Source organism: Pelmatolapia mariae, linkage group LG16_19 (assembly GCF_036321145.2).
Source record: "Pelmatolapia mariae isolate MD_Pm_ZW linkage group LG16_19, Pm_UMD_F_2, whole genome shotgun sequence".
NCBI lineage: Eukaryota > Metazoa > Chordata > Actinopteri > Cichliformes > Cichlidae > Pelmatolapia > Pelmatolapia mariae.
Genome location: NC_086241.1, coordinates 933190 through 994977, shown reverse-complemented (window position 1 = coordinate 994977; position 61788 = coordinate 933190). Strand labels below are relative to the sequence as shown.

The 61788-nt window shown below is 41.7% G+C and overlaps 2 protein-coding genes across 3 annotated transcripts; both read left to right on the top strand.

Annotated features, from left to right (window-relative positions):
• Positions 1-3073: 3073 nt before the first annotated feature.
• Positions 3074-10916, top strand: LOC134646238 (interleukin-10 receptor subunit beta-like). The gene is made up of 7 exons (XM_063500044.1): positions 3074-3258; positions 3531-3654; positions 6469-6641; positions 7725-7879; positions 8578-8728; positions 8812-8957; positions 9035-10916. Exons 1-7 carry the CDS (start codon positions 3201-3203, stop codon positions 9191-9193), a joined length of 966 nt encoding a protein of 321 aa, XP_063356114.1. The 5' UTR covers positions 3074-3200; the 3' UTR covers positions 9194-10916.
• An 8861-nt stretch (positions 10917-19777) lies between these two features.
• LOC134645093 (interferon alpha/beta receptor 1a-like) lies at positions 19778-42017 on the top strand. 2 transcript variants are annotated; one of them, XR_010096512.1, is made up of 8 exons: positions 19778-19959; positions 22351-22489; positions 26580-26764; positions 38206-38360; positions 40708-40858; positions 40942-41087; positions 41163-41539; positions 41660-42017. XR_010096512.1 is itself a non-coding variant. In XM_063498364.1 (7 exons), the coding sequence occupies exons 1-7, from the start codon at positions 19887-19889 to the stop codon at positions 41316-41318; spliced, it is 1005 nt and encodes a 334-aa protein (XP_063354434.1). In that variant the 5' UTR covers positions 19778-19886; the 3' UTR covers positions 41319-42017. The 2 variants fall into 2 exon arrangements, 1 of the variants encoding a protein (XP_063354434.1); XM_063498364.1 differs by having other exon boundaries at positions 41163-42017.
• Positions 42018-61788: the final 19771 nt, after the last annotated feature.

The following is a 61788-nucleotide window of genomic DNA, read 5'->3' as shown; positions in this document are numbered from 1 at the left end:
AAGTGCTTCACTGAGCTCAAATTTAAACTTAAAATATTTCAAGATATATAAAATAAAAAGAAAGTCTAAATGAAAAATGGCTCAAAGGCTTCGAACTGAACATCTCAGCATCTGAACATCTTACCTTGGGCGTCTCAGAGGTCCCGCCCTTGACTATCTCTGATTGGTTTAGACCACGATATGAGCATAGTGTTGTCTGCTGTTGGCCACACAGAGACTTTCAGAGTTGCTGAGACTTCTTTTTTACTCGAACAGCTGCTCGCACCTGTGCGATTTTTTTTAGTCGCATTATTGAGAAATTGGGTCGCATTTGCAACCAAATTGGTTGCACTCTGGAGCCCTGCTCTATACAACAGTAGCTGAGGTTCTATGTACACACATGCACAGTATGTGTTATGGATAAAGGGCTGTGGAAATATGCAAGTAATAGATTTCAGCTGTTCTATTTGTTACTATTACTGTGTAAGTAATAGATATCTAACAGTATAGACATGTACATGCACACGCACGTGTACAAATACACATCCATCCATACACAGTATATATACATGTACATGCACACATCCATACAAATGTAAGAATTATTTAAAGTGGAACTCTTCAGTAACGTTGTGCTGCAGTATGAACAGTATAAACACTGTTAGACCTGCTGTGCTCTGTTCGTTTGTCCTCTCTGGGGGTTTTCTGAATGTGAACATCTGCACGGCCGTCCCGTCACAGAGATCTCTGTCAGGTTTCACCTTTATGCTGAGCCGGTGTTTGAGCGTGGCAGACACGTCCTCTCCAAAGCTTAGAGGCCTCGTCTGACATCACGGTGTGATGACAGACCACTGACCTCCTTTCCAGCACAGCTGTTCGTGCCACTTTCTGGTTTCCTCTCTGTTTCTGGTGCTGCAATAAATCGATGAAGCTCACCTACAGGGACTTTTCCCTCTTGGTCGTCCTGTATGTTTAACTTTTGATGTTTCAGACTTTTGTAGGAGCACTTTGTCAAGGTCGAATTTCACAGGAGCTCAAACACAGCAGAGTTTGAATGAAGCAAGGCCCGACTGCTGTCTTCTACAGGGGAGGATGCTCACACCTCATCATCAGGTCACCACAGGTGCAGAGTGGTGATGTGGTGAAGGATGGCGGTCTCCTTCAGCCTGGTGGTGCTTCCTCTGCAGGACCTCATTCAGGTCTTGAGCGTGGCTCCTATCTTACAGCTCATGCTGTGTGTGTGTGTGAGACTGAGTGTACAGCACTGAGTACAGCTCAAACTGTCCATCCTACCATCAGGGATGGAATATGCTCTCTGAATACTCACCCACTCTTGTAAACAGATGTTCCAGAACATCGGTGTCACAGATCTGCAAAAATGGAGTGCACTCGTAGCAGTGGTGAGACGGGTGTGGATGGAGGTGTTGCACTCCATGGCGACCGAACCAAAGCCTGAGGGTTCCAGGTGAGGTCACGGCCATCGATGTGTTTGGACCCGTCCAAGTCCTTCTTCAGCTGTCTCAGTGGTCGATGGCTGGACTACACATTTGCCACAACCTTCCTCGCAGCGCTCATGAAACAGCTTTCCCAGCTCATGAATGGACGCGGTGCTGTTTTGGTCCTGAGAGACAGTTACTCCTTCATCTGCATCATCACTCACACTCTCAGCGCCACTCTCCCAAAACTCTTCGTCAGGCTCAACATGAGCTTCCTCCATGAGGCCGCCTCTCTCTGACTCTCTGTCCAGTTCAACATCCAAACAAGGCAGAGGGTGACGTCACATAATGTACTGGCACAAGATGGCGCTGCATATGCTCTAAAACCTGTAACTTTAAACACTTACTGGTCAAATCCATCACAGACCTGACACAGGACCTGAGCGACGGTCCACAGTTCACTGAAACCTCATCAGAAATGCTGTCAGTGAAGGAAGGCTGAAGGGAAACAGGAGGAAAGGCTGAGGCTGAAAATGACACAAGAACTAGACTGAAGGTCAGAGGAACAGGTGTGATGGAGAGATGGATCCACATCATGGTCAGTGTGTACAAGGAGGTCAGGAGGTCGTCCAACAGTGAGAGTGTGCAGCCATCTGTGAAGCACGGTGGAGGCTCTGTCATGGTTTCAGGTCAGTCAGTGCTGTTGGAGATCTTTGATAAACTGATGAATTACAGAGTCTGATCCACCACGCAGGAACATCTGGAAACATCTGACTGGTAGCAGCTTCATTTTTCATCACGCCGATGATCCCAAACACACTCAAAGAGCAGTGAAAGCACGCAGGAACACACACACGAGTCATGGAGTCCAGTGTCGAGTGGAGACTGCTTTGTTCCTCCTGAATTCGAGGCCTTGTTTCTTGAAGAGTCAAACACCATCCCGCTCATGCAGCATTGTAGAGACATGCCAGCCAGAGCTGTAAAGCACTGTGGGTGAGCCTCATCCACCCGCGTACCTTCTAAGTCTCTAAGCAGGCCTTACACATCACTCGTCATCGCTCGCTCACTGTGTTATCAGTCAAATACAGGAACCAAACAGTGTGTGTTTCAGGCTGTAAACATGCTTATCTGCTGGGAAGCTTTAACATGGGAGTCTACGGGGACGGGCTCACTGCTTCCCCTACTGGACGTCAGAGGAACTGCATGTTTTGTGCTTCAGTGTGCTTCACACACACACACACACACACACACACACACACACACACACACACTCCTGCCTTTCTTCTTTATGAGGCCCACTGTCATAATGACTGACCGGAGCCAAAACCAGAACCTCAGCTTGAACACACCGCGAGTCCGAACCCCCACTGCCCCCTAAAGCTGACTAAATGCCGCCACAGCGCCACCTGCCCACGTGACTGCACACTGTAAAAAGTAAGTGTCGGTGAAAACGTTGAGAAGTTTCCGTTTTGGAATAACTCGGTGCCTGTTGGTTAGTCTGTCTGTGACTAAGCAGCAAACATGCGCGCTGTCACATAAATAAACCGATGTATAAATAAAGGCACGTGACACCCCGTGTCCGCGTGCTGGGTGAACCCACACTTTTTCCAGCGCGCTCTGATTCCTTGAAGCCTGACTCGTTTCTGCGCACACGCCAGTTTCGCTTCCGCGTACTTCCCCGCCTCTTGTTGCCGTGAAAGCTACCAGGAAACACACTGCGTCGTTCACTCACACACACTCGGAGCCGGATCACAGCACGCTGACAGCGGGGAACCTGCCGGGGACATGGCAGCCTCTGTGTGCGCCTTCATCCTGGCGCTTTACGCACTGCGCGGCTCCGCAGGTAAGCATACCTTTACTTTAACGGTGTGAGGGCAGGTGAGGAGAAGGCGGTCTGACGCGGAGGGAAAGGCAGCGCAGAGCGTCTGGAGCTCAAATAAGAAACCTCAGCTGGTGACGAGTGTTTAAACTAAAGCTGTGAGCTGAAACCCGGAGCACAGTCTGCTCTGTTTACTCAGTCAGACAGGTGAACTTTGACCCCAGCATAAGAGACAGCAGTGTGTTTTTAGTGTCAGCGAACAGCGTTAATGTCTTTGTGTTTGTGTCTGTGCTCAGCGGGGTCAGGAGGGCTCAGCGCACCCACCAAAGTCCGACTGACATCCTACAACATGGACCTGGTGCTCAGGTGGGATCCACCTGATGGGACGACCGATGGTCTGACCTACACGGCCGAGTACAGGTGAGTCACCGGCCGGGTGTGACAGCTTCAGGTGATCACAGAGTCGAGTTTAGTGTCAGAGAACTGAGTCACTTTCAGTTTGAATGTTTACCTTTAGGAGGGCGAGTGTGATCATCACACTGTAAGCGATAAAACGAAACTTAATCTTTCAGTCTTACTCGTCAGTGGAAAATCAAAGAAGTTTCCAGAGCAGCTGGGCTCGTGGCTGCGGTCATTTCAGAAATCCACACAGACGTTATTCTTCCTCCGAACAGTCTGATCACCTCCGAGTGTTTGGGAGCAGGTCACACTTCGCTTTGTCATATTTTTAGTTGCTTTCTGAATCAGGGATGCTAAACATGAGGCCTGGGGACCAGAACAGGCCGACCAGAGGCTCCATTCTGGACGGTTCATAAAGTTTTATGAAGAAGTTTTAACTGCAGGACACTGGCTTGGAAATACGTGGAAAGTTAAAATATTCCTAGATCTTTATAAACTGACATCATACAGAATGAGTGCACATTTGCTCACTCCTGCCAAAAATAAAAAATAAATTTAAAGACCGCAGCAATAAAACATCCGATGATGCTTTCTCCTTTGAAACCCTTTGGTTCAGCGATGCTGCAGAGCTTCAGGTCCTGCTGTGATTTGTCCCAAGTATAAGGAGCAAGCCTTTTCCCAGGTTCTGCATGGACTGAAGGAACAGTGACTGCAATAAAGCCTGTGAGCGGAGGATGTACTTGCTCTGTTCAGGCGACATAGAGGAAGTTAGATAAACTGTCAGTAAACCAGGAATAAGGAAGAACTGCTTCTAAAAGGAAGATAATCCATGCAGAATGTGAACTAATGAAATCTGATGTGGCAGATCCACAGACTGCCCCTGAGAAGACCCGCCTACCTTGATGTACTCACACGTGCGAGCAAACCTGACCCCCCACGCCAAGCGTATTACCCTCAGATTATGAAACACCACCCTGTTCTGTTCTTCCCACCATGTCTGTGTCCGTTGGGCTCCTGCAAAAAGCTCATTATCTGCAAACACCTGCCCCTCCAGGTGAAGCGCTGATGGTGCCTCGCGATGAGGAGACTGAAACGGCCGTGTCCAAAGAAGAAGCCGGATGTTTATAAAGTACAAACGCAGTTATGGAATCACAAAGTCACGAAAGTTACTCATCCCAGAGCGGGGGAACAATTAGTTCCAGCTGTTATTATAGCAGAGACAATTCTAAGAAGAACGGATTTCATGAGCCGTCAGTGATGCTGTATAAATGTCCCCTCGTGTCCAGATCAGGAGTTTTTACTGCAGGCAGTATAAATTTGAACCTGATGTCTTTCTGTAGGAACAATGTCTAAATCGTGTTTATGAGTGGGAATCAAATACAAACATTTAAAACTCACCGCTGAGTAAACCTGGCTAAACTTTCCGTTACACCTGGATTTACCTGGACCGGCTGTTACAGTCGGTGTAGCGTGCAGAGGTGCAGCGGTTATTCTGTAGGACGCCGTGCGGTGATGAACAGTGTGTTTGCTTGCAGACTCGTGGGTTAGTCATGTTTTTTCCCTCCTGTTGAGATGTCGAGTAAAACCGTCACAGGAATATCTTCACTTCTTTGTGGGTGTTGACCTCTGACCTCAGCCCCTCCTCCCTTCGCTGTCAGATCTCGACTTTATGAGGTCGATCTGATGAAGACTTGCGTTCAGGCAGAAGTCAGGAGGTGGAGTCATGTCCAGATTAACAGATTAAACTGTGGTGCGTTTGTGGAACCGACACAACCGCCATCATGTCCAAACATAATCTCAGCGTCTGATTGGTCAGGGCACAGCCTTCCATCTGTGCCCGGCTCAGGGAAGCCGGTGGCGTCTTCTTTGCGTGGACGCAGTGATGAGCTGTGATCCTGAGCCCATGCAGATGTGTCCATCCAGCTGTGCAGCCGTCTGCCGACCGCGTGTGCTCTGTCCCCGAGACCTCGGAAACAGCCGGCCTCCCTCTTTAGTTGGCAGAAGTTGAGGTTTACACTCTTCTCCAGCCTTTTGTTGCAGCTCGTCCAACTTTTCTGAAAAAAGATTCAAAAGCGGTGTCAGTTTCAGCACTCGATGTGCTGCCTTTGTGCATTTTCAGATGATTCTTAATGATTATTTAAAAACAGTATGCACATGCTCTGAAACTGTGAGGACACCGCAGTGACTGCAGACCGGTTTAGTCCTGCTTTGCATATGAATCTGTGATATCTGCACCATCAATCCTGCTGTTCCACATTTCTGAAAAGCTGCAATCAGATCACTTACAGGAAGAACAGCACCTGCCTTTCTCATGCTCTCAGGCCCATTGAAGGCATTTTAATATGTGGAGAAAGTGCTGGTGTGGTTTGTGAGGACCGTGGTAAAATCGAAGCTGTTATTGTTGCGGTCCAGGTGTTCACACAACAGAAACGTCCTCTTATCTGCAGCGTCTCTGTTCTGGGAAACACCTCGACTCGACTGACTCGTTAGAAAGCAAACGCACGCTTTTCTGTCCCGATGCACAAACTGTAAACATGGCGTTCCAGCTTTGATGTAACCAGCACCGCCAGCTCCTGTGAGCGTTAGTTTCTTTGCTTCGTGCCGTCACACGTCCTGCAGGATAAAGTCAGTGCTGTGTGACATTAGATGCTGATTAGTGTCTGTTTGTGGTAGTTCAGATCCATTTGTCTGATAAATGTTGTTTTGTAGATTTCCTGCCGATGCTGTGACGACATCACTAACGTGAGATCTTCTTGAACAACGGTCGTGTTCCCGAGAGGAGAACATCTGTCTGAAATCACACCTGTGATGCCATCGTGTGTTTCTCTGTTACAGAAGCTCAGCAACTGGATACAACAATGTCTGCACAAACACGTCAGCCCTCGAATGTGAGTTCACCTCCTCCTCGATCACCGTGCACGGGAGTTACACGGGCAGAGTGCGGGCGCATCGGGGGGCCGAGAAGTCCAGTTGGGTGGAGAGTAACGTCATTGACATGGACAGACAGAGTAAGTGGAATCTCGTCATATGCGTTGAAGCTCGTTTGTCTCTGATCCAGTAGCGTGACACAGAGAGGAAAACCGACCATTAGCCGATGACGAGCTGATGGGATTAGGGTGTCGTTTATCCCACTGAAACTTTGCCTGTTTGGCACTCGGTTGGAAATTTTAGCACTATGTGCTAAAAAACCATCACATAGTGATTGGAGAGGGGATCCAACCCCTGCAGTTATCTGCATTTGAAACTATGAAATCTGCAGGCACAAAGCAAGACTTTTGGTTCTGGAAACGTTTGGTATCCTCTCGTTGGCCACTTCTACTGGACAGAGCTGAAGCTTTTCTAGTTGTGCCACATATGCTCCACAGTGGGAAATGTTGCCCTAACTCCCATCGGCTGCTCAGTTTTATTCCAAGCTTCCGTGTTAGTGGATTTCCAGGCCAAGACTTTCACTTCCATCGTCTGGTATTTACAAAGGAAGAGGAGAAAGGCTAATAAAAGCTAAAAAGCCAGAGCATCCAATGGTCTGACAATTATAAGGCAGCAGATAATAACCCCTACAGCTCACAGCTAACTTGTAGATGATAAAGGTTATTTTCCCTCGTGTAATGTTATCATTGATCTAACAGAACAAGTTCTGGGAGGTAAAATTAAAAAACTATTCGCCAGTAGGCTGGACGAAGATTGGTGAATGAGACCATTTGGTGACTCTCAGAGAAGCTTCCTGAGATCAGGATGGTCCCCTTCAGCTTCTGTTCAGACTCTGGCAGCAGCTGTGTGGGGAGTCTGCAGTTATGCAATGACTGCTTCAGCAGGGGAAGTCTGAAGAGCCTCGCCGAGCTGAAGACGATCAGAAATGAAACCGTGAGCGAGCTTTTCAGCATCTCGCTTGTCAGAGCTCTCACCGTCGCTGACTTCAGTCCAGTCAGAGTGAAATCCTGGTTTCTGTGTTTCTGTCTGTGTCCTCAGTGAAACTGTCTGCCGTCATGGTGACGGAGCTGTAGCAGATGGAGTGGACTGTTAGAGAAGCTGCAGCTTTTTATTGTGGTTGATTTTGTCCAATAAAAACATCTCTCCACATCTGTCCCCCTCAGCCTTCATCGGTCCACCCAATGTGACTCTTCATGTCATTGGGACATCTTTGGAAGTCAGCATTAAAGACCCAGTGTTCAAACATTCAGAACTGAGGGAGACGTACACCTCAGCCACCTATAACATCACCTACTGGAAGAGCAGCTCGAAGGAAGAGGTGGGAACGCCAGTTTGCCAGTTTTAGCTTCCAATATTATTAGAAGCTAACATTATGCCGGCTAATATTAGGCTCCAGTGCCCTAAAATCACACTTTCCCTTTGATAAACAGTTTGATTACATTCTCATATCATATGAGAGTATGTTCACAAAGCGTCTGGGTGCAACAATGTTAGCTGCACAAGTAAAGTTTCATTAAACCAGCTAAAAGCAGCTAACAGGGGCTAACAGCAGCAAAAACAGCATTGCTAGGGACAGTTAAGCATAACCTCAACAACTCATGGCTGAGCTTCCCTGACTTGCACTGGCCTCCTGTCACAGAGTTTCACAGCCTCTTTCAGATTAAATAAAGGTGGCGGCGTCTCGCCCACCTTTGACAGCTGAGGTAATCAGCACACTGACAGCCTTCCACAGGCTTGGAGGTGGATGCGGTCCAAACAGTAGCAGGAATACGGCCACAACCATTATGATGTACAGTCCAAATTTCATGTGTTTGATCTCTCATAGAAGCATGTTTGTCCTACAGCAGCCACCGTAGTTAGAGCTATGCACTTAAATTATGAGGGGTAAGAAAACAGAACTCGGCTGACTGCAGTCTGCTGATAACTAGTGATGATATTTTACACACTGTAACTTTTAAAAATTCAAAGAGTGAAAACATACTGAAATCAGCTGACCTCCCCTGCTGCCTCCTACAGGTAAACACAATCAGTGACATGATGCAGGACCGAGTGGTTCTTAGTAACCTGGACGCGATGAGCGAGTACTGCGTCCAAGTCCAAATCATCACCAACATGAACCCCAGACCGAGCGAGTACAGCGACGTCGTCTGTGAGCGCACCGGTGACGGTAGGCACCGCGGTCAGACAGCCGTCACAATTGCTGAAGGTGTCGCTGATAGGCTCACCTGGTGCTGTGTGGTTTTCTTACAGTGGATGCAGCTCCGTGGGTGGCGGCCGTGGTGGCGTTTGTGGTCATGGCCGCGGTGGTGGCTCTGGTGGTGACTCTGGTGGTCTACTGGACACGAATCTCCAAGTTCCTGTGCCCAGAAGTCGTGCTGCCACCACACTTTAAAGAGGTGTGTGTGTGCGTGTGTGTGTGTGTGTGCATGTGTATAGGTAATGTAACACTAACCTTTCTGCCCCGCCCCCTCAGTCTCTGCTGCTGAATGATCCCAACTCCATCTACCCAGTCTCGCTGCCCTCTGAGCACTGCGACCAGGTCAGCATCATAGCAGACCACAGGACTGAGGAGGAGGAGGAGGAGGAAGGAGGTTGCAGCACACAGCCTGATACCTCACAGGAGGGGGGATAGGAGGAGCAGGAGGAGGTGGGATGCACTTTAAAGACTCTGAGAATCGGCCTCTGACTGTGAGGTTTTAGAGCTGTGAACTCTGCAGCAGTGAAGTGATGAAGACGAGCAAGAACAGGTGAAGCTGGCCCAGGTGAAGCTGGCCCAGGTGAAGCTGGCCCAGGTGAAGCTGGCCCAGGTGAAGCTGACCCAGGTGAAGCTGACCCAGGTGTCACGCTGCTCAAACTGAAGTGAGAGCGTGGACCCTGAAGCTGTTCCCACTGTCACAGGTTGCTGTTTATGCTTTAATAGTTTATTCATGTCAATGTAAATGTTTTGTTTTCTACTGGTTTTTTTAATGGTTTTAATGGTCGGAGGTTAACCGAAGCCTCTGCTGTTCCTGCTCATAGGAACCAGGTGACCCGATGCTGGGCTGGCCTGAGACAATCTGGGTCTTTTGGACTGCTTTCAGTCCAGTTTAATTACGTGTTCAGTAACTGGATTACAACATAACTACATGTGAAGGTGTAGCCCTGCAGGCTGTGTGTTTGGGTGTAGTAATAACTGACGTGGGGATGAGGTTGGCTTGGGTTTGCCACCAGCTGCTGTGAGACCTCGCCGTCCTCTGCTGTATCCAGCGGGTTCACCTTGGATCTCCACCAGGCAGGATTCGGGCCGTCCAGCAGAATTTATGATGAAGAAGTGTGAACACTGTAAATACTCTGATTTATTTCTAATAAAAGTCTTTGTGACGTATGAAATGCTTCTGATTGTGCTTCGCTACAGAAACACGTGAAACATCGTTTTAAATCAGACTCAAACTTGGCTGCTGGTGTTCCAGATCAACTGGCGTTGGTCAAACAGATGTGTGGTAGGCTTGCTTTTCAGGAGCCACTACCAACAAACCAGCAAATAAACACCAAAGTTTCAGAGCTCATCACAGCACAGAAACAGCTTTAGTGAAGGTTACAAATGATCTTCTTATGGCCTCTGACAGTGGACTCATCTCTGTGCTTGTCCTGCTAGACCTCAGTGCAGCGTTCGATACTGTCGACCATAATATCCTATTAGAGCGATTAGAACACGCTGTAGGTATTACAGGTACTGCACTGCAGTGGTTTGTATCATATCTATCTAATAGACTCCAATTTGTGCATGTAAATGGAGAGTCCTCTTCACACACTGAGGTTAATTATGGAGTTCCTCAAGGTTCAGTGCTAGGACCAATTCTGTTTACATTATACATGCTTCCCTTAGGCAGCATCATTAGAAGACATAGCATACATTTTCACTGCTATGCAGATGACACCCAGCTCTATCTGTCCATGAAGCCAGATAACACACACCAATTAGTTAAACTGCAGAAATGTCTTAAAGACATAAAGACCTGGATGGCCGCTAACTTTCTGCTTCTTAATTCAGATAAAACTGAGGTTATTATACTCGGCCCTGAAAATCTTAGAAATATGGTATCTAACCAGATTCTTACTCTGGATGGCATTACCTTGGCCTCCAGTAACACTGTGAGGAACCTTGGAGTCATTTTTGACCAGGACATGTCCTTCAATGCACATATTAAACAAATATGTAAGACTGCTTTCTTCCATTTGTGCAACATCTCTAAAGTTAGAAATTTTAGGGATTCCCATGATGCATTGAGTTTTCCTTTCCAGTCATCTTTCTCACTCACTATGTGTTAACAGACCTCTCTGCATTGAATCATACCTGTTATTAATCTCTGTCTCTCTTCCACAGCATGTCTTTATCCTGTCTTCCTTCTCTCACCCCAACCAGTCACAGCAGATGGCCCCGCCCCTCCCTGAGCCTGGTTCTGTCGGAGGTTTCTTCCTGTTAAAAGGGAGTTTTTCCTTTCCACTGTCACCAAAGTGCTTGCTCATAGGGGGTCATATGATTGTTGGGTTTTTCTCTGTATGTATTATTGTAGGGTCTACCTTATAATATGAAGCACCTTGAGGCGACTGTTGTTGTGATTTGGCGCTGTATAAATAAAATTGAATTGAAATATTTCCTCCCTGGCATTTGTGAGGTTCCCTCAAACACACTCTGTCAGTCTTGATGCTGTTGAACAATAAAATATTTAAAAATGTCACGAGTTTACCTGGTGATGTTCTCTCGCACGAGGCGATCGCGGAAACAGCAAACAACTGACACCACGCCGATGCTGTTCACAGGACAGAGTAAACGATCTGGAGAATCTTGTCTTTGTTATCGTCCCCCTCGCACGTGTTATTACTCCGATTTCAGCGTTTTCGCTTCACAACTAAAGCGTACAGTTTACTTTGTGTGCACTCAAATGGAGTCGAGTCAACTAGCGCCACCTGTGGCCAAGTGCCATAGCCTACAGCACAGGTGTCCAACTCCAGGCCTCGAGAGCCGGTGTCCTGCAGGTTTTAGATGTGTCCTAGATTCATCACAGCTGATTTAAATGGCTAAATGACCTCCTCAACATGTCCTGAAGTTCTCCAGAGGCCTGGTAATGAACTCATCATGTGATTCAGGTGTGTTGACCCAGGGTGAGATCTAAAACCTGCAGGACACCGGCCCTTGAGGCCTGGAGTTCGACACCCCTGGCCTACAGCCAGATTAACTTGTGACACACATCTACACCTGGCTCTATCGCCACGTTTGAATTCATTTCATGCACAATACATTTGTAACTTTCAATTTTGTCTGTTTTTGTGTCTTGCAAATAAACCTTTAAACTGATTGAAATGATATTATGTATGTATTTTTAGCCTACATCAGTAAGAAATGCCAAATAATATACACACAGTTATAGAAATCACCACTCCCAGTGTTCATGATGATTTTAATATTTTTGCCCATAACAAAGAAATACGCCTTGGACAAATATATGACACATTCATATTTCACTAGTGTTGTAACAGTACATCTAGTCTGCCTGTCTTTTCTCTGGAAATGAACATTTTGAGCCAATATAGGTAATTCATCAACATGGCTGGAACGGAGATGGCAGTTACTGTGAATTTACAGCAGTTACACAGTGATGACTAATAAACAGAGCCTGTGAGAGTGAGTGGATTTAAGAAGGTGACTCAGGTGTGTCAGTTGGTTTGTCATCTGTATTTGAGTGTGGAGGAGAGTTAGAAATCTTTCGTTTGAAATCCCAGTAAGGAAGATTCATGATTTAATTTCCAAAACTTGCATATGATCTTCAATTTGTAGCAGATCCACTAACTATCACACAGCAGCTGGAGCAGTCTCAAATGGAGGTCAGTCTACTGCTGCCACCTGTGGCCAAGTGCCATAGCCTACCTACTGCTAGATCAACTTGTGACACATCTGCAGCTGCTTCTATGATCACAGTGAGTAGAGGCTGAGTGGCTGCACTTACACCTGGTGCATCCAAATCCACCCACAAACATAGTGAAAGATGCAATGTGGATTTTCAAGACTAAAACCAGTCATTAAGCAAAGACAACGGGGATCATTTTTTTCTTTTATTTAGCATGCACAACAACTTCTGTACAGGGGACGTCCACGAACACCAGAAGGTGCATTCAATCTGCAAGAAAAATTAGATTGTCACAGCCATTCGTCTAAAGTCAGGCTGTTGAGTGAAGCGACTAAACATGTCCGAACGCAGTGCAGTGCAGCTACTACAGATTTCTGTACAGAAGTCTAACAGGTCGCTGAAGAGGATCACTTGATGTTTTCATGTCCTTTAGGTGCTCCAGTGCTTTTAAACTGCAAAGGCATGCCGGTTACCTGAACTATACATTTTCTGTTGGTGCATCAAAGTGAAATGTCACCCACTGATGTTGCAGCAAACCATTCAGAGTGCTTCAGTATTCAGTATTGATTTGGTAATCTTACACACTGATCAGGTTCTGCACCTGAGCTTCTCTCACCACAGGCACAGCATGGCTGGGAAAGGTCTTTGAAAACATGCCACAATCAGGATATACATATAAATGCTGACTATGCTGACAGAATGTGTTGGGAGAACACTGGTCAAATATTAATGTGTAATATATTTGTGACATACATATTTCTTGGCTGTGAAATGGTATAAACAAAAGGAGTGGAGATTTGTAAAACTTCAAGTGTATGAAGCTGAAAATAAACACACAATTACATTTCATGTAGTTGAACGTTTTTTTTAGGAAGAACAGAAAACACTGAAAGTTACAAATGTGCTGTGCATGAAACATTCAAACATGGCGACAGGTGCAGATGTGTCATAAGTTAGTCTGGCTGTAGGCTATGGCACTTGACCACAGGTGGTGCTAGTTGACTCGACTCCATGTTAGTGCACACAAAGTAAACTGTACGCTTTAGTTATGAAGCGAAAACGCTGAAATCGGAGTAATAACACGTGCGAGGGGGACGATAACGAAGACAAGATTCTCCAGATCGTTTACTCTGTCCTGTGAACAGCATCGGCGTGGTGTCAATTGTTTGGTGTTTCCGCGATCGCCTCATGCGAGAGAACATCACCAGGTAAACTCGTGACATTTTTAAATATTTTATTGTTCAACAGCAACAAGACTGACGGAGTGTGTTTGAACCTCCCAAATGTCAGGGAGGAAATATTTGATGTTTATTTGCTGGTTTGTCGGTAGCAGCTCCTGAAAAGCAAGTCTACCACACATCTCTTCGAGCAACTGTTGCCAACCAAGTTGATTTTGCCTCTGACAAAGACGACTCCTCAGCCAGGCCTCATTTCAAAGCCCTGTAGCGCCACCCTGAGGCCGGCCCCAGTCCTACCTGTACACAGGCAGGGTCTGTTGAGGCCAGCAGGAGGTGCTCCAGTTGAACTTGTTTTCCCATCAGTCACTGCGTGGACGCAAACGTCTATTTGTGTCATGCTCTCACACTTCAGCTGCATTTATGAATCATTCGAACCCTCCTTTATTTATTTTGTGCATCTCGAAGATGTTTTATTCTGCCGGGCTGTTCTTTTGGTCTCAGACTAAAGGTCAGCTGTTACATCACATACACTTAATACATACATCTTTTTTTACAGGCTACTGACAAAAAAACAAAGACAGCACTTTTAACCACATCCTCGTTGAAAACACAGAAATGCAGAACTTCAGCAAAACAGGAAGTTTCAGGGTTTTACTCAGAACCAGAAAAACTTTATTTTGAGACGTGAGGCAGAGCCTTCAGTTTTCAGGCCCCTCTTCTGTGGAACCAGCTTCCAGTTTGGATTCAGGAGACAGACACTATCTCTACTTTTAAGATTACGCTTCAAACTTTCCTTTTTGCTAAAGCATATAGTTAGGGCTGGACCAGGTGACCCTGAATCCTCCCTTAGTTATGCTGCAATAGACGTAGGCTGCTGGGGGATTCCCATGATGCACTGGGTGTTTCTTCTTCACTCACTATGTGTTTATAGACCTCTCTTAAACAAAGTCTATTTTAGTTTCATGATCTGTAATGAAATGATCTAAATCATCTACACCTGATCTTAAAACCTATTTTGTCACATCTAAATTGTAATTGGGAAATGAGATGAAAATGCACAAGTTTTCTTTTCTTCACTGTTACTTGTGTTGTTGCAGGATGGGGTTAAAATCATATTTTCCTGGGTATGAGCCGTGCTCCTGATCCCTCAGCTCCCAGTATAAAGTGGTTTAGTGGTGTTCTTCTCACAGGCATCTGTGTCACCTTCCCTGAAGCTGCTGGTTTAATCTTTTAAACTTGTAGATCCTGAAACAATCTTTGCTTTCCAGTAAAATTCCTTTTGTGTCTCGTTTGTCCTGAAAAGTTTATCTGGCTGTTTCCTACTGACGTTGGAACTGTGACAGTTTCAGTGTGGGTGTTGAGGACAGCGTGCACACTAGGGCTGCCACGATTAGTCGACTAGTCACGATTACGTCGACTATCAAAATCGTCGAGGACTAATTCAATAGTCGACGCGTCGTTTGAAGCTTTGTAAGATCCCAAAAGACGCAGGAATAAGTAATAGGATTTAAGAGTGGGGCAGCACGGTGGCATGATGGTTAGCACTGTTGCCGCATAGCAAGAAGGTCCTGAGTTCAATTCTACCATCAGGCCGGGATCTTTCTGTGTGGAGTTTGCATGTTCTCCCCGTGTTTGCGGGGGTTCACTCCGGGTACTCCGGCTTCCTCCCACAGTCCAAAGACATCCACTTATTGGGGATAGGTTAATTGATTAATCTAAATTGCCCATAGGTGTGAATGTGAGTGCGAATGGTTGTCTGTCCCTGTGTGTTAGCCCTGCGACAGACTGACGACCTGTCCAGGGTGTACCCCGCCTCTCGCCCTATGAGAGCTGGGATAGGCTCCAGTGCCCCCCGCGACCCTGAAAAGGATAAGTGGAAGCGAAGTGTAATAATAATAATAATTAAGAGTGTAATAATGGACTGAAACAGAAGATGGCAGCACTGCATGTACAAGGATGCCAGCTGCCGTTAAACCCCGAGGAAGAAGAAGCTGTATCCGGTATCGTAGCTGTGTCCAAATTCAGGAACCGCATCCTCCTGTGGCCGCATTTGTAGACCGATTACGTTACAGCGACACGACGAGGACTGTCCAAATTCAAAGACTCCAACAGATGCGCCCTTCATTTCCCCAGATTTGAAGTCGTGGATGGATTATCTCAGTTGTTCTCCTGACTGAAGTTTGGTCCGTTTACAGCAGGGATGTCAAACTCAATTGCACAGGGGGCCAAAACTCAAGGCACACTTTAGGTCGCGGGCCAAAGAAGATAAACATTTATTGAACACACTAAAACAATGTTTTTTAAACATAAATATGAATAATAACAGACAGGAATATTATTCCAGATTAAATAAACTTGAAAAAATAAACTTTAACTTTAAATATTTTGCTCTTTATAAAACTATATCCTGTCAAAATTATGCAAGTTAGAAATATGAACATGCTGCCAAAAACCCCAGAAAAAAATAAATGAAAGCATGCACAAGGTTGGAGCTGCATGCAGACGGAGCTGGGCATTGCTTCAGGAATGGAACTAATAAACTGCGCGGGCCATTCAGTGTCGTACTTTCCCTTGAGTGTATCATTACACTGCAGCTCCATCTGAATCTGCACAGGTGCAGTTCAGCAAAGTCCGCTGACTTGGTTCAACATTACTTGGCAACAGGGAAAGTGAGGCAGGTTGCACTGGTGCATTTGTGACAGCTTCACTTGAAATGCCTTCACCGCATCATACATGCCATGTCCATGAACTGACAGATTTCCTTGCTGAGCTCAAAAACTCGATTGAGAATTTTTATCCCAACTCAGCCAACAGACCTCTGTGTGATAAGGAATGTCGGCAAACTCTGAATCTATTTCCCACATAAAAGTCTGAAATTGATGGTGATTTAAACTTTTAGCTCAGATAAAATTTACGGTTTGCGTCGCGGTGATCATTACATGCTCCATTTTTAGGACTTTACCACACAGCCTTTCCTGGTGTATGATGCAGTGATATGCTGTTAACTCACCGGTACAGTTCTCCTGCATCTTTACTCGCATCCTGCTGACTAGTCCACTTTTTTCACCGCACAACACCGGCGCTCCATCTGTTGTAAGTCCAACAAGTTTGTCCCAGGGCAGTTTCATGTCGGTTACACTTTGACATACGTTTTAAAAAATGTCTTTTCCTGTCGTTGTCCCGTGCATCGATTTAATGTTCAATATTTCCTCTCCACGGATGAAGATGGTCAGCTGTGCAATGTCCATCATGTCTATACTTTCATCCACAGTAAGAGAGGATGCAATAAAGTTTTTGCTTCTTTCACACAACTGTGTTCTTAAATCAGTGGTCATCTCACAAACCTGATCAGCAATCGTATTTCTCCTCAGGCTCACATTTGCCAAAATCTGCGTTTTGTCTGGACACAAGACGTCGCACAGCTTCATCATGCAGCTCTTCAGAGTGCCGGGCTGATTTGGCTCCTCTGCTACAATAAAATTTGCTTTCACGACAGCTTCACTTTGTGATTTTGCTCTGGTGAAACACGTCTGCTGAAATGTCAGATTCTTCTTTAGCTCTTCTACTTTCTGTAGTTTCTGCTCTGCATTTAGGTTTTTCAGCTTACGTTTTGTCTCGTAGTGCCGTCTTGAATTAAAATCCTTAATTACAGCCACATTAGCTCCACTAATAAGACACACGGGTTTACCAGCAATGTCTGTAAACATATATTCAGTCACCCACTGGCGCTGAAAGGCTCTGCTTTCAGAATCAACTTTTCTCTCCACCATTGTGAGCGGCTAGCTTCGCAATAACAGAAGTTTGACTTGATTGATGCGGGAATGTTCCCTGTTAGCCGAGGCTGCAGCGCTGCATTATGGGATCTGTAGTTTGTATATTATTAGCGCCTCACATCGCCGGGCCATGCATAACAATAATAATACATCTATATAAAATGATCTCGCGGGCCAGATATAAATGTACGCCGGGCCGGATGTGGCCCGCGGGCCTTGACTTTGACACATGTGGTTTACAGCATCCTGCCATGCGATTGCATTTGTCCCTAACCATCAGGAACCCTCACATTAACTTTTATCGAGTGGAAAAAAGTTAGCGTTCATCCTCCAGCTTCACTGTGTTTATGCTAACATAGCTGTGTCGCTAGCGATCACGTAGCACATGGGTCGGCAACCTTTTTGATGATGAGTGCCGTCTAAAATTTCCTAAAAATCAATATGCCATATGATTGCATTAGCAATAAATTTAATAACACTCTATATTAACAGTTACACACTATATAGAACAACTTTACAGAATTATATGTGTTCGCAGATGTTGGCAGCTGTCAGTGAATAGTTATCAGCTATTTTGAAACAAACAAAAGACACTTTTTATCCATAACAGCAAATAAACTGTACAACAGAAAATGCAAATGCTATTTATGGTCTCCTCACAACAATGAAAACAAACGCTGTGGTGACAGTGATGTACGCTGTCTCGTTGGTATATGTGTGATTTCTGTACATTTTATATCAGATAAAAACTTTGGTTGTAAGATTCAGATAATTATTTAATAACAGTCAGACATTTTAAATGAGAATAAGAAAGAAAAGTATTTCTTTGTGCCCCCCTTTCCCTGTTAATGCCCTACCTGGCCCCCCTGGCAACACTTTGCTAGACCCGCCCCTGCACAGTTACCAGCTGTCAGCTACTTAGAAAAGGATCCTGGTGTTATTTGTCTCTCAGGAACAGTTCATAACTTCCCTTCAACTCATTCATGTCACCTAAAAGGTAAACCTGTTTCTCCATCACCTGTTCAGCTCTGATGATTCAGTAAGGACATCTCCTGGTTTCATCTTCATGTTTCCCTCTCACCACATATCCAAACTGACATCATGACCAGCAGCTTTACAGCTGTGGCTCCAGCAAACATCAGCTGATACTAGAAATTAATATTAAATAAATTCTAACAACAGCTGATCAAGCTTAAACGTGCTGCTGTTGCTTAACGCAGCATCCGCTGGTTTCCTCGGGTGGGCGATAAACAAACAAGAGAGAAAAGCCGATCAGCTGATCATTGATCAGTTTCATGATTGAAGTAGCAACAGGAGAGGGAGGGGAGAGAATGAGAGAAGAAGAGGCAGCTTTGCAGCGTAAAGACAGAATAAATCCAGCTTTGTGTCTTTTCCATTCTAGCTGAAGTCCGGGACAAACTGTGTTTCTTTTCAGCTCAATACGAAACGCGTAATATTTTCTCTGAATACAAGACGATTTCACTTTTTACGGGACGGTTGGCAACTCTAATAACTAACCTTATGAATAAAATAAAGTTCACTATCAGTAACATCATAGCACCCACCCAGCTGTATAGAAACTCCGTCATGCTAGCTAGTACGCAGTACGAGTTATTGTAACTGACGGTAAAAAGTCAGCACAACGAAAATAAACTAAACTTGGTTTATATCTGACCCAGATAGACTGCAGGTCATAACTTCTTACCTGAAGTTCAGTTCACCTGACACTCGGACCGGCGGCCGCCTCGGGTCTCTCCTCCTCCTGCCTCCCCTTTCCCTCATCCACCTGCTGGCCTCTGTGGAAGCTCCGCCATAGCCAGTTATTGTTACACATCTGCCAGCATCTGGCCAATCCACCACCTTTCATTGTTTATACCGTTACAAAAAAAACAAAATAACAAACAAACAAAACCGATGGCCAGTCCAGCTATGGTCGTGCCATCACTTAACCCTTGGTCAAAGGAGTTTGCAAGGAAAGCGTCTGGACTTCTTTAAGTTGCTTGAAGACGTTTCACCTCTCATCCGAGAAGCTTCTTCAGTTCTAAGGTCAAATGGCCGAGTGTCCTAGATTTAAACCAAGTGGGATTATCCCCCCAAAGAGGGACAAATGACCCCCTGGTGATCCTCTAATCACATGAGCCAAGGTGTGAAAGTGGGTGTGGGACCTAATCAGCCAGGGTTTCGGGAGAATCATTGTGAAACCTGGCCCCACCTTGTCATGTGAATTCCTGAGGTCAGATGGCCCAAGATGTGCCAGCTGTGGCACGTGTGCCCAGGGTTGCGACCCCTGACGTAGCACATCATTAGGCTAATGACGTCAGACTTAAAGACCGGATGTCGCAGACGCGTCTCACAGACCGGACGTTGGTGGAGGCCCCGCCCATGTTTTTATTTTGAAAACCACGCAGGAACAGAACTACACGAATTACAAACGTCCCGTGTCTGCCGGTGTGGAAGTTTCTCGGTCCGTGGGTCCTCTCAACAGCGCGATGTCCGCCGCACCCCGCCACAGAGTGGCTCTTCTTCACGCCTTCCTCCTCCTCCTCTTCTTCTTCTTCTGCGGTAAGTCCCACATCTGCTTGCGTTAGCATAGCATGCTAGCCTCGGTCCGTGCTGCTGATTTACTTTATATAAATCAGCGGGAAATATAAACCTCACAGCGGGTTTATATTTGAGATTAAAGGAGCTTCGTCTCGTTTTAGCCCGCAGCTGTGCGCGCGTGTGTGTGTCTGTGTGTGCGCGCGCGCGTGTGTGTCTGTGTGTGTGCGCGCGTGTGTCGTATCAAAGTGTGTGAGTACATCATTTCAACAGCAAAGTCTTCATTTTCTGTGTTTCCCTTTAGTGATCACAGCTTCTACTGGTGTGTGAGGGTCGGCTCGTGCAGTGTAGGGTGACTGTTCAATAACTGGTCAATAACTGGTTAACAGTCGGCCAGTGTGAGGCTCGCTGGTGCTTTATGGTTTAATGGTGGTGATAATAGTTTTACAGGGAGTCATTTAGAGTCGGTCAGCCTGGATGAACCTGCAGGACTCTGCTGACTTCATGACGAAGGTAAGCAGTGCTGTCATGACAGGTTCCCAGTGGTCACATTGGTTTCATACTGATCTGTTTCAGATGGCTGCTGCTGTAACGCACAGCTCTCCCCGTCAGTATGTCTCTAGTATTTGTGTGCAGACTCTGGTGCTGTGTGAGCTGCTGATCGTTGTGTGGATTCACTTTCATTTCACTTTGCCTCGGTGTGTTTCTCTCTGATTCATGACTTGAGTTTCACTGTGAGTCTGAGGCCACGCCTGTGTCAGTGGCGTGTATCTGCAGGCTGAAGGACACTTCCCTTCCTCACCTCAGGCACAAATCGCACAAACACAGTTTCCTGTAGTTGTGTGCCTGCGGTGGTGAAGGCTGGCACGTCGTTACTCAGGGCGGTGAGCCGACACCCTTTGTTGAGCCGACAGTTTCACCTTGAAGTTGTTCTGCTTTGGATTCGCATCAGTAACACGTTTAGCGCACAGACCCCCCCACACTCAGCTCCCTGTCACTGCACTGCATTTAACTCATATACACCATCAACATGTCCACGCTACACTCGCTCAAGTACGTTTGATGCTTGGAATGAATGTTCCCGTGTTTCTGGTCCTTCAGAAGTTCAGCAGATCTCCACCTGCAGGGCTGAAAAACTTCAGCTCTGAGGAAATCATCGAGTCAGCTTTAAAGCCACTGCAGGAGTCCCGGTCTGAAGACTCGGCCTGTGTTTGTTAAAGCAGCTGTGAGCAGCTGTGTGATGCTTCCTTTATATCCTTTAGATTTCTTCTGCTCTGCTGTGTGTATAAAAGAGTCAAAGTGGTTGAAACATGAAATAAATGCTATTCCTGAATGTTGGTGACTTCCCAGGAGCGCTCAGGCTGGGCCGCTGTGTTCAGAGAGGCGCACAACCCAGCGCTGGTACCTTCACAAAGTGCATTGTGGGTAAACGTTGAGGCTCGGTGTCTGCTCGGAGCGTCTTCAGGCAAATAATCCTCACCCCTGAATAATCTCAGAGTGGCTGTGATTCTGGGGGATTATTGTTTTGTTGCTGTGGCCAGCACATCTGGATCCAGGTGTGGGGCAAGTCTGAGCTCGGTCTTTATCCACAGTTCCTCCTTCACTCTCACAAATGCTTTCTCGCTCATATTTTTATTCTGCTCGGAAACACCTGTGCTTTATTTCTGTCCCTGGGGCTGCTGGGTAAATAATCACTCTCACTCCCAGTGTGGTCAGGTTGGTCGCAGCACTTCCTGTTCCTCGGCAGACGCTGTGCTCGTGTTTTTACTCGATGTGCAGACGCTTGTGTTCGTGGCTGATACGATTATTGTTATTCTGATCACAGCCGTGTGGACCTGATTTACAGCTGCGGGGCCAGCAGCTAAGGATGAAGGAACAACATAAGGGTCATGTGACAAGTTGATGGTTATTTTTCAAAATAAAAGCCTCATTAGTTATGGGACCTAGGGATGGATAATTGGGGAGGGAATCAAACACGGGGTTCGTGTCCCAGACTGAGGTCACAATGACCACCTGTGGGCCTGAAGACAGAGACTAGAGGCAAGATGGCAGCAGCTGATCTGCTGTGTGTGCACGTGCATGTGTGCGTGTGCACGTGTTACAAACACTCAGACCACATGTCTAGAGCCTTGCACACACATGTTTACTTTCTCAAAGACAGAAACAGGAAACAGAAATCTTTTCAGCTCGGTGTGTCATCAGCGCGGCCTCACAGGAATCAGTCCTGAAACATCAGCCTGATTTGATTACTGATTGATTGATTACCAATAATCAGCATCAGGCCTGAGGAATCCTCATTGATCGGTCCTGTCTGATATCTCTTTTTATTTGGACCCCGCCCTCTAAGAGCTGGGGTTGGATGGCCCTTATAAACAGAAGAAGATGAATGTATGTCACTCTGTTTCTGTCCTGCAGGTGGAGCCGATGGATCCGAGGTGCCGCCTCCTCAGAACGTCACCACGAAGACCTTGAACACCAACTACACGCTGAGCTGGGACTGGGCGCCGGGCGCTGCAGGGACCCACGCCGTCACCTTCACCACGCAATATGTGCCGTAAGTCTGAGAATCACGAGGGCGGGGCTTATTGACCTGTCAGACGGTGGACACAGGGGGGCGTGGTCCACCTGAAACATGTCTTCTTGATTCAGTTCAAACAGGTTTGAGCTGAGAGAAACTAACTGAGCCAGCTTTGAAGTCAGTTACCATGGTAACACAGCGCGCTGCTCTGAGGGGGAAACCAGCCCTGAGTAAAGAAAGACATCATCAATGGAGCAGGATTCACCATGGCAACGGGCGGCTGAGGCTGCGGTAACCCCGCTAACAGCTGATGGAGGAGTCGCCTTTCACAACATCTGTCGTTACGACGGCGCCGTGGAACATTTCAAACCTGCAGCAGAGTCTGAAGTTCAGCTTCTTTCCTCCTGGCGGCTGAATCGCTAAAGATGTGAAACTCCTGTTTCTGTAAATAAAACCGAGCTGTGTGAGTGATGGCTCCTCTGCTGCTCTTAACGTTAAACTTAGCCTTCCTCCAAATGGAGGCTCTGCTCCTTATCCCGCCGTTGCCATGGTGACTCCTGCTATCGGGCTCGCTTTCATGGACTCGGGCCTGGGTGAACTTTGATCGGCTTTACTGGAAGTGAAACGTCTCTATCGCCCCCTGGTGTCTGGCTGGAGTATAGGTCCTAAACCCCGCCTCCTCCATGTTAGAGGGTGGGACTGGGGTCAGGCTAATATAAAAAATTCTCCTCAGATAACTTTTTCCAAAAATTCTTTCTTACATTATCAGTAGTTCTCATTGCACTGTCTTCAGTTGGTCTCCTTTCTATTAAGTTTGATTCTAATTAAACTTATAATGCTGTTAAACATCATCACAACACTTCTGACTCGCAGCTGCAGTCACGGATAAACTTGCGTCTTTCTGTGTGGGAGTAGCAGATAGAGCGGGGATGCCGAGAGCAGCTCCAGCGTTTACGTTACTGACTGTTTCAAACAGACAGCCTGAGGTGTTCTTCAGTAAACTGGACTACCCGACAGAACGACCCGAGGTAAGTTAAATGTGTTTGTAAGCTAATCCGTAACTAACGTCCTTAGCTAGCTAGCGGAAACTCGTTTTGTAAAGTTCGTTTAGCTAATCCGAGCAGGTGAATGAATTTACCCTGACTAAGGAAATAAAGAGAAATGCCCCGGGCCGTTCAGTTACTAACCAACTACCGTTACTGTACTTTTAGACTGTAAGAGCAACAGGACTCTGCTTCAGCTCGTGTGCAGAGCTGATTATTAAATATGTGCAAACAGCAGCATGTTTTCTGTCTCCTGTCACATGTGTAAGGACAGAAAGACCAACATATAAAAAAAAAGCTTGCACTTCAGTAACCCCCCATTAATTATTAATTAAGCATATAACTGTACCAAAGCCCAATATTTATGTGCTGATACCAACTACGGCCACTTGACAGCTTAAGTTAAAATGTATGTTTAATTTTTCCACTTTTGACTTTTTTTTTAAACTAAGTTTGTTTAAAATATTCAGGTTAAAAAAACAGTCTGAATTGTTGTTAATGAGGTATGTTCACAGTCACACGTGCAGTACTCTGTACAGCTTTACATCAATGTTTGTTTCTCAGTTCTCAGGCAGCAGCTCACACACTGCTGATAACACTGCTGATAACACCTCCATATGTTGTGACCAGGATGCAGCAGCAGACTGAACCAGGACTCAAACCTGCTCCATCATCTCATCTTTGCAGATCTCCATTTATACAGCACTGACAACTCAAAGGTAAATATTATATTGGAAACTCTGTTAGTATATAAGGCTTATTTTAATAAAATCTCAGCTGTCAGCAGAACTGTAGAACTGAATAAATGTAAGAGAAGAACTTCAGATCCTGAGTGTGTGAGGACAGAGAGGATCAGCTTTCAGATCTGAGGGATAAACTTTATATTTCAGTTTGTGATGATTGTGTTGTCTTTGTGATTACAGGAGCTGCCCTCAGATTCAGACCTCAGCACCACCCAGTGACAGCAGACAGATCATCCAACATGTTCACATGTTAACTGCAAAACTAATGACAACAGTACAAAGGTTAAAGCGCCACATGTGCTGTCAGTGAAAGCTGCAGCTGTTTATTGATAAAGTTAAACACTGACTGTACTCAGCTGCATGAAGAGCACATGATGTTTTCTCTGACACAATTAAATAAAACCCGATGAAGGTCAAAGGTCGTCACTTGTATGTTGAACTAAAAACTTGTCGTCTGGAATCCTTTCACTGTCTTTTGCCAATGGTGTGTTATTTATCATAAGCATCTACCATCGCAGAGTCCAGAGCTGCCTCCATCCTCAAAGACCCCACACACCCCCAACACGGACTGTTCACACTTCTGCCCTCAAGACGAAAGTTCAGAAGTGTCCAGAACATCTCGACTCAACAACTCCTTCTTCCCCACTGCTATCAGACTCCTGAGCACTGACCTGTTTTAACAATAATAATAATTTTTGCACATCAGGTCATCTCGCATATCAACCAGCATATTAAGCTCATAGCTCTTTTGCACAAATCTATTTAATACTTCAATTGTTTTGTCTCCATTCATTTATTCATGCTATTTGTATTTTATCTATTTATACATATTAACCAGCATCTGCGTGTGGACAGCAGAGAAAGAATTTCATTGTACAGAGAAATGCTTTTCTTTGCACACATGACAATAAACGCTTTGAACAGACAGCTGTGGGTGCTGCTCGACTGGACCAACACTGCAGCGGGCTTTATTAATCTCCACAGTAACTGTCAACTATAGAGCTTTTTGAAGAAACCGTAACAATAAGTTAAAACAGTTTTATTTACCTGCATGGCTCAAGGACGGTGGCCAGCTTTTGGAGTTTTACCAGCTCTGATGGAGTTAAAATGACTAGCTCATGCTTTTGTTTGTCTACAGCAGCAAAAACAGCCTCTTGATTCTTTAGTAGAGAGAAACCACATCCAGTGTTGAACTCCACCGTGTGGAAACATCCTGTGTGAGTGGCTCTTTCTGTTGCCCCAGTCTTGTTTGCTCCTGGGGTAGTTCCTCCATATTAGCAGGTGCTGTTTGTAATTTTTCTTGCTTTTCAGTGTCATAAAGCTGTTGAATTTTACTTGAAATAGTCTTTCAAGCAGTTGGAAAGTTGGACCACCTGACGCTAACTGTAGCACAGTGGATGAACATGGCCAGCGTTTGTCTTCGCTCGAGCTGGCGGCAGAAGATGCGGGTCAGCGGATCAAAGAGCTCGAAGAAGCGTATGGTAACCTTCGAGAGGCTAACTCCACACTGGCCGCCAAAGTCACCGACCTAGAAGGCCCCAGCCGTCGGAAAAACCTACGAATACCTGGCTTAGCAGAATCCACGGAAACTAACTTTTTCTCCTTTTTTCTTCCTCTTTCTTTTTTTTTCTGGGGTGTGTTTGCTACTATTTTTATTTGTTTGTTTTTGCTTTGGGGTTTCTTTTCCATACGTTTTCCACACCTTTCTACTGTGCTGTTTACACTAACAAAGTGCGCTGTCAGTCTTCCCTTCTGTTTTTGTCTGTTTGTTTTGTTTTGTTTTCTTCTTCTCTTTTTGTCTATGGGGTAGTCACTCTTCATTTTGTCATTTTATTGTATTCTTAAGTGTTCTTGGGTGTCTTGAAAGGCGCTTTTAAATAAAATGTATTATTATTATAGCTCGTGTCCCGGCTCGTGTTTCTCCTCTCTGGTTTCACTGGAATTCATTTGAGACGTTTATTAACCACCTGGCCTGCCATCATGTGATCGCATAAAGACCTTTTAACTCCTCGCTGATATTTTAATACGAGTTTAAGTGTAAGTTAGGGTGTGCTCCATGCCTCAGAGAGGAGCAGCCTTCCTCTTCGCAGTTTTCCTCCCTCGTCCCCATCATCCTGCTTCCACAGGCGTTTACCTTCCAGCCCTGACCTATGAAACAGATGTCACCTGTTCAGACATGTTTACTGAAACATGGCTGGCGTGTTTCTGTTGTAATTTGATTTTATTTGAATGAAAGCTCTCCCTCCAGACCCGCCGAGTATTCGGGGAGGAGCGAGCGAAGACAGAACACAAAGAAAGAGCAGAAGGGTTTAATGTGTTTTCATGTTCACGTCTCATCAGGAAGCACCAGCTGAACAGGAAGTCTCCAAACTGGATCACAGCGTGCAACCAGACGTCACACCGGTCATGTGACCTCACACGCTTCAAGCTGTTATTCATGGGCGACTTCATGCTCCGGGTGCGAGCCACCGTGGACGGGCGGCACTCGGACTGGGTGCAGAAGAAGTTCTGCCCCTATGAGGAGGGTAAGACGAGTACTCTGCTTTCCAGGAAGTGTGACGTGCACATGCTGCAGCAGCGTGTGAGCACACAGCCTTCGCACTGTATCGGTGCAACAGCCGAGAGCTGCGCTCAGTAGAGATAAAGATCTCCAGCTTCAAATATCTGACTGTGAATCGTGCGTCCATGTGTGAGGCTCTCATCACTGAAGTAAATGAACCAGAATCAGTCAAGCAGTCACAGGAAGTCTGTGCAGGTCATTAGTGATGTGTCCTGTGTGTGGAAGCTTCGAAGCGTGTGTCAGGTAATCTCGGGGGAGTTTTTGTGAAGCGCGTATCAAGGCTTGCTTTGATTACGTATGCAGTGACGTTCGAGGCCTCGCGGGCAGTCCGTACCACGTGACTGATTCAAGAACTGGCTCGCCGGTTCGCGCCAGATTCGAAATAAAATGGGCAGCAAAACACAGCTGATTGCACCATCACATTGTGTTGTGGAACTGGATTACGTACATGCTGCATAGCTACTTGAGCATTTCTTCTTCGATGGAACTAGCAAGGAAGAGATTTTTTTTTTTATCTCATCTCTCCTAATAAAGTATGCACACAGCAATAAATATCACGAATGATAAGCACCATAATATAAATAAACAACACTACAGATCCTATAATCTGATTTCTGTCTTTTAGTTTATTAAAAAGTGAAGCGCCACACACTAGCTTGTGTTATTATCCAGATGTACATAAGCATGATTACACAGTTACACAATCATACCAAAACTCTGTCCTGATAGTTTCCACTTTCTCTTTTGTATCAGACATACTGAGACAATATTCGGAATAAATAACCATGAAAACAATTTATTTATTCAGTTTAGAGGTTGACACATCACATCATTATAATCAAAGAGCCTGTTTCACTTGAATCGTCCACTTGATGGCGCAGTAGAGCAAATGAATCATCACAATGCTTCGAACCATGAGTCGACCAGTTGGATGGAAAGCTTCAGTTCATCACGAGGCTTCATCTCACCATCACTAGTGTTTATTACACATCCTGGGACCTGAGCTCACCTGTTATCTGAACCGCCTGTGTCTGAATCATTAGTGTAGGTATTTGCTTACCTGAGCCGTCAGTTTGTTCTTCCTCACATCTGCAAACATGCAAACCTAGCAGCAGAGCTCTCTGCAGGTAGACCAATACAACGTACGCCTGACGGCATGTTGAGGATTGGTGAATGAGACCATTTGGTGACTCTCAGAGAAGCTTCCTGAGATCAGGATGGTCCCCTTCAGCTTCTGTTCAGACTCTGGCAGCAGCTGTGTGGGGAGTCTGCAGTTATGCAATGACAGCAGGGGAAGTCTGAAGAGCCTCGCCGAGCTGAAGACGATCAGAAATGAAACCGTGAGCGAGCTTTTCAGCATCTCGCTCGTCAGAGCTCTCACCGTCGCTGACTTCAGTCCAGTCAGAGTGAAATCCTGGTTTCTGTGTTTCTGTCTGTGTCCTCAGTGAAACTGTCTGCCGTCATGGTAGGAACCTCCCCAGCTCCAACCACACCGGCATGACGGAGCTGTAACAGATGGAGTGGACTGTTAGAGAAGCTGCAGCTTTTTCATTGTGTGAATGCTGTAGGCATTCACACTATTGAGTTCCTGTTTCTCTTTATTGTGTGGATGCCCTAAAAGGGCTTCCACACTATTGAGTTCCTGTTTCTCTTTATTCTTTATTTTTCTTTTTCAAGTTGCTTCCGTACGTTTTTTGGACTTTAACTACTCCCTCAGTTTTCAGCCGATTTTCTCCGTTCAAACTCTATACTGTTCTGCTCTTTCTGCTTATGGGTGCTATGACTTTTGGTGTTTATTACTATTATACTTTTTAAAATATTACACTTTTTTCCTTTAATTTGTCCCATTGAAATGAATGGAAACCTTCCACAATTCTGCTAAAACTTGCTTGTTTTTGAAACTTAACTACTTCCTCATACTTTCACCTAGAAACTCTATTCAAACTTTAAAATGTTCTCAGATTATTGGGCTATTCCTGTCTGATTCAGCTTTTTCAGATCTTCTACCGTTTTAATTTTATACCTCTTTAAGTCTTCAGTTGCAAAATTGTGATTTTTCAGAAAATACATGCGTTGTTATGGTTGCTATGCAATTAACTCAGAGTGTGCACTTGTCCGTTCTGAATTTTCTCTTCATGTCTGAACAACTTCTTGCTACTCGCTCAATTTCCACTCAACCCCCACAAATTATGCATCAAAACATAGGTATTTTTGCTGGCTTTCAGAAAATGTCACTATCATTCTTGTGGGATTTATAGAATTTTGGCAAATCTCCTCAGAGTAACGCAAAGTTTGAAAACTCTCCATAGAAAGTCAATGGAGAGCTTGTTCAAAATCAGCGCTGGATTTCTCTAATGAAAGGCATTTTCAAATCGTCATATCTCCTTAACGAAACAAAGTTGAGACATGACGCTTGTGCCAATATATCTTCAGACATCCCTGATGCTCACAATTCAAGAATTTTTTCCTCACCTATTACCGTTTGGCCATGAATTACACTTGTTTGAGGGTAGGAAATTTGTACCTCGCTCAGATTTCTTCAGATTTCAAACTCTGGAAATGAGGCACTTTTTTCTCTCGTCAGATCTTTTTGATGGATTTCAACAGAGACCTGACAATTTCCATGACTGTTCACCAAAGCCTGCTTTTTCTTACGGTGAAAGAATGATTTTGATGCTCCATATAGATTTAGAGTTACAAAACGTTGTTTGAGGGCAGGTCAAGACAGTTTTGCTTCGCCTCTACTCAGTTACAGTGTATTACAAGTCATATATCTTCAATAATTTATATTTTATCTCTGAATTAAGAAGACCTGCTGATTCCCCCATCTCTTCTGAGCAAAACGGTGTCAGAATGAGCGTTCTATCCCCTACGGTTAGGAAATTATGGCCATTTGTTTGAGGGGAATCCTGAATGTGAGAAATACACTGAAGAAAACCCATAGCTCTCTCTGTGTCTGTGTGTGTAAGTGCTGATTACAGCAGGTGCAGCCAATTTAGCTGACCTAGATATACCAAGCCCAGACTCTCAACAGCCCCTGTACACTTTGCTCTCTGTGTATGTGTGTGTGTGTATCAATATTTCTCCCATGTTAAAGTATTACTCCTCCATAATAGTATTTGTGCTAAATCAAAGTACTTCTACTACATCTTAGTACTTCTGCTCAATCACAGTATTTCTGCTAAATCATAGTATTTTTGAAAAATCATGGTATTTGTGCCAAATCATGGTTTTGGGGCCAAACCAATAATATTTATTTCATGTTATGAGATTACTACTAAGTGGGGGAATGTCTGTTATGTTATAGTATATGTGCTGAATATAGTATATCTGCCAAATCATAGTATTTATCCCAAATTATAGTATTTATGCAAAATTACAGTATTTCTGCTAAAAATCAGAAATAGTACCTTTTAGCAGAAATTTCTGTCAAAAGATATCATTTATATTAAAACATAGTATTTCTGCTAAATCATACTATTTGTGCCAAATCATAGTATTTGTACTAAGTCATAGTACTTGTGCCAAATCATAGTATTTGTACCCAATCATAGTATTTCTGCCATATCATCGTATTTGTGCCAAATCATGGTATTTTTTTTGCCAAATCATAGTACTTGTGCCAAATCATGTTATTTGTGCCCAATTAAAATTTCTGTTGTTATAGTATTACTACTAAATCGTAGAATTTCTGTTATGTTATAGTATATCTGCTGATTATAGTATATGTGCCAAATCATAGTATTTATAGCAAATCATAGTATTTATCCCAAATCATAATATTTATGCAAAATTACAGTATTTCTCCTAAAAGCAGAAATAGTACCTTTTAGCAGAAATTTATATCAAAAGATATTATTTATGTTAAAACATAGTGTTTCTGCTAAATCATAGTATTAGTGCCAAATCATAGTATTTGTACTAAGTCATAGTACTTGTGCCAAATCATAATATTTGTACCCAATCATAGTATTTCTGCCAAATCATGGTATTTGTGCCAAATCATGGTATTTTTTTGCCAAATCATGGTATTTGTGCCAAATTAGAGTATTTGTGCCCAATTAAAATTTCTGTTATGTTATAGTATATCTGCTGATTATAGTATATGTGCCAAATCATAGTATTTGTGCCCAAATATAGTATTTCTGCCAAATTGTAGCATTTGTGCAAAAACATATGTCTGCAAAATCACAGTATATCTGTTATGTTATAGTATTACTACTAAGGCATAGTATTTCTACCAAATCATAGTATTCCTTCAATATCATAGTATTACTGCAATTTCATAGTATTTGAGCGAAACCGTAGAATTTGTGCAAAAACATACTATGTCTGCAAAATCACAGTATATCTGTTATGTTATAGTATTACTACTAAGGCATGGTATTTCTACCAAATCATAGTATTCCTTCAATATCATAGTATTACTGCAATTTCATAGTATTTGAGCAAAACCGTAGTATTCGTGCAAAAACATACTATGTCTGCAAAATCACAGTATATCTGTTATGTTATAGTTTTACTATTAAGGCATAGTATTTCTACCTAAACATAGTATTCCTTCAAAATCATAGTATTACTGCAATTTCATAGTATTTGAGCAAAATTGTAGTATTTGTGCAAAAACATACTATGTCTGCAAAATCACAGTATATCTGTTATGTTATAGTATTACTACTAAGGCATGGTATTTGTGCCAAATCATAGTATTCCTTCAATATCATAGTATTACTGCAATTTCATAGTATTTGAGCGAAATCGTAGTATTTGTGCAAAAACATATGTCTGCAAAATCACAGTATATCTGTTATGTTATAGTATTACTACTAAGGCATGGTATTTGTGCCAAATCATAGTATTCCTTCAATATCATAGTATTACTGCAATTTCATAGTATTTGAGCGAAACCGTAGAATTTGTGCAAAAACATACTATGTCTGCAAAATCACAGTATATCTGTTATGTTATAGTATTACTACTAAGGCATGGTATTTCTACCAAATCATAGTATTCCTTCAATATCATAGTATTACTGCAATTTCATAGTATTTGAGCAAAACCGTAGTATTCGTGCAAAAACATACTATGTCTGCAAAATCACAGTATATCTGTTATGTTATAGTTTTACTATTAAGGCATAGTATTTCTACCTAAACATAGTATTCCTTCAAAATCATAGTATTACTGCAATTTCATAGTATTTGAGCGACATCGTAGTATTTGTGCAAAAACATACTATGTCTGCAAAATCACAGTATATCTGTTATGTTATAGTATTACTACTAAGGCATGGTATTTGTGCCAAATCATAGTATTCCTTCAATATCATAGTATTACTGCAATTTCATAGTATTTGAGCGAAATCGTAGTATTTGTGCAAAAACATATGTCTGCAAAATCACAGTATATCTGTTATGTTATAGTATTACTACTAAGGCATGGTATTTGTGCCAAATCATAGTATTCCTTCAATATCATAGTATTACTGCAATTTCATAGTATTTGAGCAAAACCGTAGTATTTGTGCAAAAACATACTATGTCTGCAAAATCACAGTATATCTGTTATGTTATAGTTTTACTACTAAGGCATAGTATTTCTACCTAAACATAGTATTCCTTCAAAATCATAGTATTACTGCAATTCCATAGTATTTGAGCAAAATTGTAGTATTTGTGCAAAAACATACTATGTCTGCAAAATCAAAGTATGTCTGTTATGTTATAGTATTACTACTAAGGCATGGTATTTGTGCCAAATCATAGTATTCCTTCAATATCATAGTATTACTGCAATTTCATAGTATTTTAGCGAAATCGTAGTATTTGTGCAAAAACATACTGTGTCTGCAAAATCACAGTATATCTGTTATGTTATAGTATTACTAATAAGGCATAGTATTTCTACCAAATCATAGTATTCCTTCTAAATCATAGTATTACTGCAATTTCATAGTATTTGAGCGAAATCGTAGTATTTGTACTAAATCATGGTATTTGTGCCAAATCATAGTGTTTTTTGCAAATCATATTATTAGAACCAAAACATTGTATTTGTACGAAGTCATAGTATTTCTTCTAAATCATAGTATTTCACCCAAATCTCAGTAGTTGTGCTAAAACCCAGTATTATTGCCAAATCGTAGTATTTGTACTGAAACATAGTATTTCTGCCAATAAGAGTATTTGTACTAAATCATAGTACTTGTCCCAAATCATAGTATTTCTGCCATATTGTGCTAGTTGTGCAAAAACATAGGCTGTCTGCAAAATCATAGTATATCTATTATGTTATAGTATTACTACTAAGTCGTAGACTTTCTGTTTTGTTATAGTATATCTGCTGAATATAGTATATGTGCCAAATCATAGTATTTATAGCAAATCATTGTATTTGTGCTAAAACATAGTATTTCTGCCACATTATAGTATTTGTGTAAAACCAGAATGTCTGCAAAATCATCATATAACTGTGATGTTATGGTTTTACTACTAATGCATAATATTTCTGCAAAATCATAGTATTTTTGCAGAAACATAGTACTCCTGGTAAATCATAGTATTTCTACTAAATAATAGTATTTCTGCCAGATCATATTATTTGTTTCAAATCATAGCATTCGAACCAAATCATAGTATTTGTGCCAAAACATTGTATTTGTACAAAGTCATAATATTTCTTCTAAATCATAGTATTTCAATCAAATCTCAGTAGTTGTGCTAAAATGCAGTATTATTGCCAAATCATCGTATTTGTACCCAAACATATGAGTTCAACTTATTTAACTCTTCTCAACAGCCCAACACCTCTTCTTCACCCCGTTTCAGCAGAATTGTGAGTTTTTTCACCCCTTTTCAGCACAAATCCCAGCTTTTTCAGGTGTTTTCAACAGAAATCTCTTTTTTAGCAGAAATTCTGCTGACTATCATTCTTGTGGGATTTACACATATTTTGCAAATCTCCTCAGAGCAACACAAAGTCTCAAAACTCTCTATAGAAAGTCATAGGAGAGTTTGTTCAAAATCAGCGCTGGAATTCTCTAGTGAGAGGCATTTTCAAATCATCATATCTCCTTAAAGAAACAAAGTTGAGGCATGACGCTTGTGCCAATATATCTTCAGACATCCCTGATGCTCACAATTCAAGAATTTTTTTCTCACCTATTACTGTTTGGCCATGAATTACACTTGTTTGAGGGTAGGAAATTTGTCCCTCGCTCAGATTTCTTCAGATTTCAAACTCTGGAAATGAACCACTTTTTTCTCTCGTCAGATCTTTTTGATGGATTTCAACAGAGACCTGAAAATTTCCATGACTGTTCACCAAAGCCTGCTGTTTCTTACGGTGAAAGAATAATTTTGATGCTCCTCCATATAGATTTAGAGTTACAAAACGTTGTTTGAGGGCAGGTCAAGACAGTTTTGCTTCACCTCTACTCAGTTACAGTGTATTACAAGTCATATATCTTCAATAATTTATATTTTATCTCTGAATTATGAAGACCTGCTGATTCCCCCATCTCTTCTGAACAAAACGGTGTTAGAATGACCGTTCTAGTTCCTACGGTTAGGAAATTATAGCCATTTGTTCGAGGGGAGTCCTGAATGTGAGAAATACACTGAAGAAAACCCATAGCTCTCTCTGTGTCTGTGTGTGTAAGTGCTGATTACAGCAGGTGCAGCCAATTTAGCTGACCTAGATATACCAAGCCCAGACTCTCAACAGCCACTGCTCCCTTTAGGCTCTGTGTATGTGTATGTTTGTGTGTCTGTATCAATATTTCTCCCATGTTAAAGTATTACTCCTCCATAATAGTATTTCTGTTGAATCAAAGTGGAGCAGTTTTTACAGTCATCTTACTGTTGAGCCATAAATTACATTTGTTTGGGGGTGGAAATCTGTCCTCCTATCACTTCTCAAATTCTGTTATTCTTATGAGCAGAAATTCTGCTGATTCCTCTCTTTTCAGTGCAACTTTCTGCTTCTTTACCTCTTTTCAGCAAAAATTCTGCTGATTGACCTCTTTTCTGCAAAATTTTCAGCCTTCTCACCTCTTATCAGCACAACTCTCAGCAGCTTCTGCTCATTTCAGCAGAATGGTCAGTCTGTCCACCTATTCTTTGTGAGAATAAGCTTGGCTCAGTGAGATGAGTAGCTACCTTGAGACCACGAGGGCCAGGTTCGAACCCTGCTTAGGGTGACATTTTCTTTTCACCACCATACAATTTCTTGCAACTTTTCATCTTTTTCAGCTTTTCAGCAGACGGCTTCAGCGTTAAGGCATCCACACAGCATTTTCGCAGGAAATGCAAATTTTTCTAGTTCTTTATTATTATTATTATATATTCTTCAAGTTGCTTCCGTACGTTTTTTGCTGTTTAACTACTTCCACAATTTTTGTGCTATTTTCACCGTTCAAATTTTAAACTATTCTGCTATTTCTGCTCATGTGTGCTATGATTTTTGGTATTTTTTGCTATTATACTTTTTAAAATATTACGTTTTTTTCCTTTAATTTGTCCCATTGAAATGAATGGAAAACTTCCAAAATTTTGCTAAAACTTGCTTGTTTTTGAAACTTAACTACTTCCTCATATTTTCACATAGAACAACCATTTAAACTTTAAAATGTTCACAAATTATTGGGCTATTCCTGTATGATTCAGCTTTTTCATATCTGTTATCGTTTTCATCTTATCCCTCTTTAAGTTTTGAGTTTCATCTTTGTGATTTTTAAGAAAATACATGCGTTGTTATGGTTGCTATGCAGTTGGTTCTGAGTGAGCCACTTGTCCTTTTTCAATCTTCTCTTCATGTCCAAACAACTTCCTGCTACTTGCTCAATTTTCACTCAACCCCCACAAATTATACATCAAAACGTAGGTATTTTTGCTGGCTTTCAGAAAATCTCACTATCATTGTTGTGGGATTGACAGAATTTTTACAAATCTCCTCAGACCAACACAAAGTCTGAAAACTCTCCATAGAAAGTCAATGGAGAGTTTCTTAAAAATCACCACTGGATTTCTGTAAGGAGAGGCATTTTCGAATCGTCATATCTCCCCAACGAAACAAAGTTGAGACATGAGGCTTGTGCCAATATATCTTCAGACACTCCTGATGCTCACAATCCAAGAATTTTTTTCTCATCTGTTACCGTTTTGCCATGAATAGCGTTTGTTTGAGGGTAGGAAATTCGTCCCTCGCTCAGATTTCTTCAGATTTCAAACTCTGGAAATGAACCACTTTTTTCTCTCGTCATATCTTGTTGATGGATTTCCATAGAGACCTGAAAACTTCCATGATTGTTCACCAAAGCCTGCTGTCTCTTACGGTGAAAGAATGATATCGATGCTCCAAATAGATTTAGAGTTACAAAAGGTTGTTTGAGGGGAGGTCAATGCAGTTTTCTCTTCGCCCCTACTCAGTTAGGGTACATTAGAAGTCAAATATCTTAAATAATTCATATTTTAATGATAAATTGTTAACACATGAAGATTCCCCCATGTCTTCTGAACAAAACGGTGTAAGAATGACCATTCTAGCCCCTACGGTTAGGAAATTATAGCCATTTGTTTGAGGGGAATCATTAATATTTGAAAGAAGCAGGTCTGTGTCTCTGTTCTGCGTGTGTAAGCAGGTGAACCTGTTTTGGCGGGAAAAAGTAAACAGCCTCTCTGATTGGTGGATTCAAATTTAGCAGCTCACAGCTATTTGACTGACCTAGAAACATACAGGCAGGACCATTAACAGCGCTTGTTCACTTCCTGGTATGTGTGTGTGTGTGTGTGTGTGTGTTTGTGAGAGAGAGAGAGAGACTCTTTTTATGGCAGCATCTCACTGTAGGATTCAAATTGATTATTTTTAGACTGGTTGACTGTTCTGTGTGTGTGTGTCTCTGTGCATTTGTGTTTCCATATTTGTGTGTATCTGCTGGCTGTTATTTCTTTCTTTCTTTTTTGTCAATTTTTGACCTTTCAACAAGTACATCTGAGAGACCCTTACCATGTTCAGCATTTTTTCAGCTGTCCATTATGCTTTTCCAATTTTTCTATTTAAGTTATTACTATTCTGTTAAATCATACTATTTCTGCTATTTTATAAGATTTGTGCTAAATATAGTATTTCTGCTTAATAATAGTATTTCTGCTGAATTATAGAATTTCTACCAAATCATAGTATTTCTGCTAAATCATAGTATTTCTGCTACTTTTTGGTATTTGTGATAAATACAGTATTTCTGCTAAAAAATCAAATTTCTGCTATTTTATAGGATTTGTGCTAAATATAGTCTTTCTGCTTACTTATAGAATTTCTGCTAAAACATAGCATTTCTACTAAATATAGTATTTCTGATTAATTATAATATGTCTACCACATCACAATATTTCTGACACAAGCAGCATCTGTGTGTGTGTGTGTGTGTGTGTGTGTGTGTGTGTGTGTGTGTGTGTGTGTGTGTGTGTGTGGTTCTGTGTGACTCAATTTTTATTCGCTGGTGACCAGCATCCCATTAGTGGATTCAACTTGACCAGATTCAGACTGATTGACTGGCATAGAAACACACAGGAAACTTCATGCTCTGTTTGTCTCTGTGTGCCCTTGTGTGTGTATGTTTGTATGTCTGTGTTTATGCTTGCATCTATGTTTGTACACATTGTTTTCTGAACATGGGTTATGTGTCTCTGTGTGTGTGTGTGTGTGTGTGTGTGTGTCCCTATTTTTAAACATTGCTAGTCATGTCATTTTTGCCTTCGCTTTGTGTATCTGCTGGCATTTCCTTTGTAACTTTTCTAATGTTTCTGCCAATTTTTCACAGTTGAACAACAACTAATCTTTTGAGGAAACTTCAGCTTTTTGAAGCTGGCCGTTTTGTGTTTCCAATATTTCTGCTAAAGTTATTACTTTTCTGCTGAATTATACTATTTCAGCTCCTATGTTGCATTTCTACTACGTGTTACTTTTATACTACTGTATATTAAGTTGTACTCTTATAACATTTTTCCAAGTTTTTAGGTTTGTGTACATATTAACATTACTGCTGTATTACAACACTTCTACCATGTTGTACTATTTCTGCCAAGTCACTATTTTTTTGCTAAGTTACAATGTCTGCTATATTCTCCTTTGATATAGTATTTTTGCAAACGCTTTATGTTTCTTCTTAAGTTTCCGCAAAGTTATTATATTTTGGCTCAGTTTTTATTCATCTACAAAGTTATTACAATTTCAACCACCTTTCTGATACTGACTTCAGCTTCTTCAGCTATTTTCAGCTTTTTCAGCAGTTTTCAGCAGACAGCTTCAGCTTTACAGCATTCACACTGCATTTTCGCAGGAAATGCAAATTTTTCTAGTTGTGGTTGATTTTGTCCAATAAAAACTCTCCACATCTGTCCCCCTCAGCCTTCATCGGTCCACCTGATGTGACTCTTAATGTCACTGGGACATCTTTGGAAGTCAGCATTAAAGACCCAGTGTTCAAGCATTCAGAACTGAGGGATACGTACACCTCGGCCACCTATAACATCACCTACTGGAAGAGCAGCCCGAAGGAAGAGGTGGGAACGCCGGTTTGTAGTTTGGACCTTGAACGTGTAGAAACAGTCAAACACAGGAAGTTAGTGATGTTTCCCACACAGCTGATGTGATGGGCCGGGACTGCTGCTCAAACTAAAGTGACCGTCTGACGGACTGGAGAGCCAGGCAGCTGTAGCTCACTCATGATTTCAACCACGTTAGCAGTGACATGAAAACTCAACATTAAAACAAATCAAAGATGAACATTTTTAAAATAAAAACTAAACACTTTATTAAAAAAGAACATACAAAAACTAAACACTGAAGATATACTCAGTAATAACTATATGTGTAATTACATCTTTGAACAATTTTCTTAAACTTATCATCAATCTGTTAAAAATAGGCAGGAGCGGCTTTGTGGTTTGTAGAAGCTGTTCACCCACCATATTTGAATACAATGGCTGGGAAAGACATCATGTTTTACATACGTGGCCAGAGACCGGCCACAGACGCAGCACGCCAAAGGCGGAGTAGAGAAGCCGTAGGCGTAGACATAAAAGATCACACCTGTTTTGTCATCAGAAAAGGGTTCCCTTCTCTAACCTCAACAACTCACCTCAGCATGGCTGAGCTTCCCTGACTTGTACTGGCCTCCTGTCACAGAGTTTCACAGCCTCTTTCAGATTAAAGAAAGGTGGCTGCGTCTCGCCCACCTTTGACAGCTGAGGTAATCAGCGCACTGACAGCCTTCCACAGGCTTGGAGGTGGATGCGGTCCAAACAGTAGCAGGAATATGGCCACAACCATTATGATGTACAGTCCAAATTTCATGTGTTTGATCTCTCATAGAAGCATGTTTGTCCTACAGCAGCCACCGTAGTTAGAGCTATGCACTTAAATTATGAGGGGTATCTTAACAAGGTTCCAAGTAGAGCTTCAGCATGCAACAAGAAGAAATGTGAGTGAGACAAAACAACACTTAAACTGAAACAGGCTGTTTTACACCAGTTTAGGACCACATGCCTTTAAAAGGCCAAATCTGTGCAAAAATGTGGATTCATTGTGATTTTCTGTCATCTAGTCACACTGCCATGATGTTCTGATGGCAAAGGCAAAAAAACTTTCCCTTGTTGAACGTGGTCGGGTTGTTGAAATGCATAGGCAGAGTCTCTCGCAGCACGCCATCGCTGCTGAGGTGGGACGCAGTAAGACAGTCACTTGGAATTTCTTAAATCTTAAATAAATTCTTAAATGATCCTGAGGGTTATGGAACAAAAAAGTCAAGTGGAAGACGCAAAGAAATGTCTCCAGCACTGAGCCGGAGGATCCATTTGGCTGTCCGTCGAGACACTGGACGATCCTCGACCCAAATTAAGGCCGTTACTGGTGCCGACTGCAGCCCCATAACCGTCAGACGGCATCTGAGACTGAAGGGCTTCAAAAACAAAACACGTCTTCAAAGGCCTCGTCTCCTTGAACACCACAAAACTGACCGTTTGGACCAAACATGGCACATTGAAAAGTGGAAGAAAGTTTTATTCTCTGATGAGAACAAATGTAACCTTGATGATTTCCAACGTTACTGCCACGGCAAGCAGATCCCCCCTGAGATGTTTTCTACGCCCCACAGTGGAGGGGGCGCCATAATGCTCTGGGGTCTTTTTCCTTCGGTGGAACAATGGAGCTTCAGGAGGTGCCGGGCCGACAAACGGCCGATTGCTGTGTCCAGATGTTGCAGAGAGCATCCCTCATTGCTGAGGGCCCTCGTCTGTGTGGTAACCACTGGGTTTTTCAGTAGGATAACGCTACAGTACACAATGCTGCAGGACAAAGGGCTTTTTCCAGGAGAAAAACATCACTCTTCTGGACCATCCTGCTTGTTCCCCTGATCTAAATCCAACTGAGAACCTTTGGGGATGGATGGCAAGGGAAGTTTACAGAAATGGACAACAGCTTCAGACAGTAGGTGTCCTTCATGCGGCCGTCTTCGCCACTTGGAGAAATGTTCCCACTCACCTCATGGAAACGCTGGCATCAAGCATGCCGCAACGAGTCTTTGAAGTGATCAACACTAACAGTGGAGCTCCTCATTACTGAGTTCATGTTTGGAACTTGATTTTTGTGTTGGAGGGTTTACCTTTTTTGAGGTGTGGTCCTAAACCTTTGATGAGCTGTAAAACAGCCTGTTTCAGTTTAAGTGTTGTTTTGTCTCACATTTCTGCTTGTTGCATGTTGAAGCTCTACTTGGAACCTTGTTAAGATCCAACCATACAAAATATGATTTTTGCTATTTTTCAAGTGGTTTTAAACTTTTGATCTGGATTGTGTCAAAGAAAAAAAACAGATACTGAAAACCCCTGACCTCCTCTCTGCTGCCTCCTACAGGTAAAAAAGATCCTTGAAATGAGGCAGGACCGAGTGGTTCTTAGTAACCTGGACCTGATGAGCGAGTACTGCGTCCAAGTCCAGATCATCTATGACAAGAACTCCAGACCGGGCGAGTACAGCGACGTCGTCTGTGAGCGCACCGGTGACGGTAGGCACCGCGGTCAGACAGTCGCCACAATCGCTGAAGGTGTCGCTGATAGGCTCACCTGGTGCTGTGTGGTTTTCTTACAGTGGATGCAGCTCTGTGGGTGGCGGCCGTGGTGGCGTTTGTGGTCATGGCCGCGGTGGTGGCTCTGGTGGTGACTCTGGTGGTCTACTGGACACGAATCTCCAAGTTCCTGTGCCCAGAAGTCGTGCTGCCACCACACTTTAAAGAGGTGTGTGTGTGTGTGTGTGTGTGTTTGCGTGTGTATAGGTAATGTAACACTAACCTTTCTGCCCCGCCCCCTCAGTCTCTGCTGCCTGCCAACCCCTCCATCTACCCAGTCTCGCTGCCCTCTGAGCACTGCGACCAGGTCAGCATCATAGCAGACCACAGGACTGAGGAGGAGGAGGAGGAGGAAGGGGGGTGCAGCACACAGCCTGATACCTCACAGGAGGGGGGATAGGAGGAGCAGGAGGAGGTGGGATGCACTTTAAAGACTCTGAGAATCGGCCTCTGACTGTGAGGTTTTAGAGCTGTGAACTCTGCAGCAGTGAAGTGATGAAGACGAGCAAGAACAGGTGAAGCTGGCCCAGGTGAAGCTGGCCCAGGTGAAGCTGACCCAGGTGTCACGCTGCTCAAACTGAAGTGAGAGCGTGGACCCTGAAGCTGTTCCCACTGTCACAGGTTGATGTTTATGCTTTAATAGTTTATTCATGTCAATGTAAATGTTTTGTTTTCTACTGGTTTTGTTAATGGTTTTAATGGTCGAAGGTTAACCGAAGCCTCTGCTGTTCCTGCTCATAGGAACCAGGTGACCCGATGCTGGGCTGGCCTGGGACAGTCTGGGTCTTTTACTGCTCTCACTCTTCTTAGCCCAGTTTAATTACGTGTTCAGTAACTGGATTACAACATAACTACATGTGAAGGTGTAGCTCTGCAGGCTGTGTGTTTGGGTGTAGTAATAACTGACGTGGGGATGAGGTTGGCTTGGGTTTGCCACCAGCTGCTGTGAGACCTCGCCGTCCTCTGCTGTATCCAGCGGGTTCACCTTGGATCTCCATCAGGCAGGATTCGGGCCGTCCAGCAGAATTTATGATGAAGAAGTGTGAACACTGTAAATACTCTGATTTATTTCTAATTAAAGTCTTTGTGACGTATGAAATGCTTCTGATTGTTCTTCGCTACAGAAACACGTGAAACATCGTTTTAAATCAGACTCAAACTTGGCTGCTGGCTCAGATTAATAATCTGACCAGGTTCTTCTTTTCACCAGGTTACAGCTTCAGGCAGAGGCCACGCCTCTTTGATGGCACTGAGGGACAGGCGGTGATGAAGCTGAAGTTTTCAGAGCTCTGCTGTGACTTTCTCTCTCTACTCTGGCTGCTTTTCACCAGTTTGTGAATTGTCCCACAGGGAGCAACAGGACAACTGACCTACCAGGGCTCTGGACTAACCTTTTTCCACGCCTGCACTGGTGCGCCTAAAAAACAAAAGTTAGGCGCACCCAAATTTTTCGACTACATCACTTAACACTGCAGTTTTACATGTGCACTTTTTTTGGGGAAAATTGCTGTCCATACAGACAATATTGATTTGTAAATGATTAACTAACAAGCTTGTGCTTAAAGTGCTTTGACACTCTTTGGCAATATTGTAGACAATATTAAACTTAATCATCATCTCAGCTCCTCTGACGACCTGTTTGCTGCTGAAAGGCAGCGGTAGAGGGGACACTTGTGCATTTATCGCTGCATATAAAGTGTTCTCTGGATACACTGCTGCTTTTTCAGTGCTCAGAGACTGATGGCTCCGTGTCAGAGCTGGCTATGAATTTCAGACAGATCAGGCCTTAACTTAACAAAAAAGTTATTAATCGTTCTTTTCATCTTTTCTCATTACCCACAGCTACATCCACTCTTTCAGGCCTAGGCTGCTCACTAGGGCTGGGTATCATCACTGATTTCTATCGTCCATTCAATTCAATTTTGCCTCAGACAGTCAGAAATATTATAATTCTGATCATTTATCAGTACGGATACATGTGAGCCTTCATCAGAGGTGTGAGCGTCACAGCAGAGGCCTTTGTGTCAAAGTAGAATAGAATAGAATAGAATAGAACTAGAAAGCGAAAATTTCAGAAGAAATTTTAAGTGTGCCTATGCCGCTGGTAATCAGTGTAGTTTGCCATTCATACAGCTACAGACAGCTGTATGAATGTTTGCATGAACACGCTTTGAAGCATTACGTTATGGACCACTTTTCACACATGGTTGGTGTACCCACACAGCCGGCTGTAGCTTTTCAACTCACAGCCCGACACACACCCAAAAAACAGCCGAGAGAGCACAGACTACGCCAGAGAGGCGTGATTGCAGATGCCACTCAGGTGGGTCCACCTCCCCTGCAGCGGCACTGCAGACCACGCCCCGCCACACACATCAATCACGTAAAATAAATATTTATGCACTTTTGCATTCACTTTTTGTTTTTTGTTATTTTTACACAGTGTTCTGAATGATTAACAATGGTCTACAGCCAATCTTGTGTATTATCATACAAACTTTGGTTGTAAGATGCCCTACCTGGCCCCCTGGCAAAAGCTTTGCTAGATCCGCCCCTGCACAGTTACCAGCTGTCAGCTAAATAAAAAAGGAGCTTGGTGTTTATTTCTCTCAGAAACAGTTCATAACTTCCCTTCAACTCATTCATGTCACCTAAAAAAAAGGTAAACCTGTTTCTCCATCACCAGTTCAGCTCTGATGATTCGGTAAGGTCATCTCCTGGTTTCCACCAGCCGCTTCTACAGCTGTGGCTCCAGCAAACATCAGCTGATACTAGAAATTAAAATCAAATGAATTCTAACAACAGCTGATCAAGCTTAAACGTGCTGCTGTTGTTTAGCGCGATAAACAAACAAGAGAGAAAAGCCGATCATTGATCAGTTTCATGACTGAAGTTTGAACAGGCGAGAGAATGACAGGGGAGGCTGTCATAAAGTTCAACATCAGTAACTTAGCGCGCACACAGCTGTATAGAAACTCCGTCAAAATAAACTACACCTAAACTCGGTTTATATCTGACCCAAATAGAGTGCAGTTCATAACTTCTTACCTGAAATTCAGTTCACCTCACGCTCTGACCGGCAGCCGCCTGCTTCTCCTGCCTTCGGTTTCCCTGATCCACGATCTACCACCGGTTGATCGGCGGTCGCCTCGCCGCCTCGTATGTCTCGTTTCCTGCATGCTCTGTCTGACACACACCGGTGGATAGCTGCCCTCGGTTGTAGCTCCGTGTCAGCGACCACCAAACAACTCAGTTATTTTTTCCACATCGACCAGCATCTGGACAATCCACCGCCTTTCACTGTTTGTACCGTTACTAAAAAAAACCCCTCATCGGCTCATAAAAACGAAAAATAAGTCCAGCTATGACCCTGAGTCAAAAAGACAGCCAACTCCGGTTAGCTAGCTAGCTGTCTAGCTCTTTGCAGGCACCGAAACCATCAGAGCTAATATGGGATGTCTTGGTAACACGAGCAGATATTTGAAGTTTACATCTGGCCAATCCACCACCTTTCACTGTTTATACCGTTACTAAAATGAATAAATAAATAAATCATCGGTCCATATAAACGAAAAATAAGTCCAGCTGTGACCACGAGACTTTACGAAGGACCGGGTGTGAAACCAGAGTAAGCCGCTCTCACTGTCATCCAGGCCGGCTGTAGCTTGTTAGCAAAGCCGCGCTAGCCACACTAGCCAGCTAGCCTCAAGCAGAAACGACATCGTCAGAACATTGTCGCTAATATGGGATGTTTTGACAAAACGAGCAGATATTTGAAGTTTACACACCTATATTCTCGCCTGAAAATATCTTAAAAGTTTATTTTGTGACCTAGAAACAGTATTAAGAGGAAAATAAAAACTAAGTGATGGCCGCCATTGTTTGACTCAGCAGAGGCGTGCTATGAATTGTGGGATATTGAGTTTTCCACCAAGCATTACCGTAACTTTTGAATGATTTGCGCAACCTTAAAAATTCCAATGGCTCCTGAAAGCAGCGACGCTGTGCGCACCGTTGATATTGTCATCATTACGGTAATCCAAATAACGGTAGACAGGCCGTACTACTCCCGGCATACCACTAGAGAGAGCCAACACACCACAAATGAAGTTTGAAATTTGTATCAGTGGGACCAAAAGATGGAGCCAACACACCACAAATGAAGTCTGTTTCTATGGCGCCAAAAGAAGAATCTTTCTAAATTTGCACTAAAATATTAATATTTAAAAAACTATAAAAGTCATAAACACCAAAAGTGCATACCATACTAGTCCAGCTCCAGCCGCACAAAATGATCTAACATATGTAACCCTATTGTCAAAACTGTTTGGCAGAGAAGCGCGGGAAAATTTTCACTAAAATATTAATATTTAAAAAACTATAATAGTCATAAACACCAAAAGTCATAGCACACCATTCCTGATCCAGCCGCACAAAATGAGGTAACATATATGAAGCTTGTCTCAAAACTGCGAGGCGAGATTCGCTGCAAAATTTCAGGCGGAAACTGAAGAATAACTAGAAAGCGAAAATTTCAGAAGAAATTTTAAGTGTGCCTATGCCGCTGGTAATCAGTGTAGTTTGCCATTCATACAGCTACAGAGAGCAAAACTCAGCAGAGCAGCCATTCTCCACCATGAACTATGGTAAAAACAAACACCGCTCGCGCCTCACAGATGACAGCTTACAGTTTTGGGTAAAGATGAAGTGACTTTGTACAGCCCCGATTTGCAGACGCTGTGCACATAGTTTCATGAGCAGAAGTCCCATTGTACCACGGCAGACCCGACAATGTTTGCATGAACACGCTTTGAAGCATTACGTTATGGACCACTTTTCACACATGGTTGGTGTACCCACACAGCCGGCTGTAGCTTTTCAACTCACAGCCCGACACACACCCAAAAAACAGCCGAGAGAGCACAGACTACGCCAGAGAGGCGTGATTGCAGATGCCGCTCAGGTGGGTCCACCTCCCCTGCAGCGGCACTGCAGACCACGCCCCGCCACACACATCAATCACGTAAAATAAATATTTATGCACTTTTGCATTCACTTTTTGTTTTTTGTTATTTTTACACAGTGTTCTGAATGATTAACAATGGTCTACAGCCAATCTTGTGTATTATTATACAAACTTTGGTTGTAAGATGCCCTACCTGGCCCCCTGGCAAAAGCTTTGCTAGATCCGCCCCTGCACAGTTACCAGCTGTCAGCTAAATAAAAAAGGAGCTTGGTGTTTATTTCTCTCAGAAACAGTTCATAACTTCCCTTCAACTCATTCATGTCACCTAAAAAAAAAGGTAAACCTGTTTCTCCATCACCAGTTCAGCTCTGATGATTCGGTAAGGTCATCTCCTGGTTTCCACCAGCCGCTTCTACAGCTGTGGCTCCAGCAAACATCAGCTGATACTAGAAATTAAAATCAAATGAATTCTAACAACAGCTGATCAAGCTTAAACGTGCTGCTGTTGTTTAGCGCGATAATCAAACAAGAGAGAAAAGCCGATCATTGATCAGTTTCATGACTGAAGTTTGAACAGGCGAGAGAATGACAGGGGAGGCTGTCATAAAGTTCAACATCAGTAACTTAGCGCGCACACAGCTGTATAGAAACTCCGTCGTGCTAGCTAGCACGCAGTACGAGTTATTATAACTGATTGTAAAAAGTCAGCACAACGAAAATAAACTACACCTAAACTCGGTTTATATCTGACCCAAATAGAGTGCAGTTCATAACTTCTTACCTGAAATTCAGTTCACCTCACGCTCCGACCGGCAGCCGCCTGCTTCTCCTGCCTTCGGTTTCCCTGATCCACGATCTACCACCGGTCGATCGGCGGTCGCCTCGCCGCCTCGTATGTCTCGTTCCCTGCATGCTCTGTCTGACACACACCGGTGGATAGCTGCCCTCGGTTGTAGCTCCGTGTCAGCGACCACCAAACAACTCAGTTATTTTTTCCACATCGACCAGCATCTGGACAATCCACCGCCTTTCACTGTTTGTACCGTTACTAAAAAAAAACCCTCATCGGCTCATAAAAACGAAAAATAAGTCCAGCTATGACCCTGAGTCAAAAAGACAGCCAACTCCGGTTAGCTAGCTAGCTGTCTAGCTCTTTGCAGGCACCGAAACCATCAGAGCTAATATGGGATGTCTTGGTAACACGAGCAGATATTTGAAGTTTACATCTGGCCAATCCACCACCTTTCACTGTTTATACCGTTACTAAAATGAATAAATAAATAAATCATCGGTCCATATAAACGAAAAATAAGTCCAGCCGCGACCACGAGACTTTACGAAGGACCGGGTGTGAAACCAGAGTAAGCCGCTCTCACTGTCATCCAGGCCGGCTGTAGCTTGTTAGCAAAGCCGCGCTAGCCACATTAGCCAGCTAGCCTCAAGCAGAAACGACATCGTCAGAACATTGTCGCTAATATGGGATGTTTTGACAAAACGAGCAGATATTTGAAGTTTATACACCTATATTCTCGCCTGAAAATATCTTAAAAGTTTATTTTGTGACCTAGAAACAGTATTAAGAGGAAAATAAAAACTAAGTGATGGCCGCCATTGTTTGACTCGGCAGAGGCGTGCTATGAATTGTGGGATATTGAGTTTTCCACCAAGCATTACCGTAACTTTTGAATGATTTGCGCAACCTTAAAAATTCCAATGGCTCCTGAAAGCAGCGACGCTGTGCGCACCGTTGATATTGTCATCATTACGGTAATCCAAATAAGGGTAGACAGGCCGTACTACTCCCGGCATACCACTAGAGAGAGCCAACACACCACAAATGAAGTTTGAAATTTGTATCAGTGGGACCAAAAGATGGAGCCAACACACCACAAATGAAGTCTGTTTCTATGGCGCCAAAAGAAGAATCTTTCTAAATTTGCACTAAAATATTAATATTTAAAAAACTATAAAAGTCATAAACACCAAAAGTGTATACCATACTAGTCCAGCTCCAGCCGCACAAAATGATCTAACATATGTAACCCTATTGTCAAAACTGTTTGGCAGAGAAGCGCGGGAAAATTTTCACTAAAATATTAATATTTAAAAAACTATAATAGTCATAAACACCAAAAGTCATAGCACACCATTCCTGATCCAGCCGCACAAAATGAGGTAACATATATGAAGCTTGTCTCAAAACTGCGAGGCGAGATTCGCTGCAAAATTTCAGGCGGAAACTGAAGAATAATAATAATAATAATAACTAGAAAAATTTGCATTTCCTGCGAAAATGCTGTGTGGATGCCTTAACGCTGAAGCTGTCTGCTGAAAAGCTGAAAAAGCTGAAAAGCTGCAAAAAGTTGTATGGTGGTGAAAAAAAAAATGTTGTCCTGAGCAGGATTTGAACCTGGCCCTCCTGGTCTCAAGGCAGCAACTCATCTCACTGTGCCTAACTCACTCTGTCAAAGAAAGAGATGGAGAGACTGACAATTATGGTGGAATGAGCAGAAGCTGCTGAGAATTGTGCTGATAAGAGGTGAAAAGGCTGAAAATTTTGCAGAAAAGAGGTGAATCAGCAGAATTTCTGCAGAAAAGAGGCAAAGAAGCAGAAACTTGCGCTGAAAAGTGATGAATCAGCAGAGTTTCTGCTGAAAAGAGGTTTTTTTTTTCTGAAAACAGCCAAAAAAGCTGGAATTTGTGCTGAAAAGGGGTGAAAAAATGAAAATTTTGCTGAAAAGGGGTGAAGAAGCTAAAGTATACCAAATCAAAGTATTTCTGCCAAAACATAGTGTTTCTGCCATATTGTGGTACTACTACATTACAACATGAATACGGATTAAAGATGAAAGAAACGGTCAACAAATTCCTCCACTACAAACCAGTCTGATACCACTTCTTTGCAGTGTTCACGTTTACTAAGGCACTACCCAAAAGGCGCCACAAGAGGGCACTCCAACACAACAGATGACCTATGTACACTGATGCACTTAGTAACAGTCAGCCTCCTTGAATTGGCAGAAATAATGTGATTTAGTAGTAATACTATAACATAACAGATATACTGTGATGTTGCAGACATAGTATGTTTTTGTACTACTCATTTGTAGTGAAAAAAATTAGCAATATAAATTACAGGTCTGTGATAGTGTATCAATTTTTAGTGAAAAAAAAAAATTGACCAAGGTGGGATTGAACCCACGACCTTTGAGGTGCAGAGCCGTGTCAATACTGATTGCGCCACCTGGCAAGGGGGCGGGCGGCCGAAAAACAAAGAGATCAGCAATCAGAAATAGATCGCGGTGAGAGGCGAAAAGCGCCGTTTTTTGGAGTTACAAAACGTCGTGTAACTCAAAAACTAGGTGGAATAGAAGCATAATTCTTGTACTGGGTGAATCAGCGGACTTTGGTGTACTTTGACTGCGATTTTCATAGCTCTTTGTACCTCCGTCACGGAGATATGACGAGAGAAGAAACGGCTTCATTTTCAGAGTTTGAAAACTGAGAGGACAGATTTCCACCCCTCAAACAAACGTAATTTATGGCTCAACAGTAAGATGACTGTAAAAACTGCTCCAACCCTGAGTGTCAGCAGTGTCTGAAGATGAATTGGCACAAGCCTCTCGTCTTACCTTTGCTTTGTTAAAATTATTTATGATTTATGATTTGGCAGAAACACTGGGACTTCGTAGAAATACTATGATTTACATGAAATACTTTGACTTAGCAGAAATTCTATAATCTTGCAAAAAGCACTACAGCATAGCAGAAGTTCTATCATTGAGCAGAATTACTAGGATTTAGCACAAACACTATGATTTGGCTCAAAAACCTTTATTTTGCAGTTATATTGTGATTTGGCAGAAATACTATGAGCAATAATAATATAACATAGCAGAAATACTGTTATTTGTGGAAATACTATGCTTTGGCACAAATACCATGATTTGGCAAAAATACTATGATTTAGCAGAAATACTATGATTGAGCAGAAGTACTTAAATGTAGTAGAAGTACTTTGATTTAGCACAAATACTATTATGGAGGAGTAATACTTTAACATGGGAGAAATATTGATACAGACACACAAACATACACATACACAGAGCCTAAAGGGAGCAGTGGCTTTTAAGACTCTGCGCTTGGTATATCTAGGTCAGTTAAATTGGCTGCACCTGCTGCACCTGGGGTGAAGAAGCTAAAGTATACCAAATCAAAGTATTTGTGCCAAAACATAGTATTTCTGCCATATTGTGGTATTTGTGCCACAAAAGTTACTACATTACAACATGAATACGGATTAAAGATGAAAGAAACTGGCAACAAATTCCTCCACTACAAACCAGTCTGATACCACTTCTTTGCAGTGTTCACGTTTACTAAGGCACTACCCAAAAGGCGCCACAAGAGGGCACTCCAACACAACAGATGACCTATGTACACTGATGCACTTAGTAACAGTCAGCCTCCTTGAATTGGGAGAAATACTGTGTCTTAAATATTATGGTTCTGCCCCAAAACCATGATTTGGCACAAATACCATGATTTTTCAAAAATACCATGATTTAGCAGAAATACTATGATTGAGCAGAAGTACTAAGATGCAGTAGAAGTACATTGATTTAGCAGAAATACTATTATGGAGGAGTAATACTTTAACATGGGAGAAATATTGATATACACACACACACATACACAGAGAGCAAAGTGTACAGGGCTGTTAAGAGTCTGGGCATGGTATATCTAGGTCACCTAAATTGGCTGCACCTGCTGTAATCAGCACTTACACACAATTTAGCACAACTACTGAGATTTGGGTGAAATACTATGATTTAGAAGAAATACTATGACTTCGTCCAAACACAGTGTTTTGGTTCAAATAATATGATTTGCAAAAAATACTATGATTTGGCACAAGTACCATGATTTAGTACAAATACTACGATTTCGCTCAAATACTATGAAATTGCAGTAATACTATGATTTTGAAGGAATACTATGATTTGGTAGAAATACTATGCCTTAGTAGTAATACTATAACATAGCAGATATAATGTGATTTTGCAGACATAGTATGTTTTTGCACAAATACTACGATGTCGCTCAAATACTATGAAATTGCAGTAATACTATGATTTTGAAGGAATACTATGATTTGGTAGAAACACTATGCCTTAGTAGTATTACTACAACATAACAGATATACTGTGATTTTGCAGACATAGTGTGTTTTTGCACAAATACTACGATTTTGCTCAAATACTATGAAATTGCAGTAATACTATGATTTTGAAGGAATACTATGATTTGGTAGAAATACTATGCCTAAGTAGTAATACTATAACATAGCAGATATGATTTGATTTCTGCAGACATAGTATGTTTTTGCACGAATACTATGATTTCGCTCAAATACTATGAAATTGCAGTAATACTATGATTTTGAAGGAATACTATGATTTGGTAGAAATACTATGCCTAAGTAGTAATACTATAACATAGCAGATATGATTTGATTTCTGCAGACATAGTATGTTTTGGCACGAATACTATGATTTCGCTCAAATACTATGAAATTGCAGTAATACTATGATTTTGAAGGAATACTATGATTTGGTAGAAATACTATGCCTTAGTACTAGTAAGTTTGTTTTTGCACAAATACTACAATTTGGCAGAAATACTATTTTGGGCACAAATACTATGATTTGCTATAAATGCTATGATTTGGCACATATACTATAATCACCAGATATACTATAACATAACAGAAAGTCTACGACTTAGTAGTAATACTATAACATAACAGAAATTTTAATTGGGCCCAAATAACATGATTTGGCACAAATACCATGATTTGGAAAAAAAATACCATGGTTTGGCACAAATACGATGATATGGCAGAAATACTATGATTGGGTTCAAATACTATGATTTGGCACAAGTTCTATGACTTAGTACAAATACTATGATTTGTCACAAATACTCTGATTTAGCAGAAATACTATGTTTTAACATAAATAATATCTTTTGACAGAAATTTCTGCTAAAAGGTACTATTTCTGCTTTTTAACAGAAATACAGTAATTTTGCATAAATACTATGATTTTGGATAAATACTATGATTTGGCAGATATACTGTGTTCAGCAAATGTACTATAACATAACAGACATTCCTCCACTTAGTAGTAATACTATAACATAAAATAAATATTATGGTTTTGCCCCAAAACCATGATTTGGCACAGACACCATGATTTTTCAAAAATACTATGATTTAGCAGAAATACTATGATTAAGCAGAAATACTATGATTGAGCAGAAGTACTAAGATGTAGCAGAAGTACTAATATTATGGAGGAGTAATACTTTAACATGGGAGAAATATTGATACACACACACACATACACAGAGAGCAAAGGGAGCAGTGGCTGTTAAGAGTCTGGGCTTGGTATATCTAGGTCAGCTAAATTGGCTGCACCTGCTGTAATCAGCACTTACACACACAGACACAGGGAGAGCTATGGGTTTTCTTCAGTGTATTTCTCACATTCAGGATTCCCCTCGAACAAATGGCTATAATTTCCTAACCGTAGGAACTAGAACGGTCATTCTAACACCGTTTTGTTCAGAAGAGATGGGGGAATCAGCAGGTCTTCATAATTCAGAGATAGAATATAAATTATTGAAGATATATGACTTGTAATACACTGTAACTGAGTAGAGGCAAAGCAAAACTGCCTTGACTTGCCCTCAAACAACGTTTTGTAACTCTAAATCTATATGGAGCATCAAAATCATTCTTTCACCGTAAGAAACAGCAGGCTTTGGTGAACAGTCATGGAAATTTTCAGGTCTCTGTGGAAATCCATCAAAAAGATATGACGAGAGAAAAAAGTGCCTCATTTCCAGAGTTTGAAATCTGAAGAGATCTGAGAAAGGCACAAATTTCCTACCCTCAAACAAATGTAATTCATGGCCAAACGGTAATAGGTGAGAAAAAAATTCTTGAATTGTGAGCATCAGGGATGTCTGAAGATATATTGGCACAAGCGTCATGCCTCAACTTTGTTTCGTTAAGGAGATATGACGATTTGAAAATGCCTCTCATTAGAGAATTCCAGCGCTGATTTTGAAGAAACTCTCCATTGAGTTTCTATGGAGAGTTTTCAAACTTCATGTTACTCTGAGGAGATTTGCAGAAAATCTATAAGTCCCACAAGAATGATAGTGACATTTTCTGAAAGCCAGCAAAAATACCCACGTTTTGATGTATAATTTGTGGGGGTTGAGTGGAAATTGAGCGAGTTGCAAGACGTTGTTCAGACATGAAGAGAAAATTCAGAAAGGACAAGTGCACACTCTGAGTTAATTGCATAGCAACCATAACAACGCATGTATTTTCTGAAAAATCACAATTTTGCAACTGAAAACTTAAAGAGGTATAAAATTAAAATGGTAGAAGATCTGAAAAAACTGAATCATACAGGAATAGCCCAATAATCTGAGAACATTTTAAAGTTTGAATGGAGTTTCTAGGTGAAAGTATGAGGAAGTAGTTAAGTTTCAAAAACAAGCAAGTTTTAGCAGAATTTCTGAAGATTTCCATTCATTTCAATGGGACAAAAAAAAGCATAAAAAGTGTAATATTTTAAAAAGTATAATAGTAATAAACACCAAAAGTCATAGCACACATTAGCAGAAATAGCAGAACAGTTTAGAGTTTGAACTGAGAAAATCGGCTGAAAACTGCGGAAGTAGTTAAGCGGCAAAAAATGTACGGAAACCCCCAAGAATAATAAAGAATAAAGAGAAACAGGAACTCAATAGTGTGGAAGCCCTTTGAGGGCATCCACACAATAAATCCGACGAATAGTAATATGTGTGCCTCTTGGCATAGGCACACATAATAATAATAATAATAACTAGAAAAATTTGCATTTCCTGCGAAAATGCAGTGTGAATGCTGTAAAGCTGAAGCTGTCTGCTGAAAACTGCTGAAAAAGCTGAAAATAGCTGAAGAAGCTGAAGTCAGTATCAGAAAAGTGGTTGAAATTGTAATAAATTTGTAGATGAATAAAAACTGAGCCAAAATATAATAACTTTGCGGAAAGTTAAGAAGAAACATAAAGCGTTTGCAAAAATACTATATCAAAGGAGAATATAGCAGACATTGTAACTTAGCAAAAAAATAGTGACTTGGCAGAAATAGTACAACATGGTAGAAGTGTTGTAATACAGCAGTAATGTTAATATGTAGCACAAACCTAAAAACTTGGAAAAATGTTGTAAGAGTACAACTTAATATACAGTAGTATAAAAGTAACACGTAGTAGAAATGCAACATAGGAGCTGAAATAGTATAATTCAGCAGAAAAGTAATAACTTTAGCAGAAATATTGGAAACACAAAACGGCCAGCTTCAAAAAGCTGAAGTTTCCTCAAAAGATTAGTTGTTGTTCAACTGTGAAAAATTGGCAGAAACATTAGAAAAGTTACAAAGGAAATGCCAGCAGATACACAAAGCTAAGGCAAAAATGACATGCCTAGCAATGTTTACAAATAGGGACACACACACACACACACACACACACACACAGACACATAACCCATGTTCAGAAAACAATGTGTACAAACATAGATGCAAGCATAAACACAGACATACACACACAAGGGCACACAGAGACAAACAGAGCATGAAGTTTCCTGTGTGTTTCTATGCCAGTCAATCAGTCTGAATCTGGTCAAGTTGAATCCACTAATGGGATGCTGGTCACCAGCGAATAAAAACTGAGTCACACAGAACCACACACACACACACACACACACACACACACACACACAGTTCTGTAAATTTTTATTAGAAGTTCAAAAACTTTTTCAAACACTGACATCGGCTTCTTCAATTTTTTTCCGCTTTATATTTTCAGCTGTATCTATGAGAGTCAAAAAGCCTGTATCTGCTCAATTTGAATCCACCAATCAGAGCTGTCACTTCTGTCTGCTTCATCAGGCTATGTATTCGTTCCTGTCAATGCAGCTGCATCCCTTGCTCACACCGACAGAGACATGGGCTTTCTGTAATGTATTTCAGACATGGAGCAGTAACATAACATCTTAGCAAAAAAATGTGACTTAAGAGAAACATAATAACTTAGCAGAAATCCTATTATTTGGTAGAAATAATAATATTTGGAAGAAATATTATATTTTAGCAGAAAACCTATAAAATAGCAGAAATGGCATGACTTAGTAGAAATACTGTATTTAGCACAAATAGTAAAAAGTAGCAGAAATACTCTGATTTTGCATAATAATAATAACTTAAGTAGAAATATTGAAAAGGAAAATGGACAGCTGAAAAAATGCTGAACATGGTTAGGTTCCATCAAGTGTAATTGTTCAACTGCGAAAAATTCACAGAAATTTAAAAAAAATAAAATAAAAAAACAAAACCCAAAGAGAAATAACAGCCAGCAGATACACACAATTACAAATATGGACACATATGGAAACACAAATGCACAGAGGGACACACACACAGGATCTATGCCTGTCAACCAGTCTCAATATGTTCAATTTATATCCTACAATGAGATGCTGCCAAAAAACGGGTCTCTCTCTCTCCCTCTCTCTCTCTCTCTCACACACACACACACACACACACACACACACACACACACACACACACACACACACACGCTGCTTGTGTCAGAAATATTGTGATGTGGTAGACATATTATAATTATCCAGAAATACTATATTTAGTAGACATGCTATGTTTTAGCAGAAATTCTATAAGTAAGCAGAAATACTATATTTAGCACAAATCCTATAAAATAGCAGAAATTTGATGTATTAGCAGAAATACTGTATTTATCACAAATACCAAAAAGTAGCAGAAATACTATGATTTAGCAGAAATACTATGATTTGGTAGAAATTCTATAATTCAGCAGAAATACTATTATTAAGCAGAAATGCTATATTTAGACTTCTAATGTACCCTTACTGAGTAGGGGCGAAGAGAAAACTGCCTTGACCTCCCCTCAAACAACGTTTTGTAACTCGAAATCTGTTTGGAGCATCAATACCATTCTTTCACCGTAAGAGACAGCAGGCTTTGGTGAACAATCATGGAAGTTTTCAGGTCTCTGTGGAAATCCATCAAAAAGATATGATGAGTGAAAAAAATGGTTCATTTCCAGAGTTTGAAATCTGAAGAAATCTGAGGGAAGGACGAATTTCCTACCCTCAAACAAGTGTAACTCATCTCAGAACGGTAATAGGTGAGAAAAAAATTCTTGAATTGTGAGCGTCAGGAGTGTCTGAAGATATATTGGCACAAGCCTCATGTCTTAACTTCGCTTCGTTAAGGAGATATGACCATTCGAAAATGCCTCTCATTAGAGAAATCCAGTGGTGATTTTGAACAAACTCTCCATTGACTTTCTATGGAGAGTTTGCCGACTTTGTGTTGGTCTGAGGAGAATTGCCAAAATTCTATAAATCCCACAACAATGATAGTGACATTTTCTGAAAGCCAGCAAAAATACCTACGTTTTGATGTATAAGTGGTGTGGGTTGAGTGAAAATTGAGCAAGTAGCAAGAGATTGTTCGGACATGAAGAGAAGATTGAAAAAGGACAAGTGGCTCACTTAGAACCAACTGCATAGCAACCATAACAACGCATGTATTTTGTGAAAAATCAGAAAAATGAAACTCAAAACTTAAAGAGGGATAAGATTAAAACTATAAAAGATATGAAAAAGCTGAATCATACATGAATAGCCCAATAATTTGTGAACATTTTAAAGTTTAAATGGTTGTTCTATGTGAAAGTATGAGGAAGTAGTTAAGTTTCAAAAACAAGCAAGTTTTAGCAGAATTTTGGAAGTTTTCCATTCATTTCAATGGGACAAATTAAAGGAAAAAAACGTAATATTTTAAAAAGTATAATAGCAGAAAATACCAAAAATCATAGCACACATTAGCAGAAATAGCAGAATAGTTTAAAATTTGAACGGTGAAAATAGCACAAAAATTGTGGAAGTAGTTAAACAGCAAAAAACGTACGGAAGCAACTTGAAGAAAATATAATAATAACTAGAAAAATTTGCATTTCCTGCGAAAATGCTGTGTGGATGCTTTAACGCTGAAGCTGTCTGCTGAAAAGCTGAAAAAGATGAAAAGTTGCATGGTGGTGAAAAAAAAATGTCACCCTGAGAAGGATCCGAACCGGGGCCTCCAGAAGTCAAGGCAGCTACTCATCTCACGGACCCAAACTCATTCTCACAAAGAAGAGGTGGAGAGACGGACAATTCTGCTGAAATGAGCAGAAGCTGCTGAGAATTGTGCTGGTAAGAGGTGAAAAGGCTGAAATTTTTGCAGAAAAGAGGTGAATCAGCAGAATTTCTGCTGAAAAGAGGTAAAGAAGCAGAAAGTTGCACTGAAAAGAGAAGAATCAGCAGAACTTCTGCTCAAAAGAGTTTTTTTCTGAAAACAGCTGAGATTTGCGCTAATAAGAGGTGAAAAGGCTGAACATTTTGCAGAATTTGGGCTGAAAAGAAGTGAAAATTCTGAAAATTCTGCTGAAAAGAGTTCAATCAGCAGAACTTCTGCTGAAAAGAGGTGAATGAGCAGAATTCTGCTGAAAAGAGTTCAATCAGCAGAACTTCTGAAAAGGGGTGAAGAAGCTAAAGTATACCAAATCAAAGTATTTGTGCCAAAACATAGTGTTTCTGCCATATTGTGGTACTACTACATTACAACATGAATACGGATTAAAGATGAAAGAAACTGGCAACAAATTCCTCCACTACAAACCAGTCTGATACCAGTTCTTTGCAGTGTTCACGTTTACTAAGGCACTACCCAAAAGGCGCCACAAGAGGGCACTCCAACACAAGAGATGACCTATGTACACTGATGCACTTAGTAACAGTCAGCCTCCTTGAATTGGCAGAAATACTGTGATTTAGTAGTAATACTATAAAATAACAGATATACTGTGATGTTGCAGACATAGTATGTTTTTGTACTACTCGTTTGTAGTGAAAAAAATTAGCAATATAAATTACAGGTCTGTGATAGTGTATAAATTTGTAGTGAAAAAAAAATGTTGACCAAGGTGGGATTGAACCCACGCCCTTTGAGCTGCAGAGCCGTGTCATTACTGATTGCGCCACCTGCGAAGAGGGCGGGCGGCTGAAAAACAAAGACATCAGCAATCAGAAATAAAAGAGATTTCTGTTGAAAACACCTGAAAAAGCTGGGATTTGTGCTGAAAAGGGGTGAAAAAACTCAATTCTGCTGAAACGGGGCGAAGAACAGGTGTTGGACTGTTGAGAAGAGTTAAATAAGTTGAACAGATATGTTTGGGTACAAATACTATGATTTGGTAATAATACTGTTTGGTAATAATATTTTTGGTAATAATTTTCAACCTTTTGAAAAGGCTGAAAATTTTGCAGAAAAGAGGTGAATCAGCAGAATTTCTGCAGAAAAGAGGCAAAGAAGCAGAAACTTGCACTGAAAAGAGATGAATCAGCAGAGTTTCTGCTGAAAAGAGTTTTTTTTTTCTGAAAACAGCCAAAAAAGCTGGAATTTGTGCTGAAAAGGGGTGAAAAAATGAAAATTTTGCTGAAAAGGGGTGAAGAAGCTAAAGTATACCAAATCAAAGTATTTGTGCCAAAACATAGTGTTTCTGCCATATTGTGGTACTACTACATTACAACATGAATACGGATTAAAGATGAAAGAAACTGGCAACAAATTCCCCCACTACAAACCAGGCTGATACCAGTTCTTTGCAGTGTTCATGTTTAAGGCACTACCCAAAAGGCGCCACAAGAGGGCACTCCAACACAAGAGATGACCTATGTACACTGATGCACTTAGTAACAGTCAGCCTCCTTGAATTGGCAGAAATACTGTGATTTAGTAGAAATACTATAACATAACAGATATACTGTGATGTTGCAGACATAGTATGTTTTTGTACTACTCGTTTGTAGTGAAAAAAATTAGCAATATAAATTACAGGTCTGTGATAGTGTATAAATTTGTAGTGAAAAAGAAATGTCGACCAAGGTGGTCGTCATATCTCGTCATATCTCCGCGACGGAGGTCGCGGAGATATGACGAGAGAAGAAACGGCTTCATTTTCAGAGTTTGAAGACTGAGAGAAGGACAGATTTGCATTAGAAAAGCTGCTAAAATCATAAACTTTGCAGAATTGTAATAAATGATCAATGTGAATTAGTGGTCCGTGATGGTGTATTAATTTGTAGGGGAAAAAAAACATGTTGACCAAGGTGGAATTGAACCCGCAATGTTTGGGCTGCTGACCGGCGTCATTACCAACTGCGCCACTGGGAAAGAACATGGCGGCTGCTTGGAAAACAGGCAGATGACCTGTCAGATTTAGATCGCAGTGAGAGGCAAAAGACGCCGTTTTTTGGAGTTACAAAACGTCGTGTAACTCAAACACTAGGTGGAATAGAAGCATCATTCTTCAACTGGGTGAATCAGCGGACTTTGGTGTACTTTGACTGCGATTTTCATTGCTCTTTGTACCTCCGTCGCGGACATATGACGAGAGAAGAAACGGCTTCATTTTCAGAGTTTGTAAAGTGAGAGGAGGACAGATTTCCACCCCCAAACAAACGTAATTTATGGCTCAACAGTAAGATGACTGTAAAAACTTCTCCACTTTGATTCAACAGAAATACTATTATGGAGGAGTAATACTTTAACATGGGAGAAATATTGATACAGACACACAAACATACACATACACAGAGCCTAAAGGGAGCAGTGGCTGTTGAGAGTCTGGGCTTGGTATATCTAGGTCAGCTAAATTGGCTGCACCTGCTGTAATCAGCCCTTACACACACAGACACAGAGACAGGTATAAGTTTTCTTCAGTGTATTTCTCACATTCAGGATTCCCCTCGAACAAATGGCCATAATTTCCTAACCGTAGGGGCTACAACGCTCATTCTGACATCGTTCTGTTCAGAAGAGATGGGGGAATCTGCAGGTCTTCTTAATTCAGAGATAGAATATAGATTTTTGAAGATATATGACTTGTAATACACTGTAACTGAGTAGAGGCGAAGCAAAACTGCATTGACTTGCCCCCAAACAACGTTTTGTAACTCTAAATCTATATGGAGCATCAAAATCATTCTTTCACCGTAAGAAACAGCAGGCTTTGGTGAACAGTCATGGAAATTTTCAGGTCTCTGTGGAAATCCATCAAAAAGATATGACGAGAGAAAAAAGTGCCGCATTTCCAGAGTTTGAAATCTGAAGAGATCTGAGCAAGGCACAAATTTCCTACCCTCAAACAAATGTAATTCATGGCCAAACGGTAATAGGTGAGAAAAAAATTCTTGAATTGTGAGCATCAGGGGTGTCTGAAGATATATTGGCACAAGCGTCATGTCTCAACTTTGTTTCATTAAGGAGATATGATGATTTGAAAATGCCTCTCATTAGAGAAATCCAGCGCTGATTTTGAACAAACTCTCCTTTGACTTTCTATAGAGAGTTTTGAGACTTTGTGTTGCTCTGAGGAGATTTGCAAAATATGTGTAAATCCCACAAGAATGATAGTGACATTTTCTGAAAGCCAGCAAAAATACCTACGTTTTGATGTATAATTTGTGGGGGTTGAGTGGAAATTGAGCGAGTTGCAAGAAGTTGTTCAGACATGAAGAGAAAATTCAGAATGGATGAGTGTACACTGTAAGTTAATTGCATAGCAACCATAACAACGCATGTATTTTCTGAAAAATCAAAATTTTGCAACTGAAAACTTAAAGAGGTATAAAATTAAAACGGTAGAAGATCTGAAAAAGCTGAATCATACAGGAATAGCCCAATAATCTGAGAACATTTCAAAGTTTGAATGGAGTTTCTAGGTGAAAGTATGAGGAAGTAGTTAAGTTTCAAAAACAAGCAAGTTTTAGCAGAATTTCTGAAGATTTCCATTCATTTCAATGGGACAAATTAAAGGAAAAAAGTGTAATATTTTAAAAAGTATAATAGTAATAAACACCAAAAGTCATAGCACACATTAGCAGAAATAGCAGAACAGTTTAGAGTTTGAACTGAGAAAATCGGCTGAAAACTGAGGAAGTAGTTAAACGGCAAAAAACGTACGGAAGGCCCAAGAATAATAATAAAGATTAAAGAGAAACAGGAACTCAATAGTGTGGAAGCCCTTATAGGGCATCCACACAATAAAGAATAAAGAGAAACAGGAACTCAATAGTGTGAATGCCTACAGCATTCACACAACTAGAAAAATTTGCATTTCCTGCGAAAATGCTGTGTGGATGCCTTAACGCTGATGCTGTCTGCTGAAAAGCTGAAAAAGATGAAAAGTTGCATAAAGTTGTATGGTGGTGAAAAAAAAATGTCACCCTGAGAAGGATCCGAACCGGGGCCTCCAGAGGTCAAGGCAGCTACTCATCTCACGGACCCAAACTCATTCTCACAAAGAAGAGGTGGAGAGACGGACAATTCTGCTGAAATGAGCAGAAGCTGCTGAGAATTGTGCTGGTAAGAGGTGAAAAGGCTGAAAATTTTGCAGAAAAGAGGTGAATCAGCAGAATTTCTGCTGAAAAGAGGTAAAGAAGCAGAAAGTTGCACTGAAAAGAGAAGAATCAGCAGAACTTCTGCTCAAAAGAGTTTTTTTCTGAAAACAGCTGAGATTTGCGCTAATAAGAGGTGAAAAGGCTGAACATTTTGCAGAATTTGGGCTGAAAAGAAGTGAAAATTCTAAAAATTCTGCTGAAAAGAGTTCAATCAGCAGAACTTCTGCTGAAAAGAGGTGAATGAGCAGAATTCTGCTGAAAAGAGTTCAATCAGCAGAACTTCTGAAAAGGGGTG

What these genes read in the sequence shown, in the direction of transcription:
- LOC134646238 (XM_063500044.1), top strand. Translation starts at nt 3,201, where the DNA reads ATGGCAGCCTCTGTGTGCGCCTTCATCCTGGCGCTTTACGCACTGCGC. An exon ending in CGCACTGCGCGGCTCCGCAG is followed by an intron (nt 3,259 to 3,530) that starts GTAAGCATACCT and finishes GTCTGTGCTCAG; the next exon opens with CGGGGTCAGGAGGGCTCAGC. An exon ending in CTGTGAGCGCACCGGTGACG is followed by an intron (nt 8,729 to 8,811) that starts GTAGGCACCGCG and finishes GTTTTCTTACAG; the next exon opens with TGGATGCAGCTCCGTGGGTG.
- LOC134645093 (XM_063498364.1), top strand. Translation starts at nt 19,887, where the DNA reads ATGTCCGCCGCACCCCGCCACAGAGTGGCTCTTCTTCACGCCTTCCTC. An exon ending in TTCACCACGCAATATGTGCC is followed by an intron (nt 22,490 to 26,579) that starts GTAAGTCTGAGA and finishes ACGTCTCATCAG; the next exon opens with GAAGCACCAGCTGAACAGGA. An exon ending in GTTCTGCCCCTATGAGGAGG is followed by an intron (nt 26,765 to 38,205) that starts GTAAGACGAGTA and finishes TGTCCCCCTCAG; the next exon opens with CCTTCATCGGTCCACCTGAT.